Here is a 72089-nt window from a genome sequence, read left to right as displayed (position 1 = left end):
GAGGGAATATGTAGGGACAGGAGAAACTTTGGGTCATGATAGCTATGTTTATTATCTTGACTGTGGTGATGTTTTCATGAGTACATACAGATATGTATCAGAACTTATCAAATTATGCACTTTAAATATGTATATTTAACGATTTTCGAAAGAAAGAACTATTGTGCTAATAAAGGTTTCAAATAACTTATATTTTACGGCATGTCTTAGTACCAACTGTAAATATTAAATCCACATAAAGCCTTTTTTTCCCTATAGAATCCCTGTGATCATGTGAAACAGTCGTAGCTAATGAGATGTAAGTAGAAGTCCCTGCTAGATTTCTGGGAAAAGCCTTTGCTTTCCAAATAAAAATAAAACATATCCAACTAGGACAGTCCTTTGTTCTGCCTCTTTTTTCTACTTTGAAACAATGCATGACTTGTGGTAGCATAGCAGCCACCTTGTGGCTCTAACAAGCAATGAAGCCAATGACAGCCACTACCTACCTCTCTGTATAATGTTTCTAATATGACAGGTCTTTTATTTGCAGGTAAATGAATTCTTAGAGATATACTTCTCATATTCTTAAAGAGAACATAACTCTTCCCCATCCTTTTTGATGTACCACTGCATTAATAACCCTTTTCTGTATCTCTTCCAGAATCTTACTCCCCTGATTCTCTTTCTAAACCTTTCTTGTCATTTTTTCCCCAGCAAGTCTTAACAAACTACAAAGGTGTTTCTGAGAACCTTTGATATTACTTTACCAAGCTATGAAAACTTAAAAGCAATTCAATGACCGATAAGCCCATGATAATGTGTTCAACAACATTAGCCACCAGGAAATGCAAACAAAACCACAATGAGATACTGCTTCACACCCACTAGGATGGCTATAATAGAAAAGACAGATAATAATAACAAGCATTGGCAGAGATATGGAGAATGGGACCTAATACTGCCGGTAGGAAAGTAACATGGCATGCAGCCACTTTGGAAAACAATATGGCAGTTCCTTAAAAACTTGAACACAGAGTTATCACATGACCCTGCAATTGCACTACTATTCAGGCAAGAAAAATATATGTCCACACAAAAACTTGTATGCAAATGTTCATAACAGCATTATTCACAGTATAAAACAACTCAAATGTCAATGAACTCATGAATGGATAAATAAAATGTGATATATCTATCTATACAATTGAATATTATTCAGCCATGAAAATTAATGAAATACCGATACCTGCTAAAACATATTCAAACCTTGAAAACATCATGCTAAGTAAAATAATCTACTCACAAAAGACCATATATTATCCCATTTGTACAAAATGTCCAGTGCAGGCAAATCTACAGAGACAGAAAATAGATTAGTGGTTGCCAGGGCCTGGGAGGAGGAGGAAAATGGGGAGTGATTTTTAATGGACATGGGGTTTCTTTGGGGGTAATGAAAATGTTGTAAAACTAATTCTAGCGATGGCTACTAGTATACAACTGTGAACGTACTAAATACCATTGAATTGCATGTTTTTTAAATTAGTGAATGGTATTAGTTATGTGAATTATATCTTAATCCATTCTATATATTTTAAAGTAATCAAACATTCTTAACAGGAAGTGTTTGGTTTTTATTCCCCCAATTGGGACCTATATTATTAGGTAGGTTTGCCTGTTTTCAATCTTCCTGTGACAAGTTTTGCACAAAAACCACTCACCAGGAAATGCCCCAAGAGCAGAGCTCAGAAGTACATGTAGATTTCTTCACAGCTTGGTGTGTCCTGGGTGAACACCACTGATGACTTATTATTTTGATTTGCCAATATGTAAAAGCGTGGCCGTGTCATAGAGACAAAGATAAGTAAGAGTACAGTAAGTCCTCACTGAACATCATTAGTAAGTTCTTCAACTTTATGCAACATACAAAGAAACCAATTTTATCACATGCTAATTGATATAAACAAGAGTTAAGTTTCTTCAGCAGGTCATCAATGTCAGAACGAAATGACCCTGAACAAAACCAGGTTATTCGAGGACTGGTTGCACCTCACATTTGTGTCCTGCCTACAACTTAGAACAAAAAGGTCTGTTCCAGCTCTAAAAGGTCATGAGTTTAGGATGCTGTTTGATTTCATCACAACTCCAAAGAGAAAGCAGGCATATGTCATTACATAATTGTTGTCATTTAACATTTTTGTTTGAACAATGTTTGTCTGAAGCTCAAAAACTTGGACATTATATTTAGTCAACAAATACAAGGAAATCATGCATTTATACTACAAGTTAATTTCTGGGTAATTCCATGATTACAGATAAGTAATGTGAAGGCCAAAACAAATGTCAAGATATATAAATATTTTTGCAAAGATATATATATATATATTTACTTAGCTAATTTTCTAGGATGTTTTCTTAAAAATTGATTTTAAAGAGTCAAAAGTCACTCATGGGCAGATTATTTTAATTTTGTGTTTTTTTAAATAAGTTTATTTTAATTTAGGGAGAGGGAGAGGGAGAGGGAGAGAAACACTGATGACTGCCTCCTGCATGCCCCCTACTGGCAACCAGCCCACAACCTGGTCATGTTCCCTGACCGGGAATGGAATCAGTGACCTCTGGGTGCATGGGACACTGCTCAACCACCTGAGCCACACCCACCAAGGTGGGCAGTTATTTTTAACAAGCATTAGAAGCTAAAACATGCATATTCACATTTTCATTTTAAGCATCTCTTCATTTACAAGCCCATGCTTTACATTCCACAGTTCAATCAGCTCTCTACTCTCCCATATTTTGCCCTGATAAATCTATCATGTCACAAAATTAGGTAGTTTTGCTTTTTACTTTTTTTAATCTTTATTGTTGACAGTATTACATATGTACCCCTTTTTCCCCCATTAAACTCTTCTAGCCCACCCTACCACTCCCCCACCCCACCCCAGGCCTTCACCACTCTATTGTCTGTGTCCATGGGTAATGCATATATTCATACAAGTTCTTTGGTTGGTCTCTTCGCACTCTCTCCCCCTCCCCCTCCTTCCCTCTGAGATTCCACAGTTTGTTTCATGCTTCTATATCTCTGGATCTATTTTGTTCATTAGTTTATTTTGTTCATTAAATTCCAAATAGGAATGAGATCATGTGATACTTATCATTCTCTGACTGGCTTATTTCACTTAGCATAATACTTTCTAGGACCATCCATGTTGTTGCAAATGTTAAGAGTTCTTTATTTTTTTCTATAGCTGTGTAGTATTCCATTGTGTAAATGTACCACGGCTTTTTTATCCATTCATTTGCTGATGGGCACCGGGGCTGTTTCTAAATCTTAGCTTTGTAAATTGTGCTGCTATGAACATAGGGGTGCATATATTCTTTCTGATTGGTGTTTCTGATTTCTTAGGATATATTCCTAGGAGTGGGATCACTGGGTCAAATGCAAGTTCCATTTTTAAAAATTAGGTAGTTTTAATTCACCTTCTATTGTCTCAGTTTGTCCCTGTCTTTCTTTATTTCCTTTGTCATTATAAATTCACTAGAGGCCCAGTGCACAAATTCGTGTACAGTCAGGGGGAGGGGCCACAGAGGTTGGCCGGCTGGCCGGCTCTACCCCTGATTGGGCCGGTGGCTGGCCACAGTGTGTGTCATAGCGACTGGTCATTCTGGTTGCTTGGCTTTTATATATATAGATAACACCTTAGGCCAGCCCTGCCTCCACACATGCTCTCTCTCTCAAAGAATATAAAGTCCATTGTAGAGTCTGGAAAGAGGCACTGCTTTATGGAAATCCAGTATACAGTAGAGAAAATACATCCCTTTAAAGTGTAAAGAGTCCTTTTCCCCTCTACAAAAGATACTCAGAAAAAAAGCTCCTTTTAAAATGCTTTCCCTGTCACTTCATTAATATTCACAGTTTCTCTTATGCTGGTGGCTGCTTACAGGATATCTAAGTATGTTTCTACAGTAAGGGGCAATTTTTCCATAGCTTTGTTATGGTCCTTTCAAATAGATCAATATTATTCTACTTGGTGGCTTTTTAGTCCTTAAGAACACCTAATAGCCTTTCATTCCTCCTTCCTAAATATTTTGTTTTATTGTGACCTTTGAACTGCACTTGCTAAGGAATGGGTCTATGTTGCCTCTCCAAGATTCTTCCCTCCCACCCCTTGTGATCACAGGTTCTTTGTGCTGACAGAGAGCAGGATGGCATGATTGGGAATGAGTCAACGTTGGGCTGCTGTCAGCTATAGAATACCTCTATGCAAATCCGAAACTGGAGCCCATCCCCATGGCAGTCACAGCCCTGCATGTGCTCAGCCTAGTGCACAGAGTGAGAGCAGGACTCAATACCTCTCACCCCCTCAAGCAGGTGCCCCTGGGCAGAGCATATGCACAACCTCCACAGAGGCCTTGGGAGTGATCAATACCCAAATGTGTCTTCCATTCAGCCATCCTCCCCATACCCCTAATAGCACTTAGCTCCACTAAGCCATTACCCTGACCTCTACAACCTAACCCAGGCTGAAATTGCATTCTGAGTATCCCTTGTCCCATGGGTACTTCTCTCTACAGCTCTGGGTATAAGGCAGAGGTTCAATAGGTAGGAAACAATCACATATTTTGATGTTTAAGTCTTACTTTTGTTACTGGTATGACCTTGAATAATTTACTCAGCCTCACTGAGCCTCAGGTTCCTTATATGTAAAACTGGGAGAGGAACACCAATCTCACAGTGTTGCAGAGAGCAATAAATGAGAAGTTGTATACAGAGTTTAGCACAGTGCCTGGAGCAGAAAAAGCTCTCAGAAATGGCAGCTGCTGTAACTCTTGTGTATGTTATGTTTAAGACCATTTATTGATGGATAAACTGCCAAAAATCAGCAAGGTATTTCCATCACTGAATTTGTTGTCATAATAAGGTATTCTGCCTCACTAGCATGGCATTTTGCAAAGCTAAAATTCTTGAAGCCCAAAGGACAACTATGAATGAATATTTAGAAGTCTCCAACTCAACTGCTCTGTGAACTGAACTCAGGCTTCTTTCCACAGAAATATGATATTTGTAACATGGAAGGCTCAGAAAGGATTTTCACTTTGATTCTCAAACATGCCATCCTTATTGATTTTTAACACTTTGTGAACCAACATTGGTGGAGCAAATACACATGCCAGGCATTTAGACCTATAAACCGTATCTCATTTAAATTCTCCAACAGCCTTGAGCACGAGGCATCATTATCCACATTGCAGGGGTAATAAAATCGAGATTCAGAGGAGTTTGCCTTTCCCAAGGTCACACAGCTAGTAAATCTCATTAGAATTCAGGTTTATGGCTTTTAAAGAATTTCTTACCATTATACGACTCCAATTTTCATTTCCATGAAAGCCTGATTACCCAGGCAATATGGGGTGCTGAGAGAGAAGTCCCAGGGGAAGAGAGGGTTGGCATACACTTGCCTGAGTGGAGAAGCAAGATTGCTAATGGAAATCTTGGCTAACTGAGGCATGTTGGAATGGTGGTAACTGGCTTGGACATCTACCAAGGGAAGCTTAGAATTCTATTGGGGAGGAAGGGTCCACTGGCCGATGGCTGACACCTCAGAAGATGCCCTGGAGGCACTATAGCCTTTTGCTCTGGCACCTAAAGAAGTATTCAGTACATCGTCCCCTTGTCTGGATAAGGACAGGCTCTGATGAAGCCACAGGCTCTTGGAGATCTGCCCAGAGACTGGCTTCTGTGAAGGGGATAGCTACTTTGTTTTGAAAAAAAGATGCCCAAGCTCTTTTGACAACAGATTTCTTTTTTTACCCATAAAAATTTTGATACAGATTTTTTGCTTCCATTGTAAAAACATTTCAAATAATAACAAATGCTGGATCTCAACATTTTCCTAAACTACATCATAAACCTAAATCTTGCCCACACCAAACCGGCCACATTTCCCATGTTAATGGCAGTCCACGAAAAGTATTTCACAGCTATGCAGTTAATTCTCCTGGTGCAGCATCTGGCATTACATGATACTCAGAAAAGTAATGAATAAAAAAATTAGAACAGGTGGATAGCCAAACTACCCAATGGTGCAAAAGGAGTGCATACTGATGTACATTGCCACTTCCTTAAAAACATATAGCAACCTTTAAGTTTCATCCACAGTTCTGGGAAATAACTCTATTGAAATTAATTCGTCTGTTGGCTGCCTCTCTATTTTAACAGCAGTTATTACTGGACTTTTACAATTATGTTCCACTCATTACAAATATGATAAATTTGGGACCGGATTTTAAAGATGTCAATAGGCTACAGAGTTCTCGTTCTCTCCCCCTCTCTCTCTCTCTCTCTCTCTCTCTCTGTGTGTGTGTGTGTGTGTGTGTGTGTGTGTGTGTGTGTGTGTGTGTTTGAAGAGACGACAATATTATTATGAGGTATTATGTCCTGGGTATTATGCTGGAGATTTTATATAAATTATCTCATTTACTCTAACAACCATCCTGGCTGTAGGTATTCTTATTCACCTTGCATGGATGGAACTAAAGTTGCAGGCACCTACTCCCCCAGAAAATAGTCCCTCATTAACTTCTCCTCTCCTTCCCCAGCCTCTTAGGTAGCTGTATCATCACATGCATAAAGGTATGGGTGCTAGAAATGGCAGCTGCCTTCCCCCTTCATCAGGGGCTACTGTGATTCTGTTATCAAGGTCTGTTGCTTCAGTAGATTGTCCTCTCACCTCTTCTGTCCTCTAACACAACTGTCAGGCTCTCGTTATTTCTTGCTTTGGCAACTGTCATCTTATCCTCACTTAGACTTTCTAGCACTCCAACTAAACCTACATGCTGCCCTCGGAGTTTTGACATCACCAGTCTAGTGATGTGCTTCTTCTGCATCTGAGACTTGGTGGTTCCCAGTTCTGAGCAGAATAAATACCAAATTCTTTTCAGCTTCACCTCCAGCTCTTTGCTGTTATCCCTTCCTCTCCAGCCTATGTTCTGCCCAGCCCTTCCTAGGACACGTTCACTTCCAGACGTGAAATTCCATCATAACCCATCTACCTACCAAATGCTCAATGCTCCACTTTCTTCTTTTCCTCTCAGTCCCCAATTCACAGTGCCCAACTCCCAGCAAATGCTCTATAAATAGCAATCTCTCTCTCTCTCTCTCTCTCTCTCTCTCTCTCTCTCTCTCTCTCTCTCTCTCTCTCTCCCTTACATGCTGTGGTCCTATGGCATTTTGTTCATGGCACTGACATACCCTTTAATCATGACTGCTCACTTACCTGGCTCCCCAGGCAGACAGAAATCCCCATCCAGGCATTTCTTACCATCTCATTGCCTGGTACAATGTATAGCATCTCACAATCCTTCATAAAGTCTTCTGAACAAATAAGGACTTTGGCAGAAAGGCAGCACATTCTAAAGTCATAGATAGAGGAAGACCCTGGAGTTCTTGGACCACATTCTGGAAGAACTTGTAGAGCCCTACAGTCTCAGCAATGGGTTTTAACAATGGGCATCTCATCAACACTAGGGGATCATTACATTACAATCTTTTTGCTTCAAAATGTTATAATCCCATAAACCAGGGCCCTGAAGTATAAAGGGAGGTGTCATGCATAGCCCCTCATACCACAGCAAGTTTACAACAAATGCCTCTGTTGACTCCTCTGCCTGACTCCAGACTTCTCCCTCCAAGTCACTCCAGAGAAATACAAAACAATGGGCAATACACTCATCGCCACCTTTATTCCCTGCAGAGAATATCTACCTATTTTCTGCACAGATTTCCATCCTGAATAATTTCCTTTGAAAGCAACAATTGTGAAAATGGACTCTATTTATTCTGTTGTGGGTGATAAGCTAAAATAATAATCGTGTGCAATGACCTCTGAGTCCAACAACAGAGATGGAAAAAGGGTCACCTGCAGAAAGGCATCTTCCTGAAATCATTTCAACAGGACATTTTCACATGTCTACTCTAAATCTACTTTTGGTTTTTGTGTTAGCCGTGGAAGCAGGATGTCTGCATGGTAGGATTCTTAGTATTAATTGGGAACAGGCAGAGGTGGAGTCTGAAGGAACACTATTTAGGGGAAATATTATTTTTTGCCTTTTACTTTTGGTTTATTAATGTGACATTTTTAGTTTTCTGTTTTTATTTTTCAATTACAGTTTTCATTCAATATTATTCTGTGTTGAAACACTGGGAGGACCACTTTGTGAAGCACATGATTTTCTAACCACTGTGCTCTACGTCAGAAACTAATACATCAGAAATATTCCTTTCAAGAATTCCTTTCCAAGGAAGGGCAGATGACATGATCATCAGAATATTAAAATAACCACAGTGACCTGCCAGGCTTTCTCTGATCTTGTGCTCTTGGTTGACTCATCCACCACCAATGCCAGTTTAATGCTCCTTTTATCACCCGTGTTCTGTTTCAAAAATCAAAAGTTTCTTTTTTAACTAAGGTCAGATTCCCTCACTCTGACATTCAAGTCCTCCTTACCCAATGTTGTCTCTAGACATGGCCAAATGGCTATTCCACTTCAGTCTGTCTTTTCTTCATCCCCTATATAAACTGTAGCCATTTTATTCCTCACAACTGAGCTTATTTTATTTTTCTCATCCAGATCCCCATGTTCTTTTGAACAATTAAGTTTACACATCCTTCAAGAGTCTACATAATGTCTACCATTGGACGTGTATAAGGAGGGGCAGGGGGGACCAACATTCCAGACCAACTTTGGCTCTGACAGACCTGAGTTAAAGTCCTAACTTTTTTTTTAATCTTTAAGGTTGAAAGTAGTACATATGTCCTCCTATTTCCCCCCCATTGGTCCCCTCCAGCCCACCACCACCCCCACCCCACGCCCTGCCCCAGGCCTTCATCGCCCTATTGTCTGTGTCTATGGGTAATCTTTGGTTGATTACCTTCCACTTACCCAGACTCCTGATTTTGCTTCTTGTAACCATGTGACCCTAGCCAAATTTCTACCCTCTCTAAGGCTCAGTGTCTTCATTTGTAAACCACATTTCACTGAACTTCAGTTCTCAAAGTGTGGTCTACAGACCCTTGAGGCCGGTGGGTGGAAGAGGTCACAGTAACCTCAGATCCCATCAGGGAGTCTGCAATGACAAAAATATTTTATAATAACACTAAGATACCACCTTCCTTTGTCACTGTGTTGACATCTGCACTGATGGCCCAAATCAGTAGAAGGTAAAACTGCTGGTGCCTCAGCATGAATCTAGGCAGTGGCACCAAACTGTACTTGCAGTCATTGTGTTCTTCACCACTCGGTGCTGACAAAGAGCAAGGAGAGGGGAAGTTTTCTGTCACATAAGAATGCTCTGACTGAAGCAGTAAATAAGATCAATATTAAATCTTGACCCTTGACTGCTCATCTTTGTAATATTCTCCGTGACAAATGGGCGGTACATGTCCAGCACTTGGGCTCACTGAATGCAAGGGCTTCCTCAAGGAAAAGCATTTGTGTAACTGTTTGAGTTGTGAATTGAACTAGCAGTCTTTTTCATGGAGCATCAGTTTTACTTGAAAAACTGAGATAAACTATTGGGATTTGGACATTTGGCAGACATTCTCTTGAAAGAAGCAAGCCTGTCACTTCAAGGAAAACAATTGACAACATTTATTACCAATGACAAAATGTGACCTAGCAGTGGAAATCAGAATGCTGGATGACTTGCATCTGCCACTGTGAGCTTGATAGCTTCCTAATACATACAGGAGTTTCTGATGAGATTGGTGGTGATAGTAACACATGTAAAACATGTTAAAAATATTATTCCATGAATTATTTCAATATATGGAGCTAAGCATAATTCAGTGAGCCAATATTATCCCAATGGCCAACATATGATGTTATAACATCATGCCTGGGTAACGTGAAATATGATCAATGGATTTAAGTTAATAGGGTAAAAAGTTCATCAATGTATCTCAAATGTTACATTACAACTAACTTTCTAGAAACCTCCACTTGTTGAGTTTTAGTTTAGCATCAAAAAACAATAACCACAATTATCTGAAAAGGATATGACAATATTCCTACCTTTTCCACTACATATTTGTACAAGGTCAGATATACTTCAGCCACATCAATGCATCACAACAGATTGAATGTAGAAGCAAATATGAGAATCCAGATATCTTCTACTATGCCAGACATTAAAGAGATTTACAATAATGTAAATTAATGCTATTCTTAATGTATTTTATAATTTTGTAGCCCTGGCTGGTGAGGCTCAATTGGTTGGAGCATCATCCCTTACACCCACCCAAAGGTGGCAGGTTCAATCCCAGGTCGGGGTGCATGCAGGAGGCAACCAATATCTATCTATCTCTCTCTCTCTCTCTCTCTCTCTCTCTCTCTCTCTCTCTGTCTAACCCTCCTTCTTTCTAAAATAAATTTTAAAAACTATAAATTATAGTATTTTCATAAAATACATATTATTTCTAACATGATAGGTTAATCATTATTTTAAATAAATTAGTAATTTTAAATGTTTTCATTTTAATTCGTAATATAGTGAATATTAATATATACAACCCACATAAGCGAAAGCGCTTTGATTTTTGTAAGTGGAAAACTGTTGGAAGCTGCCCATTGTCTTCACTAGCAGAGAGGTGTTGACAAGGAACCCTGAAGGCTGGAGACCTTGAGCTCTGAAAGGTCAGAGCTCTGCACCCACTGTCTAGTTGAGACAATGGTAGCTGAAGCAACTTCCACCTTTTAGTTTTATGTAAATCCTTGCTGATTGCTATTATTGGATTGCCTGCCTAAGGCTATGGGTGTATCCCAAAACCTGAATAAAAGGGATAGCAAGGCGAGAGTAAAGCGGAGTCCCTCCTCTTGAGCTGGGCTCCCGCCTGGCCCCCAATTCCCAAATTTATATTTTCTAGTCTAGTCTCTTTCATTTGTGTGCGGCCTCTTCCAGAACCAGAACCTTGAACCTGAACCTGAACCCTGAACCACGCGGGACATTGGGGGGACACCCACAGAAAACTACTTTTGTAAGTTTGAAAACTGTTGTCACAGAGTTGTTTTGAAGTTTACATCTGTTTCCTTAGGAAAAATGCCCAGCACAAACTCCGCTGCTCAGGAAATACTAGGTTTCTTAATAACATTTAAGCATCACCTGTAACAGAATATATGTCATATGTTTTCTAAATTAAGGTGTTTGTATGTATGTGCACACACGTAGTTATTGTTTAGTTATCCAATGAGATTAAAATAACTTGTTCAGGAGATCTAAAATCCCACCATTTAGCTGGGTATTTAGTAGGTGCTTCATTAATATTTTATGTAGTTTAATCTGTATAAAAATGCCAATTTTAAAAAACTTCAGTTGTAAAGAGTGAAACTGTAAATTTTAAATACTGAGACATTTTCATTTATCATTAAAGACAATACTTTAAGTAACTCCCATAAACCAGCCCTGGAAACCACTTTTTCATGTTACCAATCTAAGCCAAAACCATCTCTTGCCTGGATTATTTCAACTGTCTCCTAAACAACCTCCCTGCTCGACCCTTGCCACCCTTTAGCCTATTCTCAACACAGGAGCCAGAGCCATGCTGTTGAAACATAACTAAGATCATCTCTTTTCCCTGCTCAAAACCCTCCAATGGCTTGGTACCAAGCTCATAGCAGAGCCGACATCCTGGCCTTGACCTCTGCATCAGGCTCCCATCACCTCTGAACTCACCTCTGATTGCTCTCCCTCCTGATCAACTCACTCTCCTGGCCACCTGCTCTCCATGCTCTTCTCTGGACACACTAAACCTTTTGCATTTATTATTCTTATCTCTGAAAATTTTTCCACGAGAAAGCCCTCACTCCCTTCAGATATTAGGAAGGAAAGGGAACTTTCCCTGGAGACCTATGTAAAATTTCCACTTCCCCACACTCCCACAAATGGTGCACCTGACCCCCACCCCCACTCACACACATCCCTAATTCCCTCTCTGTATATACTCTTTAGCAGTTACCACTATTTAACACACTTCCTGAAATCTGATTATTTATTCGTTGTCCTTCTCTCCCTCAGAATTGCAATTTCAGTGAGGAAAGGATATTTGCATATTTATTCTATTATGTGCCTGACAGATAGAAAGTACCATGGATAAATAAATGAAGAAACAAATGAAACAGCTATTTAGACCTTACCAATTCAGATCCCTTCTCAAGAACTTATGAGAAGAAGGTATTTTTTCTGACCACAATCGTGGGATACATTTACAGGGGATCCTAACCCTCATCTCCAAATCTCCCATGGCGAGTGCATTTCAGTATCCATGGAAAATGCAATAGTTTGAAGAAGATTGGCAATTCTGTTGGAGGAAAGTATGACTTTTTGTTGTTGTTCTATGGATGAAGACTAACAACAACTCGGGGAGAGGAGGGTAATTGACTTAGACCATCCCAGCAGGGAAAGCAAAATCACTTGGGGAAATAAAGACCATGATTGGTCAAAACACAGCATCTTCCCGTTACACTTGAAGGTAAGAAAATAATGCATTGTTTTCTCATAAGGTTGAATCCCTCATTTTACCCTGAGAACCACTGAATTTTGGCTAAAGATCTTGAAGAAAACCCACCAGGAAGTCATTTAAAAATCAACACACACCAGGAAGGAGGTAAATTTAATTCAATTTCAAGAACACATTACTTAAGAAAAGAGTAAAGTGTAATAAGAACCTGCTGCCTCAAACTGCAGCCAGGTGGGGTGCCAGGCCACAAGGTGGGGGTGGGGGTGAAGCAGACAGCAGTTCTGCCTTTGGACTTAACATAGCCCCATGCCTTGAGGAAATGACCCCAGCTCATTTATCTGGAGATAAATGTATAATTTATCTGGCTCTGGCTTGACTGATGGCTCAGGTTCAATCAAGTGGGAGTCTCTGAATTGCCCACTCCAAGATACAGTCAGATCTCTCCAAACTTCTTTTGAAACTTCTCTTCGGCGGAGTTGTAACTCATTGCTTCTCTGATTTCCTAAAATGGTACCAATGGGCATCTCCCCTCTGGATTTCCTCTCTTCACTAGTATGAAAAGAAGTATTAGGGTTCCAACCCAAAAGCTATAGGCTGCCTAACAAATCACTGAGAGCAAGAAGGCAGTATCACCAGGAGCACACCCTGGGGACCCAGGGAGTGTAAATCTTCCCTCTGCCCCTACTAGGTAATGGACAAGTTACTGAAGCTCCTTGGCCCTTGGAAGCGAGATCCCATGTGTTACAGTCTTCTGGAACGGCTGGAAGAATTCACTGAAATAAGTCAAGTATGTGAGATGTGAACGTGAAGGGCTGTGCTCAAAAGTTAGTTGATAAAGTGAAAACTTGCGTAGGATCAAAATACCGTTTTGCACCCTAGTAATCACACACTGTTCTCACCAAGATGCTCAGATGATACAAGTGCCACACGAAATGCGTCGAGTCTCCTAAGATATGCCCCGCCTCATGGGCCCAGACTCACTGAGAGGACCTGCTAGTAGCATCACCCATCCTGCTTCCATTTTTATTTCTCTCTCATCTCCTTTGCTTGAGATGGGACGGGGCAGAGCAGCAAGTACATCAGTTAAAGGCATATATGACAGGACTGTTCTGTAAATCACACCGCTTAGTGGCAAACACTCCATATATGTTGCCACTGTTACTAGTTATTGCATACAGCTGTGAGGTGCCACGGGACTCACGGAATCTGTGGGCGCCCAGAACTGACTCTCTTGCTGGTGGAAAACAATCAACAGGAGACGTCCAGGAGAGAGGAGGATCCTATGGTTTCTAGCAAGGAACATAAACCAGATGCCCCCACCTAAAATCCTCTGGTTCTCAGGTCTTTTCCCCATAGAGTGTCATGTAAGCCAGCAAGGCCCTGACCTAGAGAGGGCTTGGGACTTCCCCATGGCCTACCTAATGCTACAGGAACAGAACATGGAGGCCTGTAGGACCCTCCCTGTCACCATCCAAGGGCCTGGGAGTTAAAAAAGAGGAGGAAATTATGCAGGAGTAATAGATTTAAACTACATGTCTTCAGGAGATCTTTGACCCCTAAACAAAACCACTTCCTCCTGACATGTGTTCCTGTGCCAGCAGGCACCACTCCCAACCACAATACTATTTATTTTTAATTACCTGTTTATCACAAGCCTTCCCCCTACACTGTAAGTTCAATAAGGGCAAGGAGTAGGTTTGGCACATTATAGGTATTTGATAAATGTTTGTTGTGATAAATGAGAATTCTCTTTATTTTGCTGTCACCAAAAAGGATTTACTCAGGAAAAGGGTTGCAAAGCAGGGCATGCAGACACGGCAAGCCACGGGCATCCTCTGGCCTGCGTGCCAGGGTGCGGGCATCTACAGAAGGGGAAGGAAAGGAAGTCAGGGATCAGGGAGGGCCACTCTGTGTGCCATACATTCCAAGCGGCCAAGCCCCCCAGGCATGCCTCTGCGGATAGGACCAAACCCTACATAGACGATGCTTTTTCCTAAACACACATACCTATGATAAAGTTTCCTTTATAAATTAAGCACAGTAAGAGATTAACAGCAAGAACTGATAAGCGAAGGGAACAATGATAACAATATACTGTAATAACAGTGATGTGAATGTGGTCTCTCTCTCAAAATACCTTATTGCGCTGTACTCACCCTTCTGCGGATGATGTGAGACGATAAAATGCCGACGTGACGAAATGGAGTGGGTGAATGACGTAGCATCGTGACGTTGCACTAGGGGACTATGAGGGTGACTTGAACCCAAGCAGCAGGTACACAGCCCAGCTGATGACCAAGATGGCTACTCGGGGCCTAAGGGGCGGGGAGCGTCTACGGCGTAACGCGAGGGGAGGGGCGATTCACGTGAAATTGCGAGAGATTTCAGCACGCTACTGAGAACAGCATGCCATTTAAAACATGAATGGTTTTTTTCTGAATTTTTTCATTTAATATTTGCAGATGGCAACTGACTGCGCGTAACTGAAACTGTGGAAGGCGAAACTAAGGGTAAGTGGGGCCCTGACCAGGTGGCTGAGTGGATAGAGCGTAGGCCTGCGGACTGAAAGGTCCCAGGTTCGATTCCGGTCAAAGGCATGTACCTTGGTTGCGGGCACATCCCCAGTGAGAGATGTGCAGAAGGCAGCTGATCGATGTTTCTAACTCTCTATCCCTCTCCCTTCCTCTCTGTAAAAAAAAAAATCAATGAAATATATTTTTTTAAAAAAAGAAAAGAAAAGAAACTACGGATAAGTGGGGACTGCTGTGTGTACATGAGTGTGAATACGTGTATCTACGTGTATGTGCTGAAAAATGTATTCAGATACTAGCTATTCTACACCTTCAGAGTCTCTGCTCTTTTCCTCAGTTTAACTTTCCAAATTAAACCACTTCTAGACTCATACATCTTCCTTTTTTATTTGCCAAAGAGTAACCTACACCTTGGAGTTTATAAAAATCTTGAATTATATACTTTTAGGGCTCTGGCTGCTTTGTCTGTGACAGTCAACACATTGTTTGTGTTTCAAACTGTCAAAACCTACATTCCCTGGATTGTATTTTACTCTTTAAAAATATCTAAGGTAGAAATCTTTAAAATTTTGTGACTCTCGAGTCTCCAAATAAATATACCCAAAACAGGGAAAAGAATGATTCCCGTGAAGTCTGCATTTCATCAGGAACACTTTGCAAAATATCTAGTAAAGTGAGGTTTTTAACAGCTGGCAGGAAGAGAATGAATCTTTCAAAGACACACCTGAAATTTAGTATCTCAATCATGCGCCAATCCTCTGATTTGGCTGTCCAGTGGCTAATTACAATCACTACCAGAGGGAATTAAGGGAAAGTCACTGTAAATCAGACGGCTGACAAACTTGAATTGAGATTTAGCTCAGGTTCTTAACTAAAAATCATGATAAAACCTAGACACAACCTTTCTAAAATGATGAAACGTAGCAATAGGTTAAAAAATGTAAATGTCAAGATTTGTCAGTTAAAAGCAGGAAATGGCCATTTGGAGTTTTAGGTAACCTTCTCTAATAAGTTCCATTAGAAGCAAATTGGTTCAAAATTTACATTGTGTGACAAGGTTCCTTAGAAAATGTCACATCTCCTCCCCCTCCCCCTACCTCACACCCCCGCCCCCCCCGGCACTGATTGGCCTGATCTTCCTCACATACCTCTACACACAAGGTATAGGGAGAAGGAAAGCAACTGTTTTTGCCCCCTGCAATACTACTGAAAAACCTTTAGATAAATACTCAGCATTTCAAGTAAAAGATTCTGTCTCTCCCTCCCCATATCCCTCTCTAACAGGGGCTATACATATGGTGGGAGAAGCTATGCCTCTAGTGATCTCATAGTGGCCAGGGACAAGGATATTCTGAAAATTCCAAGAAACCATCTAGATTTTCAGGGCCCTGGGACAAATGAATAATTTGGTCAGCTACTTGTTCTGACGTGTGACTATCACCTGGATGGGGGGCGGGGGGGGGGGGGGGGGGGGGGCGGGGGTGGTAAGGGCAAATGTTTACATCCACCACTAGAATCCATGTTTCCAATATTTTGGCTCATTTTAAGGCCATGACCAAGAGAGCCTCTGCATCGAAATGAGGCCTCACGGCTATATCTGGATTCCCTGAACACTAGGCTCAGGCCTACCTCCCACCACCAATTCTCAGGTACATCCATACAATGGAATACTGCTCAGCAATAAAAGACACAAACTATTGGTCAGACAGCATGGATGAATCTCAAAAGCACATACTTCGCAATATATACCATATACTAGGCAATTTCATATATATGAAATTCTAGAAAAGACAAAACTGTAGTGGTAGAAAGCAGATCAGTGATTGAAATGACCAAAGATTAGTGGAAATGGATTGACTTTAAAACAGCACAAGGGGCCATTAAGAGGAGGTGGAGCCCACAGCACCCAGCATACTCCTTGAATGAACCAGGAGAAAATATAGTGTCTATTCAGAAAGTTCTGAAGATCTACAAATAAAGTTCATAAAAAATGTTGACGTCATCAAAGACCTGGAAATTGAGAACCTGATTGCTAACGAGATTGAGTCTCCATGCGGCATTTTATTTGGGCTATACACTTTAGGGGATTCAATTTCAATGTTAAATACAAGTATATTACAACTTGAGAAACATGGTGTGATATATTAGCTGAAAATATTTGCACTGTTATTCTATCACTCTATATAACTGTAAAATTTTTAATTTTTATTCCACTAATGTAGAACTCTAGCATGGGTTCAAAACCAACCACATACCATCTTCTCCTTTAAAGCAAATTTTTGGAAAGATAACCAGCTTAATTTGCATTCCCCCTGAAGCTGCCCCTGATGTAAGAGCTCTGGTGTAAGTGGTTTACTCGGGAAGTACAATGCCTGTAAGGGAGTAGAGGAGATAAGAAAGGGAAGGCAGCTAAGGAGGGTACACTATCCAGCAAATACACCAGCTCATGGGCTTAGTGCTCCTGGGAACTTTGGCATCCAATGAGCAACCTCCGAACGATCACACCTTAGAGTTAAGGAATCTAGGACACTCATTCAACAACTCCCAGAGAGAGTGGAGAGTTATTGAAGGACAGAGGGGTGGGTGTTAATTCTCTGAAACTTCTTTCCTTAAGTGTGAGTGGGGCACACTCACAAATGGTGAGGGGGTCCCTCAGGCAGATATGTAGATCCTAGCAGTTAAAGGTGGTCTATGCCCGGCAGGTGTGGCTCAGTGGTTGAACATTGACCCATGAACCAGAAGGTCATGATTTGATTCCTGGTCAGGGCACATGACCGGGTTATGTGCTTGATTTTCAGCAGGGCGTGTGCACGAGGCAGCCAATCTTTGTTTCTCTCTCATTGATGTTTCTATCTCTCTATCCCCCTCCCTTCCTCTCTCTGAAATCAATAAAAACATATAAAATATTTTTAATTACTTATAAAAAAAAAAGGTGGTCCAGAGTGCACTACAGTGGCAAGTCTGAGGGATGCTACAATGAAAACAGACACTGGTTGGCAGAATAGTACAGAAGCTGAAAGCAGAATCTTTAAGAAATAAAAACCTTTGATTCAAGTCCTAGTGCCAACCTTGAACAGTTGATTTGGGATAAGTGACTAAATGTTTCTGATGCTTCTTTATTCTCTCCAGATAAAATAATGGCAACAATAGCACTTGCCACAAGGTGCTTAGAAGCATTAAATGACTCAGTGTGAATAAAGCTTTGCTACACTGCTTGGCAGGATCAGTACTTGGTGACTATCAGCCATCAGTATGTTTTCTATTATTACTATATTTAAAATTGTGAAACTTCTATAATACATGATATTCATATTAGGAGATAGGGGTACATTAATATGGAACAGTGTTCACTAGAGTGCCTTTATTCTGGGTCCCAATTCTAATATTACTAAACCTGCTACACACAAAAAATTCAGCATGTAGAAAGAATTTATTGTTTTGTTCTTAATAGCTGAAACATTCTGTCCAAAAAGTTGAATCAGCATAACATGCTTGCAATCAAACCAGCTTCAATAAAATATGGCAAGCTGTGCTACCAGGCAAGCCATCAGTTGAGACTAAAACTTATTTTTGTATCCAAGAGAAAGAATGACTACATGGAACTTGACTTTCGATGTCATAAAAACACACCAAAGGATAACAAAAATGGAAGGAAATGATAAAATAAGATCTGCATAAATTTACAATATTGAGCCGTGGTTACAATGTGGAGTGATTCTCCCTCCTCCCCAGCGGGTATTTGCAATGTCTGGAAACATTTTTGACTGTCACTATTGGGGTGCTGGGTGGGGGGAGAGCATGTGCTACTAGCATCTAGTGAGTAAAGACTACAGATGCTGAGCAACATCCTCTAAAGCACAGAATAGCCCCCCACAACTTAGGCTGTGCCTGAATTGAGTAACCTTGACTTAGAGCGTATGTTATGATGCCATAAACCACTGGAGTCTCTAAATAATAAATAAAAAAACTCCTTCAGATGTGCAAGTGTTTGTTTTTAATCATAAAATATAAGTATATTTTATAAATACTTTTAAAAAGTAGTCACCTTATGACAGGAAGTACACATCAAGAAGCATTTGAATGCTGGGTAGCTATTCCTTCTACCAATGTGCTGTGTTTCAACCCGCCAGATGAAAGCAATTTCAACAAGCCATCAACAAAGCCAGGTAATTAAAATGTTGGTACAGACATGACCTTGGTTAATTCACCCTGACTTGTAATCGCTGAAATGACGACAGAGAGGAACCCAGGGATGCTAAGGTCAGGACTGTGGCACATGGGACTAAAATGTTCATTTTCAAATTATTTTAAGCAGAATGCTAGTTTATTAAAACGACATATATTGCCATTTTGTTTTCATTAGTAAACCCTCTGGGAACTTTGATACAACAAGTACAAGCTAAACTTGATTACTTGGTTTATAGAACAGAGAGACCATTATCAAAGAGCTAATGACAATGTCTATTCACTTAGAACTCTGAGCAGCCTGATGATTTTTAATCAAGTTTTAAAGGCACAGGGACAAAAAAAAATATTGAGAATGAATGTTTTTACTACAAACTATTGGAAAGTAAAGAGGCATGCCGACAATTGTTCAAATAACATCAGAACCAAGATTAGAACTTGTAAGCAGAGAAGCAAACACATTTTCAGCAAGCCAATTTTTTCCTCTAACCGATAAATTCTACAAAACTCAACAAGAAACTGATCCAAATCCATTTTTTCTACTAAAATTGCTTTGTTACAGCGCAGTTATAGCCAGACCGAAGAGCTCAAAACACATTTTCTCCTCTAAACAAGCTAAATAAGATGAGACTCAAGCATCTTAACACTGAGTTTTCAGTTTACTATCTATTAATGCATGCTAATAGTCAACTCTTAAATAACAGCATTAATATTGTTTTAATTCCCTTGATACTTCTATTCATTATCCTATAACTGGAATGCTTCCAATCTTAAGGCTTAGACATTTAGCATATCGTATTCCAAAAGAAAATCAACTCAAGTCAGAGAAGAAAGAAGAATTATTAGGTTTTTCTATCAATTCTTAAGAGTGAGAAGAAAACTGTCATTCTGAAATCAAGACTCAGACCCTGTGAGCTGGCACCCTTCCTCTCTTGCATAGACAACTCTGCCTCAAGCACTTAACAATGTACTGAGATGTGACTTAGTGTCTGTGAGGTAAGACATCAGTACATCAAGGCCTATAAACAATGAAAAGAAGTATGCAGAAAGTTCATTAACCCTCCACATTAAAGGAATGGACTTTAATTTTTTTTTTTTAATTTCTCTTTCCTTCACTTTTTTTCACCCAAAGCCAATATTCATTTCATTTGCTCAGGACAGCTTTCAATGAACTGTATTTTCACTTGTTTACCACAGGAAAAATTCATATCCAAACTTGCTCCATTCTTTTTTTATTCTCTTTGACATCGGTACTTTATTGAGAAAGGGAAAACATCTTTATAACAATCTTATTTACAGGAGAGAAGAAATAATAAAAGTTATGCTATTACCTTCAAGAAGTCCCATCACACATGCATATGCCAGGAAAACATAAAGCATTTGAGTCCCCAAGTTTTCAACTTGGCAAAAAGACCTTATCTACACTGAACAAAAAATTAAGTTAGTAATAATATGGTAATATCAGCTCAGTTTCAAGTCTAATAGCATATGGTTTTACTCATCTGTGGAATTTAATGAACAAACTGAACTACCAAGCTAAATGGAGACAGAGTCATAGATAAAGAGCAGGCAAACAGCTCTGGTGTGAGAGAGTGTTAGGGTGGGGAGTGTTGTGGGATTGAGCAAAAAAGAAAAAAAGAGACATAATGCATGGATATGGACAACAGTGTGGTGATTGCAGGGGGGAGGGGAAGGAGGTGGAAGAGGGCATAGAGGGGCTAAATGTTGATGGGAAAATAAAATTAAAAAGGATTAAATAATCTTAAACACTCTCCATTCATCCAATGATCTGAATTCCATGTTTTAGCACATTTGGGTGGGGGAGGGAATTACAAGGGAAAAGCAGCTCAAGAAATGATAGGATGATTTTTAATCCACTTTGCGGAGTGCAGATGGAAGACAGCGATGCCACACCCGCTCTGCAGCAAGTGGTGTCATTATCCAGGACAGGGGCCCTTTCATCCTCCACAGCGCCTATCATGTTCAACCGAGGCTGCCCAAAGGAAAATGTCAACTCAGGGAGTTCCCAAGGAGCCCCATCAGTTGGGAGTCCATACAGGAAGATCAATAAGAACAAATGACTGTGGTCCCTACGGATGAGGGGGGCGTGTACAGGATGCTACAGAAGTAGCGTTGGTGGAGCTAGGATGGAAACTCTGGAAGTCTGGCTCTAGACACCACCTAGCTCAATACCACAGGGCACTGTTTCCCATACTCACCCGGAGAGGGGAGTGGCTCTCCAAAGCAAAATCAAGAAGGCGGTGCAGGAAGAAGGAGGGATGGATTCTAGGCAGGCAAAATCAGCAGACATAGACGAGGCCACAATGGTTTATTCATGTGGAAAATGTAGGGAAGAGCTTTCCAGGCAAAGAGACAGCACTTGACAACAAATTGTTTGTGGCTTGTGCAGCAGAAGCATTCGGCCTCTTTTCGCTGACGGGCAGGTAGACTGCTCGCACCAGAACCTAAAACTTCCAGAAGTCCCCACTGGCCATCACCATTGGTCATTCACATTGTATCCCTCCATGGGTGGATGTATCGACACATGAAAGACCACAAACACAACTGGACCTTGTAATGGTGAACTGCTGAAAGCAGCCAGGAAAAAAAGAAAAAAAGCGAAGTGTCAATTCACAATTGCAACCATCTTAGCTTTGTCCCCTCAACAAGCTCTTTTCTCTTTCATCCAAGAACACAATGAACTCCCAAGTACTCTTGTGTTCCTCCAGAAAGCTGGAAGAGACGGTGTTTCCGTAAGCTCAAATCATTCAGCTGATGTGGATCTTGAAAATATTACAGATTAATCTCAAAGAACATATTGTGCTTTGCCATATCCATGTCAGATTTGTAAGTCAACGTCTTAAGTCCAAACAGGCAAAAGACCCCATGCAAAATGAGTGTCTCAGAAATAGAAAGATACCAACAACTTGGAAAAGTAAAGAGTAAAGCTTCAAATTAACCGGCACTTTAAAAATCACAGAAAAGAGATATAATAGACATCCTTTGACAATAATAAAAATCACAGCTCTGTACTAATGGAACAAGGCTTCCCTACCCCCATGCTTTACTGCAATTTTATCAGAATTGGCTTTCAAGCAAAACAAAACAAAGATACAGATAAACATCCCCAATTCTACTTCTGTCTCAGAGTTCCATCAGATTGAAACTTCCTTGAAGGCAGGAATTGTGTCTCATGCATCTTTGTATCCCTTAGAATGCACTTGCATAGCTCCATCCAGGTGAAAGGAAGGAGAAGAGCAAGGTCAAGGGCAAATCAAGAGAAAAGGCAAGAGAACAGCAAGGGGAAGACGTACCCACCATACCCACCGGGTGTTATCGTTGCATCTGCCACACCACCTAGTACCGTTTCTACGTAAACATTTGTGGAGCTGCTCCCAGTGAATGCTGAATTTCGTGGCTGATCGGCAGTCCAGTCTTCTTTGATATTTCTTAGTTGGCCCACAATGTCACTTTTGATCATTTTTTCAATTCACCATCCTTTCATCGGCCAAAGCACAACCAGCCTACTCTCGTCCTCTTATTTTGGCACAGACTTCTGCGTGAGTGAATTCATTTTTTTTCTTGAGGTCATTGAAAAAAAATTTCCCTTGTTGCTTCCTCCCTGCAGGACTCTTATCCCTTCCTGAGCATTTTTTTTTTTTTTTTTTGGAGACTAGGCAGGTTTCAGCAATATCACCAGCCCAGTAAGGGCTCTTGGATAAAAGAGCTGTCTGCCTAAGCTCCTCAATTTATCAGAGCCTTCAGACATGAAAGAGTAAACCAATTCCTAGTCAGCAAAGTTGCAGGAGAGAAAAAAGCAAATAAAACCATCAAATGGATTACATACAAGCCTTGAATCTGAAATTAAAGAATACAGGGAAACAAGGTACTTAATCAATTAGGCTGAGCCCAAGGTTCTCTTTACAGCCAGAAACCAACCAATTAAACAGCAAATAACAAACAAGCATTCAATTCCTGATATTTATATAACAAATCATATGGTCATTCATTCTAATGCCCCAGTATAAAGTCGTTGGCTTAATTCTTCAAATGTACTGAATCAGAATCGTTAGTGGTTTTTTTTTAACTGTGTCAACTCATTCAAGGTCATTTTCTTCCATTGAATCAGAAATTAGCTTCGTACCTTCACTAACATTTGTACTTCTGCCAGTTATGATATTTAAAAGGGATAGATGGCATTTGGGGTGTCTATTAATACATCTAAACTGCTCAATGCTGACATAATGGAATGACATAAACAGAATCCATTTCCATTTTAATGCAAAGATGCCATATCTGATGCCGTTTTAACATACTTTACACCTCACGCTATGTAATCCAAATTGCTACTAAAATAAAAATTGCACAGTTAGTGCTTTTACATTCTCCTAATTAATCAACAACTTTTCAGAAATGTATGTGATACAGCAAAGTTTTAAGTAAGCTGTTACCTGTAAAGAGACTGCAGGCACATATAATGAAAATGTATTTTTGCAATTGTTTCTTTGTATTGTATCTAAATAGAATAGGATAGATAGATAGATAGATAGATAGATAGATAGATAGATAGATAGATACACAGGCAGACAGATCTGAGAGAAAGAAAATGTCACATTAAGGCATCTCATTGCATAAATTCTTTCCTAGATATAAACTGGGCACTTTCAGTGTTAAAAATTAGAATTCTGAGCTCAGTAATATTTCAGGCAATGGATGAAATGGTTATAGATTATGTCTTGATGGCGGGAGAGAGAACAATCCCTGAGTTCCTTCCCAGAAGCTACTTTCACACTGGGAGATTCTGATTCATATTACAACATTAATTAAAGGTACAGAACTTGAGGATATGCTCTGGTGACCATTTTTTACAACACTGGGTCATCTGCTCTTTTTCATACATTATGAAAAATATAATGCCCAGATTTTTAATGGGGTCTACTCACTCCTTATAGAAATATATTTGCCCTTAGGAATTTAATAAGGGAGATTTTATAACAAAAAAATGAACTTTGTTCATGATTTAAAATGCTGAAAATGGTGCTATGTTAGCCATTAATTAATTAATACATTCACTCATTCATCAATTATTTATTGAATATGTCCTATGTGCCAGACCTACATAAATAAACTTATGGAAGAAACATGGCCCTTTCCTTCCTTCTTTCCTCGGCTTCTTGCTTTGAACAAGCATGCATTAAAGCATCTTCTACTGTCAAAAACTACAGTAAGTTCCAGAGTGGCTATGGTGATAAAACACACATCCCTTATTCTCACTGATTTCTCAAAGAGCTGGGGGGAAGCTGTAATTGGAGAGGATGAGCAAGCATTAGAGAAAGGTGCTACGAAAGCAAAGATCTGTAGCACAGTAGAGGAAGAGACTTATGTGTCTGAGGACGAAACATTAAACTTGACAAGAAAAGGATGAGAGGACTTTCAGGATACCGTTCCATGCAGAGGGGACTATATTACAGGGGCTTGGAAGTGTGAGAATGTACAAGTTCAGGGCGCGGTTTTTGTTGAGTGATATCCTGACCAAGGCCTTTTCTACCCAGACTTCCTTTTTGCTTGGGCACCATCCCCTTTTCACACCCTGCGATGTGATACTGCAGTTGATCCAGCGGTGTATGGAAATAGGGAACAAAGATGGCAAATTCTTGGTTTTTAAGCAGCAAAGTCATAGTCCATGTAGCACACAGGCACTCATGACTCACTCTCTGCACAAATGTCCTCCTCTCCTACCTTACTGTCCTTCATAGCACTCACCACCACCTGAAAGTATTTGTTTATTGTCTGCTCCCCCAAATAGAACAGATGCTCTGTGAGACTGGTGTCCTTGTCTTCCTAATAGCTTTATTCCATTCATTCATTTACTCATTCAATCAACTAAAATTAACTGTGCTGCAACTACATGAATGATACTGTGCTATGAGTCAGAAATATAAAGATGAATTAGAAAGTAACAAAAATTCCTGGTTTTGGAGATCTTATTCAGGAAGTTGGGTGTTTTGGTGATCTATTCCTCTCCAACAATCTATTCCAAAACCTAGTGGTTCAATCCTATCTAATAAAGAGGGAATATGCTAATTGACCCTCACACACAAAAATGGCAGTGCCCACAGCCAATAAGGAGGGAATATGCTAATTGACTGCCCTGCCCTCAAAGATGGTGGCGCCCACAGCTAATAAGGAGGGAATATGCTAATTGACTGCCCGCCCTCAAAGATGGCGGCGCCCACAGCCAATAAGGAGGGAATATGCTAATTGACTGCCCCGCCCTCAAAGATGGCGGCACCCACAGCCACAAGATGGCGGCGCCTAGTCCCCTCAGCCCTGCCAGGGTGGCAGGCACGCGGTTGAGGCCCGCTCCGCGTGCCTGCCTCTGGAGTCCCCCAGTCCCCTCAGACCCCCAGCTACCCAGGGCCAGCCTGAGATGCAGGCAAGCCTTGGATGGCAGCTGACCAGCCGCCCAGGGCCGCCCAAGGCTCAGGTAACCAGGACCGGCCGAGGCTTGCACTGCTGGCAGTGGCAGCAGCAGAGGTGTGATGGGGCATCACCTTCCCCTGATCGCCGGGTCGCCTCCCTCCCCTGAGGGCTCCTAGACTGTGAGAGGGGAAGGCCGGGCTGAGGGAACACCCCCTCCAGTGCATGAATTTTCATGCACCAGGCCTCTAGTTTATTATTATATTTGATGAGTCTACTGGTCAATAATTAGAACAGAGCATAGCATGGATAAGCTGATTTATACTCCATGAAGTCTAGAATCTAAGCTAAAATAGCTTGGACAGCCAGGGTCCGAAAAAGTGAGGACTGGCTGAGCAGCTTTCTCTCTCTCCATAGGGCCTTTCCATTTGGCTAGTTTGAGCTCCCTCAGAGCAAGGACCCCTCAGGCTCTGAGCGACTAAAGGTCAATGTGGAAGTTGCCAATTCTTTTAAAGATGAGTCTTGGGACTGCCCTAGCATCAATGTCATTACGGTGTATTTGTTAAAGTAGTCGCAGGCAAGTTCAGAGTGGAGGAAAGGGAAAATAGACACCCGCCCCCCACCTCTCAATGGGGAGAGTGTCCAAGAATTTGCAGCATCTTTAAACCACTAGAGCTACACCTGTCCCCAAATATCTATGCATGAGGCAAAATGAAATGAACCAATAAGACAGCAGTGCTGTCATCAAAAGCAAGACCTGGTTGACATCTGACAGACATGATTTTGAGTCCTGGTTCCAATGCATAATAGGTATGTGTCGTTGAGTAAGTTATTTAACCACTCTGAATTTTTGTTTTTCCATATGTAAAGGGGGAAAATAATTATACTCAAATTTATAGAGATGTTTTAAGAATTTTTTAAATGGGATTTCACTTAAACACACACACAGATTCACTTGTAAATACACATGCTCACCTAACCACATAGCAATATGCATGCACAACCAGCACACTCTTGCCCCAAACATCCAAACATGGTAAACACTCAAGGGATGCCAGTTGCTGTACTCTTTAAGAATAGTACAAATAAAGTAAATATGGCTTTTTCATACTTTTTAGTTTTCAGATTTTCAAATATATACTCCCATCTACAAAGTCTGGGAACATTGGAAATTCTTTTGGGACAAAAGAAAGAAATCAAACTCAGTTACCAGTCATTCAAGAAAGAGAGACTGAGAGGTTAAATAGAAAATAATAAATAAACATGAGGCAATAAAATAGTCACCAGCCTACAAGATAGGGTCCTAGAAAAAAATAAAACAGATCTCTAAGCAGTAGCGATAGAGCAGAATATTATTTTCCATATCTCTTTACTCTGTGTTACACAGAGAATTCTGAGTGAATGTCCCTAGAGAGAAAGAAATGGCATGATTAGTTCGCAGTGGTGGGTTGGGAGGCAAAATTAGTGTAAACTCTTAGGACCCAAAGAGATAACTGGTGGATCAAACCAATGGCCTGAAAAATCACCAAGTTTAATAGGGAGTCAGAACATAACAACATGGATTAAAGTCCTTCACTAACCATGTGATGATGACAGGTGACACACAGAGAAGGAAAAGGTCCTCTTGGCCTACCAGTCATCTCTTAGCACAATAAACACACATAAGACTCAAAGAGGGAGAAAAGAACATGCCCTTCATCTAAAAATTTTACTAACTTCATAAATCTATAGTATCAAACATCTAAAGGAGCCATGGCCACTGTAACTCGGTTGGGCATTGTCCTATGCACCGAAAGGTTGCAGGTTCGACTCCCAGTCAGGGCACATGCCCAGGTTTCGGGTTCGATCCCCAGTGGGGGACATGCAAGAGTCAGCCAATCTATGTTTCTCTTTCACATCAATGTTTTTTGCTCTCTGTACCTCTCTCTTCTTCTCTCTCTAAAAAAAAAATCAATAAAAAATATTGTTTTAATCTAAAGGAAACCACTACAAAGTGGCTGATTTCTGATTTTTAGACTGACGTGAGGTATGCGGACAATATAGGTCAATAGATTATCCCATATGTAATTGAATTACCATCAAATTCCCAATTTCATGAAAATGCCATGATACAGTTAAATACTCTTTGTTTTCCTCAAATGATTAAAAGTTATCAATAAGTTTCTTAAGGGAATTTTCAATGTTCTAGTTATTACTTCGTGCTAGAGATGACCTAAAAATGCTGGTTTCCCCCCCAGGCATTATCTTTCATGGGCAGTATCGGAGTTAATTTACTTTGCCAACAACAACAACAACAAAAAAAAAAAACTCCAAGTTCCATTCTTCTCAGGATTATATTGTGAAATTTAAAAAAGCAAACGTATTCAGACCAAACACATGGGCAAGAGGCCAAGAAAAGTGAGCACTCGGGATAGAAGAACATCGAAGATAAGAGTCAGCATAATTCAGGTAGGAGTCTTCCCTGGTCCTCTGTGAACCCTGGATTGGCATGAAAAATGGGTTAGAAGATAATGAATTAGCTTTGCCAGGTACTCCTAGCCTCTACCTCCTATAAGGTTATATGAAATACAAAAAGCCATTTGATATCTTCCAGAAAGTGTCCTGTCTTATCACTACTGTGGTTACAACCAGGAAATACTTCTAAGCTCTATGTTCCAGCTGAAGGGTAAGTGGGATGAAGAGGCTGCACATTTATGGAGAAAAGGGGTTGTAATAAAACTGCTCATTGGTAACTTGTAAAACCAGTCACGAACCTTATAACTTGACCCCTTCATTGTTGTTCAAAATCCATTGAGAAGAAGGCACATACCTTGCAGTTTTCTACCATAATAATCAAGGCAACAGCTGTGTGGAATTTGTGAATTAAAATTTGGTAAAAGTTATTATAAATAGCCCTGGCTGGAGGCTGTCAAGTGTGATTCCCAGTCAAGGGCATGTTCCTAGGTTGCAGGTTTAATTCCCAGCACTGGTCAGGGTGTGTGTGTGAGGCAGTCAGTCAATATGCCTCTTTCACATCGATGTTTCTCACTCCCCCTTCCTCTCTCCCTTCCATTCTCTCTCTCTCAAAAAAAAAAAAAAAAAAGGCAATGGAAAAAATATCCTCAGGGGAGGATTAACAACAACAAAAAAAGTTATTATAAATAGAAAAATGACTATGTTAAGCACTTCATATGTATTACCTCATTTAAGCCAAGGCAAATTAGTCCTATTTATTTATTTATTTATTTATTTATTTATTTATTTAATCCTCACCAACAACATACTTAGAGGAAGGGAGAAAAAGAGAGAGAGAGAGAGTGAGAAATATCAATCCATTGCCTCTCTGATCTGGGATCAAACCCGCAACCCAGGTATGTGCCCTGACCAGGAACCGAGCGGGCGACCTTCTGGTGTACCAATTGAGCCACTATGACTGGGCAAATTAGTCCCACTTTAAAGATAAGAGAGAAACACAGAAAAATAAAGTAACTGATGTCACCCTGACATTAACTGTCATGGATTGTGGGAATTACGCATTCTTATAAGACTCCTAATGAATACATAAAACTGCTCCTTATGATGCTGTTTTTAACTGAACGTGTGAACTTAGGTGAGTCACTGCTCTTACTCTCCTTATATCTTTCCCAGCATTTACAATGTGAGGATGACGGCATCAGCTTTCTTCAGTGAAGTTCTGGTGGAAAGCAATTAAGAAGTGTCTGGATGACAATGTTGTATGTAAGGTCACTTCCTTCTCCTCCATTTGCTGTTGAACCTACTTTCCTTCCATCATAGTGAGAGGCGTTTATTAATGAATTACCTCTTTTCACTATCCCAGAGTCACAACTTTCTTCTCATATGTTATACACAGCCTTGTCTATAAAAATAAAACCACACACTAAGCCTTAGCAACACCCTCTGGCAATTAACAGACTTGCTTAAGATTAGTTTTTACTCACTAAGTGGAGGAACTTAATTAAGGAAAATGGAGCATTTACAATGAAGAGGGGAAATATAGGAAAGCTATGTGCAAAGAAGGAATGTAAACTCGAGAAGAACAATGCAAACCTAAGATAAATGCAAGGCTTTCTTGAGCTGGGTGTCTTTCCCCTCATAGTACTGACATTTATTCTAAATTGAAGAGGAAATTAATTTTGAGTTTCAAATATCAGTTCCAGCCAACCTGTGTGGCTCAATGCTTGAGTATGTACCCATGAACCAAGAGGTCTCCTGTTCTATTCCCAGCCAGGGCACATGTGGTGTTGAGGCCTCAATCCCCAGTAGGGGGCGTGCAGGAGGCAACCGACCAATGTTTCTCTCATCAATATTTCCATCTATCCCTCTCCCTTTCTCTATAAAAAGAAAAAAAATCAATAAAAACATATTAAATATCAGTTCTACTAGAAGATACTCCTACAAGAATAATTAGTTATATTTGCTCAAGGTAAAGCAGTACATTAATCAAGGTCTTTTGGATTTAACAGAAACTCACTTCTCCTTAGCTTGAATCTTTTTTTAAAATTAAATTTAATTTGATTTTTAAGGTATTACAAATAGTGGTACATATGTCTCCTTCCCCCCCTTCCACTGACCTCCCCCCCGCCTCCCCTACCCGCCAGCACTTGCCCTTATCCCCTCCTCCCTCCTCCCCCGCCCTCAGTGTGTTGCATCTGTTGGTTGTGCTTATATGCATGCATACAAGTCCTTCCCTTCAGTTGATCTCTTAAGGCCCTCATCCCCCCCATCCAACCTGCCCCTACCTTCCCATTGTAGTTTGACAGTCTGTTTGATGCTTCTTTGCCTCTGTCTATTTTCTTAGCTTGAATCTTATTGTGCATAAGGGAGGGAGTCAGGATGTAAGATTTACTAGAAGAATATACAGCTGTCCAGTGGGACTAAGTTAAGAGAAGTATTTCTGTGATTTGTGAGAGGCAGGGACCAAAATTTAGGAAGCCACTGAGAGTCAAATGTGCAGGCTTAGCCTTGGGGCTGTATCATGCCCTAGCCATAGCACCCCACTCAATATCTACCTTCTTAATTCACAGTTCTATGTTAACAGAAAACAGGATTGGATTGTCTTGCCTTGAGTCAGAAAGCATGCCTCCTGTTGCCTTCTACTCTCCCATAGTTCAACTAATTCATATCACTTGTCTTAGTCACCTTAGGGTACCATAACAGAATATTATACGTGTGTGTGTGTGTGTGTGTGTGTGTGTGTGTGTGTGTGTGAATATATCTTCTGAGAGCATAGGGGGAAAAATGGAGAAAACAAAAGTGAGTGTTTTATAGATTCGATTTTTGAAACACATCAATGTTTTACAAAATTACTATTTTTTAATTATAAACTATGTTAATACAACTAATTGATTCTAAAGTTTACATGGGGAGGCAGAGGCCAGAATGGATAGCACAGTACTAAAGAAGAACAAAGTCAGAAGACTGACACTACCCAACTTCAAGACTTACTGTAAAGCTACAATAATCAAGACAGCATGGTATTGGTGAAAGAACAGACACATAGATCAATGGGACAGCAAAGAGAGCCCAGAAATAGACACACACAAATATAGTCAAGTGACCTTTGACAAAGGAGTAAAGGCAATATAATAGGGAAAGAATAGAACAATTGGATATGCACATACAAAAATCTGAATCTATACTCTGACCTTATACCTTCCACAAAAAAATTAACTCAAAATGAATCATAGACCTAAATATAAAATGCATTATTATAAAACTTCTGGAAAAAAACATAGGAGAAATTATGTGACCTTTGGTTTGGCAATACATTTTTAGATACAATACGAAAAAGCATAATCCATGAAAGAAAAATTTGATAACTTAGACTTTATTAAAATTAAAATCTTCCCTTTGAAAGAAACTTTTAAAAAAATCAAAGGTCAAGCCACAGACTTAGAGAAAATAGTTGCAAACTATGCATCTGTTAAACAAGAGGTGGGAAAAGGTTGAATGAGTGAAGCACCTGGGATTTTTTAGGGGAATAAAACTATTCTGTATTATACTATGATGGTGGCTACCTAACATCCATTTGTCAGTACCCATAGAACTTTACAGCACAAAGAGTGGAATGAATGTATATAAATTTAAATTTTATTTAGGAAGTTGGGGGATCCTAGGAAAGAATGCATTCTGTGACAAGAGAATCTCACCATGTTCCAAATATATGAACCAACTTCTCCGAAGCGAGCTGGGGGGGAAAGGTTCTGATCAAAGTAATTCTGGAAATGAGTGGGGTCTGTAACACTAAGGACAAAAGGAACTGCACAGCAAGCACTGTGGTCCAGCTGAGAAAGTTGTTTCCCCAAAGAATAAGGGTTAACAGTTATGATACTGTCACACATGCATGTTAAAACTGAACATTAAATAAATGGATGGTGGATGTTGGAAGCCATGTTTCTCAATGTTAGAGGGGAAATTCACAGATAAGCAAGGGGTGGAGGCAACGGTATAAACTCACGTTTAGCTTGATACAGGTATAGATATAACTTAGAGACGTGCATATATGCAGGTTAGTATACACACATATATTTATTTGCTCCATTAGCTGAGAGGGCCACTGCTACCAGAGTAGCAATGAGCACACCTAATGCCCAGATCTTGGTTTTTAATACCATTCACCAATAAAGGGAACCAAGCTCCCTGGAGAAATGATTAATCCTAAAACTGGAGCAGAAAATATATAAGCCTAGACAATCATATAGTAAAGAAGTACAAAAATAACTTTCTTTCATGGCAGTGTGTCAAGGGAACACAAAAGCTAACTAAAAGAGCTCCCAATAGCAAAAGCTGGAAAAATTTGAGCCAAATATGTGTGTGTATATATATATATAAAATAGTATTGAATTGTAATCCTAAGTACAAAATTAATATCCATGAGTTCATACAGATATAAACAATGATTGAATAAAATTAATAAATGGAAGAGAAGAGTCAATATGGTCAATATTTTTTTACTAATGCATTTAAAAATAATAGTGAGCCCTGGCCGGTTTGGTTCAGTGGATGGAACGTCGTCCTGCGCACCAAAGGGTCCCAGGTTCGATTCCAGTCAAGGGCATATACCTCAGTTGCAGGCTCCTCCCCAGCCATGGCCCTGGTCGGGCTTGTGAGGGAGGCAACCAATCGATGTGTTTATCTCACATCAATATTTCTCTCTCTCTTCCACTCTCTCTAAAAATCAATGGAAATCTATCCTCAGGTGATGATTAATAAAAAAAAAATAGTGAATCCAAAAAAAAAAAAAAATAGTGAATCCATTACATGTTGAGTGCTCTTTTTCAAAAACAAAGTATTTTATAAGAATGGATTGTTTTACATTTTTGCAAAACTTTTGAACATCTGGCTTAATGGAAGAAAACTTAATTCGCATGTCTGCTCTTGCATTCAATCAGTTGTGAAACACATGTCAAACAGATTCTGGAAAACTCTCCTGAACACTTGTAAAAGAATGAATATGAAAAGGGCAACTTACATCTTAGCATTCCTGTGAAAGTAGCCTTGGTCTCCTGGATCCCTTGAAAATGTCTTAGAGACACCACCCCCTCTACAGACCAACTCTGAGACCCACCTACCAATTTATAACATATACAGAGGAACATATTAAATGACACCTAAGGAGACCATCAGCAAAATATAGAATATGGGGAACTATAGGACAATGGCCTAGTTTCTTCAACAAATAAATTATAATAAAAGAGAAGATGAAAAAATTGTCAACTAAAAGGAACTCAAGAGACATACCTATTAAATGCAATATGAAGCTCTTGTTTGAATTCTGATTTGAACAATTTTTAAAAATGGATTTATGGTGTAATAGGTGAAAATTAAACACTGACAAGATATTTGATAATATATGAGAATGGTTAAAAATTTTTAAGTGGGGTATTGACATTTTGGTTACATTAACAAAAAAAAATGCTTACAGTTTAGAGATAGATGCTGAAATAATTACAGATAAAATGGTACAATATTCAGGACTTGCTTCAAAACAGTTCATTGGAACAGAGGAGAGAACATGGGCAGGAGATAAGGTTGGGTGATGAGTTCACAAACTTCATAAACACTATTTTTCTCTATTTTTGCATATTTTTCCATTTTTTCATAATAAGCAAAGAAAAGAAGAAAAACCAAACAAGATGAAGTCTCCAGAGGTGTCCCCTGGAACTTGGTGCTCGGCAGGCCTAACTCTGTTTTGAGGTCCTCCAATGCAATCTGAATAAGAGATGAGGCAGTTTCGACACCCTAAGGTCCAGCCACCAACTCACACGTGGCTATAAAAGGGTTATTGCTGATTTCTGCATAAGAAAAGTAGGCTGACTGATGTTAGAGGAGCTTTTATTCTGAGTGTTTTTATGACAATTGGCCTTCTGAGCATTTCTGCTTTGTGCACCAATACAGGTGCTATGGGTATGAGAGTTGCAGAGAAACAAGCAGGGCGCTGGATGCCAAGGTTTGTGTGCCTTTTGGGTAAGCTTTGGGAAGCCCTGATAAATTGTAAATTATCTACTTAAAAGTCCTATAGAAAGAAACGTAGCTTAAACATTTTTTTCATCAAGTGACATATGAAAAACAGTATTAAAACATCTGTAATAAAGAGTTGATATTCTAATATAAAAGACATTTACCATGTTCCATACTAAGTGCTATGGACTGAACTGTGTCCTCCCAAATCGCATATGTCGAAGGCATAATCACAATGTGACTGTATTTGGAGACAGGACCTATAAAGAGGAACAATTATATGAGTTTATAAGGAGGGGCGGTGGGTCCAGTAGGATTCGTGTCCCTGTGAAAGACACCAGAGTTCCCTTGCTACGTGCACCTAGAGGAAAGGCCTTGTGAGGGTGCAGAGAGAAGGCAGCCACCTGCCAGAAAGAGAGCTCTCCTTAGGAACCAAGCCCTGCGGGACCTCGTACCAGGCTCCTGGCCTCCAGAAATGCAGGACATAAATGTCATTGTTTGACCACCCAGCCTACAGTATTTTGTTATGGCAGCCCAAGCAGACTAATTCATTATGAACTCTATGCAGTAATGATATATGTTTATCACATATTGCTAAGGAAAAAACAGCCCGTCACAAACAATAGGCTAAGTATGATTCCATTTATGCAAAAAGCGAACAGAAACAAGGCAATTTAGACCCTACATCTGTGAGCATATGTGTGTGACATGGATCTGGATGGTTCTGTGAGCAATGACTGTTTCCCCAAACTCGTTTATATACTGTGACCACCACTACCACCACCACCACCATCCCCACCACCCCAGGGACTCCTTTACCCTCAAGGTAAAGATGTCACAGCAGAACTGGAGATACAAAAAGTCACCCAACTCTGGACATTTCCGTTTTTAAAAGCTGAGATTCGCATGTAAAACACTTGCAAAACCGTTTTTTGTTTGCGTGTTTCCTATCATAGAAGCGGTGGTGAGGAAATACTGCTTCCTGGGCAGGAGAACAAGGAAGAAAGGAAATAAGATTTTGGCAAATAAGTCCCTGGAGGCTGACTTCAAGGGACCGGAGGCAAAGAACCCTCTGGTAAGTACAGGGTTTGTGAGCGAAGATGCCCAGTGCCTGCTTTGTCTCTGAACCTTCCAAAGGAGGTTCTCAATCGAGGCATGAGGCGCTTGAAAATGAATGGTTGTAGAGGGGAGAGCGGTGAGAGATAGAGTAGCTCCAAAGTAGCCCACCAAGTTCCCCTTAGCCTTGAAGAACTGTCCCTCACTAGCAGAGAAGAAGGAAAGAAAGTCTACTTGCACACCCGAAGCGCTCCTGGATGAGCCAGCAATATGGCCAAGACCAAATGGAACTGCCAGCAATACTGCTGGATGCCTGTGAAGCAGGAATTTTAGGGGGATATAGGCAGGCTTAGGGATTTTTTAGAATTGGGGTCCGTGGAAAAGCGCAGGGCTGCAGACTGGGAGAAGGTACATTTCCATAACACAAGGAAGCCAGGTGCAGGTACATCTCCATAAGACAAGGAGGCAACAGGTATATTTCCATAAGACAAGGGAACTGGAAGTAGCCAAGAAAGGTCTATATTTTCAAAATGAAGAGAAGGAAGCCCTTCATTCAGAAGGAGAAGAAAGCCCAAAGGGAATAGAAAAACAATAAGGAAGGGGGGGGGGGGGGGGCGGGACTCGCATGTGCCATGTGGGGTTCAACCTTTGAGCCTAGGAGTTACTATAGTAACCAGTCTAAGGGAATAGTGACCAATCAGAGGGGCTATCAAGGCACCAGGATCTGCAGCCTTTATAAGCTGTAGGGAAGAGGGACTCAGGTGGGACTCCTCCCCCTCCCTACTTGGGAGTCAGTTCTGGGAGACTTTTCCCCCTCCCCACGTGGGAGTCCATTCTGTGGGACTCTTCCCTCTCCCCACGTGGGAGTCTGTACTTGTTCTTCAATAAATCTCCACCTTTGCTATACCACTTTCTGTCCGTGGATTCATTCTTCCAATTCCGGCGGACAAAGAATCCGGGTTCAAGTCCAAAAATTCGGTATCACCTGGGGGTGGGAAACACCTGGAACTGGGCAGGATGCTACATACCCTAGACTATTCTAGGGTGAACAGGCCCCATGGGGGTCCAGCCGGCTCCTCACTCCAGAAGCCAGGACCCTCCTTAAATTCCCAGCATTAAGATAAGCCTCAGGGAAGGAGGACGGGCTGGGGAAACTTACACTTGTAAGAAGAGCTTTGCCACAATTGACTGTAATTGTGCTTTCTGCCATTGGGAGAAACAGATGATCAAAACAGTGATTATAAAGAAAAACGGTGTGTGCGTGTGTGTAAATATCGCTAAATGATAGAAACAGCGATTCTTTGCAGGACAGAGTAAGACTTGGAGAACTTTTCACATTATTTATACTTCCATAAATTGTTTGTTTCTCACATCCAGCACATATTACTTTTACAATAAAGGTTTTTGCTTTTAAGAAATAATGATGAGCCCTGGCTGGCGTGGGTCAGTGGTTAGAGCATCGGCCCATGCACCAAAGGGTCATGGGTTTGATTCCTGGTCAAGGGCCTATACCTGGGTTGCAGGTTCAATCCCTGGCCCCAGGCAGGGTATGTACAGGAGGCAACCGATCCATGTGTCTCTCTCACATCAATGTTTCTCTCTCTCTCTCTCTCCACCTTTCCCTCCCTTCCACTCTCTAAATCAATGGAAAAAATATCTTCAGCTGAGGATTAACAAAAATAAGAAACAATGATGAAAGCCAAAGTTTCTCATGAACCGAGCTGTGGGCCTCTGGTGGGACATCGGCATGGTGCATTTACCCTGCGACACATCAGGGCAAACACGGTGTCTGAGAAGAATAACGGGGGAGGCCTGAGAGACGTTTTGTGTCACAAAGAAGAAAAAATGTAACTGTGAAATAACATTAAAGAGTTGCTGAAGGTCCCTGACGTAGGCTAGATAGGGAGGAAAACCTGGCACAGCCCTGCCACTTCTGCAACCACCGAAACACTGATGTCTCACCAAGAAGGAAAAAGTGTTAACAAGTAAAATCTTTGCATATCACTAAATGGCAAAGTCTACAAAAGACCACCTGCTAACATGGAGCACATCCTCTATCCCCACCACAGAATTAGTTAGATTTCACCCATTATGTACTTTTTATCCTTTCCAATCTTATCAACACAAAGAGACAACAACATTTCTAAAGGATCCATTTAGCCGTAATGGTTTAGTTACTCTAGGTTCAATATTTACATGTAGTACAGTTCTCAGAAACACTCATTTCAAATCAATGTTTGTGGGGCACGCTTTATATGCAGTCCATTTGTCTGTCTATATGAGTGCGAAGACGAGTAAGACAGAGTCCCTGCCCCAGGGTATTTTCCGTCTTTGAGGGTGGAAAATATGTAAACAGCTAATAATTATATAAGATAAAATAAAACAAGTACCATTAATAATCAAAAGAAAATAGCTGGGGGAGCATATGGAAATGAGTATTTAATTCTACATGGGTATTTGGGCTGGCTTTTAGATAATGATGAGGATGTAATAGAGAAATGGCAAGGGCGGTCAAGACTAAGAGAAGATCATGAACAAAAGCAAGGAAGCATGAAAAGAAGGCTGAGTTTCTTCCTCACATCAGCATCAGGTCTCTTAGAAAACACATTCCAGACCATTCACCGAAACTATTAATCATTTTATATTCCATAGTCACTTTTCTCATGTAGCCAGAGGCCAAGTAAGTAGACCTGGTCTAAAATTATTAGACAGAGAAAGTGAAATAGAAATGCACTTAGCAAATGTGGGTTCCTTGAAAGGCAAAGGCACTCATACACCATGCATGGGCAACTTGGAAGGCACTCTGTGGACAGCACTGTGAGACCCAGTTAACCTAAAAAGTGCTGAAACGTAGCATGTAACAAGACTGGAGCTTGAAAATAAGCAGGTAGACTTTCCCCCCCTGGGTTCAAAATACTTCAAATTATACTGAACATAAATCATAATTGTAAGTAGCCAGCTGGGATGCATTTAGAACAAATCTTTTGATGGCTTCATCTGTTGGGATCCATCATAGCTAGTGGAGTAGCAGCACCCTCTATTGGAAAGGAGGTCTCTTGAATGCCCATTACTATCAGAAAAACCTTTACAAATTACAAACAAAAGGGGTAAGTTGTTCTATAGGATTCAATAAACCACTCACAAAACAGATTTTCCTATCCAGTGTATTTTCTACAAAAATAATTATTGCAAGATCATTCCTTTTTATATTAATTCTAAACTTTAGTTCAATACTGACTTTCTTAAAAACCAATGAACATGTTCATTGACAAAGTCCATGAAAAGTATGTATACTTCCTAGAAAAAGCATAGCCGAGAAAGTACATAAAAGAGAAAAACAGGTACTGTAGAGCTAAAAAAAAAAAAAAGAAAGAAAGAAAGCCTTACTGAAATTTTAAATGCTGATCAAAATGTATTTTAAAAATCTATAACTCTATATACAAAATTAATCTATTGCTATTTCATTTCATTGACCAATTCAACAATATCTTCCACATGTGATTCAAAAATAAAAATAGCATTGTCATGTGTAGAAAGAGCCTGGGAAGGCACATGGGCATTTCTTTAATTATTGTCAGCTGAATCCTGTGGCACTGGCAAAGTCACGTCCTGGAAACATGCTTTGCCAAAAGGCAGGAATGTTGTCAGCTTGACCTTCAACCCAGGTACCAGGGGGTGGGTTTTGTTATTTAAATCCAGCCAAGCACCAGGAATTAATATGACTCTGGCCCACCCAAGAATGCACATAAGCTCCTTTTTCTTGACTTTTAGTAAAACTTCCTGTTTTTGCTGTATAAAATAAACATGCTATATTGGCTCTGGCTCCCTGTCCCTGTCAGAGGACAGCGGTCCCACCCGGCCCCAGCTTTTTCCTTCTATCTCTGTTTCTGTCTCTTTCTTTCATTTTCTCAATCATCAGCAGCCCCTACTAAGGAACTGGATCACTCTCTAGCCACGCTGGACACAGAAAAGAGAGAAATACCCACCGTCATGGACCTCGGCATAAGGGGAAAAGAACAAGGCATCCAATAGTTACGATGCAGTGTGACAGGTACTATCGTTAAGACAAGCATTGGTGACAGAGGTGAGCCCCTAAGTCAATAAGCAAGATAGGGGTTACTATATTGAAAGGTAGAAGTGCTTGGGTTGTATCCTGAAGACTAGCAAGGAATCAATCATAGAGAAGACCAGAGAAAAGTTTTTCAGAAATAGGGAAGAGAAGGTTCAAAGGCACAGAGACTTAAAAGACACTGGGCTATTGAGGGACCACCAGGTCCGTAAACAGTACAGAGATGTAGGAAACTACCTCATGGGGAATATTGAGAGATGAGGATGGAAGTGGAGATGGGTTGTGCATCTCAGAAACAGAAAGGATGCTAGAGGGCATCTAGGTCTGGATCCCTGAACACTTCCGTGAGCTGACACCGACCACCCATACAGCTACACCGGCTCTCATTTTGCAACCTGGGGTCTCTCAATATGAGACGAATCCCACTTTCATTCATGAAACTAAAGTCAACTGAGTTGTTGTTGTTTTTTAAAGATGAAACATAGAACTGAAGTACTGAAAAACTGACTAGATATGAAATTTTTCACTAATAAAGATCATCAAAACTGAGCTGGTGTTGGCCTAGAACACCCAGAGTTACTGGTAACATGATTCCCTTTTCTGCACTGAGGAGCTAAAACAAATAACCGAGTCTTCAGATTTATCTCCAGACTCCAGAGAGGACACTTCCAACAGGGCCCTTAAGGGCTTCTGCAAATATCACAAAACTTCTGAGTGCAAGTGAAGAGGGAAGGCTCGCTAATCCCCAAGGTCATTGCCTAAGGCTCCTGTGCACTTCCCTGGAGAACCTCCCTTCTCCTCATCAGGCTGAGCACCACTCATCCGCTCTCCCTACGGACTCTGTGGAAGCAATTACTAAGTGCGAGCGTGATTCTACTGATCAGATGAGTTTGCAGTACAAGGGAACAAAATCAACCATGTTAATTTCTGCGGAGCAAGGCGGGAAGGGGGGCAGTGGTACTTGCCAAGTAGAGAAATCGTAGTGCCTCACAGAAAGCAATTCAATTTGCAATCTCTAAGTGTAAACTGGAATTAAAAATAATGAAAGGCACAAGGCAATGGCATACAAAAGTCCAGGTAATGGCAGTGAAAAAGGAAAGCATCCTTCAAAATGCACGTGCCCTTCTCAACTTGTGTTCTCCTATCAATCTGACAATAATTCCCACATTTGCCACTATTTAATCAGCAAGAGGTTAAAGGAGACAATGCAATTAAACTTCAGAGTGAAAATAGATGCAGATCTCCCTCTTTCACATTGTGTGTATTGTACGAGATGAAATGAACTAAGAGAGGAAAGTGAGGGGAAAAGGAGAGGCACAGACACCCAGGGGAGGCAGTCAATGGGGACAAAAATTGAAACTGCAAGAGCAGAGGGAGGCATAAGAGTGAGGGTCATTGCAAGAACAAAAGAAGCAGTTCATCTCAGTGGCTCAAGGACTAAGGACCTACTCTTAGGAACCAGACAGACCTGAAGTCAAATACCAGCTCCACCCTTTCTAGTTGACTGACCTCTGGCAAATTATTTAACTATTAGAGGCTCAGTGCACAAATGCGTGCACTGGTGGGGTCCAGCTGGCCCACCCCGATGGGGGCCGATTGGGGGCATGGTTGGCCAGGGCGAGGGGCAGAGGTCATTCTGGTCATTTCGGTCATTCCGCTGTTCGGTCGCTGAGCTTTTAGTATATAGGATAGAACGGTTCAATTTTCCCACCTGTGCCACCCTACATCTTACTGAAAGACAAAATCAGATACAATGAATTCATGGTCTTCAGAGTGTCTCCCACATAAGAAGCATTTAAGCTTGAAAAATAAAAAATGCCCAGCATACATCAAGCAAGCAATAATTATTGGGTTAAGTTGTAAAGAAGTGAAAAGAAAAAATTGCATTCCTTTGTGTTTGATAAAAAGAGTTGCCAATAACACCCTGGGAAACTGGCAATTACAGAGTGAAGTATTGATGTGGCCCCAGAGAAAGTCTCAATACTTCCAAACCTTCACAGGAGGCTGCATTAGAATAACCTCATTTTAACTGAATACCAATAATGACTAAACTTGTTGATGAATTATGCAGTATTTATATTATAATCATAAGTTTTTTAGAGTGAGAGAAATCTTTAAAAACTAATCAGTATAGTTTTATTGTATATCAATAATACCTCAATAAAGCTACTTTAAAAAAGAAGAACAATTTTTCCTATCCATGAAAGACTTAGGGCCAGAGAGTTAAAATTATTTTAATCAAAGTCTTCAATATCAGAACAAGAACTGAGCACATCGGTTGAGAGCTTAGGTTTAATTACAAACTGAATTGTGTCTTCCCTCCCCCGACCCAATTCATTCACTGAGGCCCCAACCCTCAGTGTGACTGTGTTTGGATCAGGACCTTTAAAGACATAATTAAGGTTAAATGAGGTCATAACAATGAGGCCCTAATCGAATAGGACTGGTGTTCTTACAAAAAGAGGAAGAGATACCAGGAGTACACAGGCACAGAGTAAAGAGCACTTGAGGACAGAGAGAAGGTGCTCAGGAGAACCACGCCTTGCAGCACTTTGATCTTGGACTCCCAGCCTCCAGAACTGTGAGAAAATGAATTTCTATGACATTTTGTTAAGACAGCCTAGCAGACTAACACACTACAATCCCCCGACAGATGACAGTGGAGTGACTTGAGAAAAATATCCAGCCCCTTTGGGCCTCCATTCCCTCACCTATGAATAGAGATGATGTCACTGTCACCATCGTCATCTTGGGTATCTGGAGATAGCGAGAGAATGTATTTAAAGATCTTACTATAGTGTCAGGCACTCTGGAAGCCCTTGGTAAATGTTAACTTTAAATAGGAATTTTATGATCCTGAATCAGTAATATGACCTGAGACTCTTCATTCCAGGGCTTGTCCTATGCAATCCTCTAATACTTTTGTCTGAAATGCACCCTTTAAGATTATGTATCGTGTACATTTTTTTTTCAAACCAAAAAAGTTTTAAAAAAGGAAAACAATGATCAATCCTCCTATATAATAAAGAGGTAATATGCAAATTGGCCATCATACCCTTGCACAAGATGACCACCCCCATGTGGTCACAAGATGGCCAGCAGAGGAGGGCAGTTAGGGGAGACTGGGCCGGCAGGGGAGGGCAGTTGTGGGCAATCGGGCTGGCAGGAGAGCAGTTAGGTGTTGATCTGGCTGACAGGGGAGTGGTTAGGGGGTGATCAGGCTGGCAGGCAGACATGGTCAGGGGCAATCGGGCAGGCAGGCAGGTGAGCAGTTTGGAGCCAGCAGTCCCGGATTGTGAGAGTGATGTCTGACTGCTGGTTTAGGCCCGATCACACATGAATTGGGCCTAAATCAGTAGTCAGATATCCCCTGAGGGTTCCCTGATTGGAGAGGGTGCAGACTGGGCTGAGGGACACCCACACACACACACACACACACACACACACACACCCAGTACATGAATTTTGCACACCGGGCCTCTAGATAAAGGAACTGCTACTCTGACTGCTTGATTGTCTATTCAATTTTGTCCAAAGTGAAAATCCCCAAACAGGGTATGAGTTACCATACAAAAACCAGGTATCCCAATCTTGGCTCTTAGCAATCTCCTTCCAGGTCCAAGGATGTGCTTTCTTCTCATTCTTTCTTCCCTGGAAACAAATAGTCATTGCCCTCTATAAAAGAGTTCAATGTGTCGGGGGTGGGGGTGGAGGGGGGGCGGCGGGTATTAGGGGGATCTCTTATAAAAGACTTTGGGATGAGAGAAAAGTCTAGTACTAATTGTAGGACTCAGTTACTTACGAGATATTATTGGGGAGAATAATGTCCATGAAAGGTTTCAGAAAAGGAAATATTTTTTAAATTCATGGGTTTTCAAAAATTGATCCCCTGAACATGGAGCAATGTGGGGACTATGTGCCAGGCTACAAACTCACAGAGACCAGATGCCAAAGTGATGAGACACCTGGAAGTTACTGCCAATGCCAAGGAAGGTGTATAGTTCATCCTGTCCCAGTAGTAGGAAATTTTCATCTCCTTTCAATAATTCAAAGGATACTTTTTCACCTCTAAATTAACTTGACTGAGAAAAGGGTGAGAAATTACTTAACCCTTACCTTCACGTGCCATTTCAAAAACAGTGGCCAGGTCTTTCAGCTCCCCACTGGGGACAAAACAGTAACAACAAACCAGAAGTGCTTTGTGTCAAAGTAACAGGAGAATTCCTGGCAGGGAGCGTGCCTCAACACCAGAAGTTTGTTTGTTTGGGGTTAGGTTTAAGGTGCAGGTTAGGGTTAACTTAGGGCTAAGTGTATGGTTAAGGTTAGGTTTAAGGTTACATGTAGGGTTATGTTTTGGGTTAGGGTTATGATTAGGATTTAAATTAGGTGTAGGTTTAAAGTTAGGATTAGAGTTAAGGTCAGAGTTAGGGTTAGGTTTAGGTTTATTATTAGGGTTAGTTTTAGGATTAGAATTTAGAATTAGTTTTATAGTTGGTTTTAACATGAGAAGTTGGGGGTTGGCAAGAGTGAGGGGTTGTTTGTCAGATTCATGTGGCTTAGATTAGAGATGACATCAAACATTTTCTGTATGTATCTGCCATGGGTATTTTGTTGTTATTGCTGAAAATTTTTTAAAAATTAGATATATTTCTTTGGTTAATTTCAAAATTTATATATCAAGCAGTTCATATTCAATTTTTCATTTAATCTTTATGGCCAATGAGGAAGAAAGCGAAGTGTAATGGAAAGAATGGGTGTTGAGTCAAACCACTCTGGGTTCAAATTCTGAGTTTCCCTCCACTAGCTAAGCCTCACTCTTCTATCTAAATGAGGATAATAATACTTCCTTGCCGAATAATTGTGAAGTCGACCATCATGTATATGAACTGCCAGGCACATAACAGAACTCAATATGTAGGCAGCCATTACTATCATCACTGCTGTCTTCATAACTACAGTACAGATTTGGAAATAAGCATAAGGAAATGGGAAAACCCTCATAAGGTCACTAAGTCAATGCAAGGTGCAGGTGTGGCAGAAGCCATTAAGAATTATTCAGGGAGGCAATGGGCCCGACTAAAAGATTATTTTATGTTATCCAGCCTCCCTTTTAGATAGAGAGGCAGTGAAATACAAACAAAAATTTAGATGGCACACAGAGAAAGTCTCCTTGAGAGCAGGATGGACAGGCGGCATAGTGCCTGTCTGGTTTGTAGATGTGGTGGCTGAAGGAGCACAGGAAGTTGGGTCACTGGGCCGTGGAGGTGCCATGCAGCCCTGGTGTGCCCACATCCGAACTTGTGTTTTGAAAAAGAATAACGTTATATCTGGCATCTGTTACCAGCAGCCAAATACAATTCCTAATAGATAGATCAGGTCTTCCTGACTCTAAACCAGGAAAAGCATGTTGGGAGATTGCTAAGCCCACATCCTGGGAAACCCCTCTTTTCCAGGCAAACAAGGATGGTGAGTGACCCAGAAAGCATGGGTCCTCTTAGAGGAGTATTATCAAAACATATTTTTAAATTTCATTTACATAAGGAACTCTTTGATTCATTGAAAAGGAAATAAAATATTTTCATTGAATCCAACTCAACGGATACTGCTTGAGCACCTATATGTAAAGTATGATCAGAGGAAACAAAGACAAGGCCCAATCCTGATTAGAGGATCCTACAGTCTGTGTATAGTTATTTATTCATGGGTCCTGCAGTCTAATTGTACTTATTCTTTCATTCATTCAGGGAAGATTCTTGAAAAAATTTTTAAATACCAAGTATAGCAACAGCAAAAAATAAGCATCATTCTTGCTCTCATAGAGCTTGCATAGTAGTTAAAGGAAAGACAAATAATAAGCAAGTACCTTATTTTCCGGCGTATAAGATGACTTTTTAACCCAGGAAAACCTTATACGCCCAGTCGTCTTATACGCCGGAAAATACGGTAATTAAATAAATGAATAACAACTTCACTTAGCGTTCTCCAGATAAAGTTCCTTATATTGGGCAGAAGGGAAGATCTTATCTCAAGAGGTGACATTTGGCCTGAGAGACACTAAGTCATTTAGGCAGAGAGAATAGCAAAGGTGAAGACGTGAGCCAGAAGGAAGTCTGGCCCATTCGAGGGTCATAAAGAAAGCTAACGGCGAGTAGAACATATGGAGCAAAGGTGGAAATAGTAAGAGAGAAGTCAGAGAAGTAGAAGGGTCTATCCTGTCAAATCTTGTAGACCATGACAGTAAATTTGAATTTTATTACAAGTGCAGTAAGTAAAATGGAAAGTCATTGAAAGTCTAAGCAGAGAAGATCTAAATTATGTTTTTAAAAGATCAGTCCAACTGCTGGGTAGAAAATGGATTATGAGGTTGAAAGAGTGGAAGCAGGGAGCCCAGTTGGGAGCCTGATGCTGTATCCAGATAAGAAACAACAGAGCTGGCCTGGAGTGGCAGCCTTGCACTTGAAGAGCAGCAGGCAGGCTTGGAGTATACTTTAGAGTAGAGTCACTTGACCTGCTAGTAGATTGCATCTTACACCAGCACTAGGAATCACCCTTTCCTTGGAGCTTCCTTTAAAACTCACTGTGTTATTTAAAAACTCAAGGATTGCCCTGTCGATGTGGCTCAGTGGTTGAGCATCTACCTATGAACCAGGAGGTCATGGTTCAATTCCCAGGCAGGGCACATGCCCGGGTTGCAGGCTCCATCCCCAATAGGGGACGTGCAGGAAGCAGTCTATCAATGATTCTCTCTCATCATTGATATTTCTTTCTCTCTCTCTCTCCCTCACCCTTTCTCCCTGAAATCAGTTTAAAAATATTTTTAAATAAATAAATACAAAGTCAAGGATCTAGGAAATATCTTCCTTGCATTCCTTGATCCTGGACTTACCAATACAAAAATACATCAATGCATAAAATAACCTCGACTGTATAAAAAAGTGAAATTCTTGCACCTCTCTGACATGTTTCTAGCAACCTAAACATTTTCTTGCTTTTTCCATCATTTCACCTTAAAATCCCAGCACCATATGTTAATGAAGCACACAGACTAATCCAAAGATCCCCTAGACCAAGCAGTTGTTTTACAATCAATATGTTAATTCTGAACAAATTAGAAAACATCACCAGGATGGTGGAACACGGAGTGCCATTTACCCACGGAGCACATGTTCTCGCCTCCCCTCTATTTTTATGTCTGGCACACCTAGTCCACAGGAGCAACGAGATGACATCATTGTTTGAGAAACTTTCCCCTTGATGCTCAGGGGCTCGTGAAGTCTATAAGTTCTCTAAGTCTGGAAGAGGCTGGCTTTCTTTCTGTCCTCCTCCCTACCCCACACCTCTCCTTGTCTCTTCTTTTTCACAGAGGCGCATTCATGAACCTGAGTAGCTGGAAATGGAATCCAGCGTGGATTACAGGAGGTCTTGGTGCCACTGGAATCGAACTCTAACACAGGCTTTCATTGAAGAAATACTCATTTGGTGGTAAAGGAGGAAAAAAAAAGAGTCTGGCACTATGCTGGGCACATTATCAATGCTGGAAAAATAAAGGAAGAAACTGTTTTTAACAATAATGACCATGGACCTGGAGCTGGGCTGGCACCTTCCCTAGCTGTGATCTGGCTGGTTTTCCATTGCACAGCATGTCTAAAGAAGGTATTGTCCTGTAACTTTCATAGATAAGGCAACAGAGGCTGAGTAATACTAGACAGCTGGTCAACCATGACATATAGTGAGGGGTAGTAATGCAATTCAAATAGAGATTCCAGCAACTCCAAAGCCTGTGCAATCTCACCACGCTGGGCTCCCCTCCAGTCAGCACAGCAGAGTGATGAACGAGGAGCCTGAAGATGTAGGTTCAAATCTTAACTCAACCACGCACCAGTTCAGGGGTCCCAGATTACATAACCCCATCTCCCAGGGCCCCAGCTTTGATGTTCTTCTGGGGCTTGGAGCGAACAATGCATGTGGAGGTATTGTATGAACTGGAAATTTCACGGCAAGTTGTTATAAATTTTAAAAACTGGAATAAATTTTTTAACAAGTAAATACTTGCCTTTTAAGAATAAATATTTTCTCAAGTATTCAACAATAGAAAGATTTTAATAATGATCACATCTACCGATGCTGGCAAACTTTTATCTGTCTTCACAGTAATGACAATAATAATGATATCTCACATTTATTGAATGCTTAGAATTTTTCAGATTCTATCTTAAGTGTTAGCTCATTAAATCTCAAAACAAAACAAACAAACAAAAAATGTAGGAAGTAGGTGTTATTATAGGCCCCATTTTTAAAGATGAGGAAAGGGGAGAGAGAGGTGAAGTAACTGAACTGAATGCTAGGCTGTGAATCCAGGCAGCCCTCTCACCCCTCCACGGATTTAATTCCTACCCAGGACTATAGTCCATACTAGAAATCCACCCTCAAATAACTCATTATTCTTTTTACAGAAAGGTATCGCTTCCGGAAGAGGGGATGCCTGTCTCTGGTGCATGTTAAATACTCCCAGGCAGGTATAGCTGAGTGGAAATCTTTAAGATGAATCCTGGCTCTCCGTAGCAGCTTAAGCCCTTTCTAATCTGACTTTTTATCAGATCCTGGTGACTTGTGACAGGCTAATGAGTTCCTTCCCCCTAAGCATCTCTCTCTCTCTCCTGTTCCAGCTGTCCTGGTGTGGTAATCTGGGATTAGAGCAGGAACATCAAATACGATGTTCTGAAGAGTTCCGAACTGCAGGAGGAGAGGGTTAGATACAGGCAAGCTAGAAATAGCGACACCATCAGAAACAGAGTCAGGAGGGGCTTTCTCTTTCTCTGGCTGTAAATCCTGAAAACGGTGCGTACAACCACTGCTTACATTTTTTAATGGAGAGCAAACGCTGAATGTGCAGCTAGCTGCCAGGAACCAGTCTGCCTCTCTTCTGGGCGCCTTACCGTTTGGTCTAGACCCCTGTGCTAACATGCACTGTATCCTGGTGACGCCACGTCATACACCACCAAGATCATGGGCTGGTTCCCGAGAGGAGACAGGTGGCCAAGCACTTGGGAGTGAAAGCTACTCGGAGTTGTTTAGCAGGACTCCAATGAGCAAAGGCAGGACACAGGAGGCCAGCACTTCGCTACAACTTTCCCAAGCACAATGTGTATGTGGTTGTGATCAAGCTAGGTCAAGCTGTGGATCAATTAGTAGGTAACAGACATCTACCTTACGCCAGTCCCTGGGCTAGATGCTTTCCTAGGTATTATCTAAGGAAATGCCCATAAAAAAATAAAAATATCGATGTACATCCAAGTTACAGAGACTTAATATTAAAACAGAATGGAGAAAACCCAGCAGTGGAGCAGAGGCACTTTAGAATTCTCCACCATCTCTCACTCGATGCTAGGGATTATCCTGACAACTGCCTATAGATTTTTCTTTTGTTCCATTATTTAATCTGGTTCAGTATTTCTCAAACCTCAGTGTGCAAAATCATCTTTGACCAGGGTAGAGACAACAAATCTCATTTACTGTGCATCATAGTCAATTTCAGGATGTTTCAAGGGTATTTTCAGAGCCTCTGCGTGAACTTGAGCAGGATGAACTCAGCATGAACATGCAGGGCTGAGAGGGTGATGGGGGCTGAAACCCTAACTATACCCCATTGTGTGTTTTTTAATCCTCACTTGAGGACATGCTTAGAGAGAGAAAAGGGGAGAGGGAGGGAAGGAGAAAGGGAGGGAGGGAGGGAGGGAGGGAGAAACATGGGTTGCCTTCCGTACATGTCCCGACCAGCAATTGAACCTGTAACCAGGTATGTAGGTATATGCCCTGACCAGGCATCAAACCAGCAACCTTTCAACTCAACCAACAGCCACACTGACCAGCCAATCTGTACCATAGTGTTTATGTATTGGGTTGAGAGGAAGATGTACCTTTTTGCAATTCATTTGTCCAGAGAGTGGCCACTTTAGAAGCTGACTTTAGATTTAAAGAGTTAGATCTAAGTCCACTGCTCCTTTAATGATGTACCTCTCAATCCTCATTGGGATGTGAGCGTCACATGCTTGGGGGTCCCACATAATCACTTCTGTATTCCAGCACCTCATTCAGTGCCTGACACATAACAGATTCTCAGTAAAGGATGGTTAATATATGATGACATTTAAGTAAAACACAGAAAATCAACTTAGCCAATGATAAAGCTAATAATTAGTGTTAATATGTAAGACATGTATCAATCATCATATAATCCTCAAAAAATCTCTGTATGATAGGCATTACCATTATTTTTAGCTGAAAATATATGTATATTTATTTTACATATTTATTTAATATTCATATATTTAATAGAATTAAAATCATAGTATGATCTTGCCTTTTCTCTGAAGAGAAATATTTAAACAATATTGTTCTTTGTCACGATATAATCTTTTGAACCATAATTTTCTTATATTCTGCAAAATAAATATCCTACCCCATATAATTTTTAATCTAATGTATTGAAGCATTCTCCCATGGCTGGCCATGAAAACTCCTTCTAATTGTCATTGTAAAAAATAACTTCCAATAACTACTTTTTTGTATATAAGCCTTTGCCTTAATCTGGGATGATTAATTTACAAGAGATTACTAGATGTGACAAAAAACTAGGTCAGAGATAATGAGCATCTAAAGATTCAGAATACACATTTTTGTGTTTTGGGTTTTTTTGTGGGTTTTTTTTTTTTAAATTTACCTTTTATATGTGTTTCTGTTCAAAGTGATAGGGTTAGGTATTGGGTATATGCTGAGTAATTTACCATGAGTTGTCTATTGCTTTCTCGGGCTTTTGCTTTAAAATGCTATTTATATCATTATCACAAACACCATCATTGAAGCTCAAATTTATCAAGTACCCACAGTGGGGCTAGGCTCTACAACAAGCCTTTGGGGTCAGAGGATGTTAATCCCATTTTGTCCATGTTGAGAATAAAGCTAGTAACTAAAGACTGCTCTGCTTGTGGTCAAAAGCTGGGGTCCAGGCCCCTAAAACAGCCACCTTTTAACAGAGAGGCCCTCAAGCAGGGGTCACTTGGAGTATAAATGCCCTTTTCCTGTGTATGGCAGTTTATAGGTCACAGAGCACATCCATTTACATTATTTTAATTGATTACCACATGGACTAGCCCTTTCTTTCCATCATCTCCTGTCTGCCATACGTTAAAGAGCCAAACTCACAGGAAACAAAAGCAAAGTTATATTCCTAAGGGAATCTATGGCAAGACTTCCACTTGGATGCAGGTTGACCTTCCAAGGAGAGTGCTGGAGACGCAGAGAGGAGCACAGGCCCCTGACCCCATAGCCCGGGCTCTGGAGAAGCAACTGATGTTGTTCATTCTCACAGCCACGATGCTCAGTTCTGCTCAAAATATCCACCAAGTCCATCCATTCACAAGTTCCTCTATGGGAAATCAGTGTAGGCTACAGGTGTGTGACTAAATTTCCATGTTTTAAAATACACTTTAGGTAAGGGAAAGGCTCACATAGCCTTTTTTTTTCCTTTCCATTTATAGCATACTAGAGGCCCAATGCACAAAGATTCGTGCAAGAATGGGCCTTCCTTCCCCTGGCTGCTGGCACTGCCTTCGCTCTGGCTGGAGCCACCTTACCGCCTTCCCATGCTGCCCAGAGGCCCGGAGCAGCTGGGGGGGGGGGGGGCGGGGGCGGAACGCCTGTGTCGTTGCCATGGTGACAACGCAAGCGTCCCGCCCCACCCCCGGCCGCTAGGCGCCTGTGTATGCAAATTAACCCGCCGTCTTTGTTGGGTTGATTTGCATACTCACTCCTGATTGGCTGGTGGTCGTCGCGAAAGTATGGTCAATTTGCATCGTACTCTTTTATTAGTGTAGATTGTGACTACAATCCAGTTTCATGACTCTCAGTCTAGTTCCCTTTCCAAAATATCATGTTGTTCTTTCTCATGTCTATAAACATAGTATAGGATATTCTTGAAAAATTGTGTAAAGGTGGAAGCTGCAAAAGGAAAATTCCCATCCTCTTAAAAATAGGATTGGATAAAGAAAATGCAGTACACATATACAATGGAATACTACTTAGCCTTAAGAAAAGACAAAATACTGCCATTTGTGACAACATGGATGGATCTTGAGAATATTATGCTAAGCCAGTCAAGTCAGACAGAAAAAGTCAAGAACCATATGATTACACTCATATGTGGGATATAAAATTGAAAGCAGCAAATGAACAAACAAGACAAACAAACAAAAACTCATAGACACAGACATCAGTATGGTGGTTACACGAGGGAAAGGGGGTGGAGGGGGTAGTAAAGAAGGTCAAATATATGGTGACAGAAGATTTGACTTTGGGTAGTAAACACATAATGCAATATATGTACGATGTATCATAGAATTGCACACTTGAAACATATATAATTTAATTAACCAATGTCACCTCAATAAAGGTAATAAAAACATGCTGGGAATAGTATAAAGACAGCTTTGATCTGGGCACCCTCCTCATCAAATAGCTCCATTCGATAAACAAAGGAGTTATAACATTCCTAAGCCATACTCCCCCCTTTGCCATCCTACGACTATTCCAGCCTTGTCCTTCTCACTTGATTTGCACTCTGCCCACCCTTCCATCTCCTCTTGTCAAACCTGTTGCCATGACCACCTTTGCCTCTTTCTTTCTTCTTGGAATAAGTTCCCTTCTTCTGAATTTGAATTATGCCTGATGGAATCATATTAATATTTTAAGATAATCTCTGTAACCCCCCCGCCACCCAATAAAGTAATTATCTTGCTCTTCTCTATATAAACACAATTATTTGTTCTCCCATTAGAGAATTTTCTCATAACTCCATATCTTATTGCTATTTGTGTATATTTCTTATCTCCCCTGCTATCCTGAAAGCTTGTTCGGGCTCATTTTCATATCCTTCCTAGTGATCCACATATTGTCTTTATAAAGTGTTTACTGAGCTGAATAAGGAAAAATAGATTCTGCATAGCTGATTCTTCAGAAAACCTAGAGTAAAGCTTTTGTTATAATGTCTCTATTCTAAAATATCTTTGCTTTAACTTAAGATTTGAATGTCAGTCATTGGCTATTTTTTTCAAGTACCTGGACCTGGATCTCCTACTGTAAGATAATGTTAATGCTCCTTTTACTGAGGGGCTTTAGCACCCAGGGGAGTGAGGAGTCCAAGAAAATGGACCTACCACCTGTCATTCCAACCAGGCATGGCAGCAGCCTACTTATCTATTTTTTTATGTATTAAAATATACCCAGGTGTCATCTGGGAAGAGCAAAAAAAGTTCTCCCATTTTGCTCTTCAGCTAATAATTTCCTTTGGCCCTACCAAAAAATTTCATGTCCTTTAAATAATTATTATATCTGGAAAGAAAAGAGTTAATAAGCTAAAAAGCCAAATGATACGACTACATGATTTACAAGAGTGAGAACACAAATAATAAGCAAACAAATTAAGAAAATTATCCTCAGGAAAAAAGAAGAAAGGAGCCCTAATTAAATCAATCTTAAAGTGTCATTCTAAACCTATAAAATTAACAAACCAATTTCTAATGATTAAGCCTACTCTTGGCACAGATATGAGAAAAGCAACTCCCATATACATTGCTACTGGCAGAGTAAAATTGGCAGAATCCTTCTAGAATGGAAATGGCAGGCAGCAAGAACTATAAAAATGTTCTAATCCTTAGATCCAATAAATTTATTTTTGTGAATATGTACTCTAAAAATAATTGAATGGAAGGAAAATAGTATATGCATAGCAGTACTTATTGCAGCATTACTAAGAATAAAATAAAACCAGGAATAAGGCAATGATTTAGTAAATTGCAATATATCAACAAGATGGAATTTTATACTGTTAAAATTATTGTAACTACTAGATAGAAATGCAGAAATGTTTATGACGTACAATTAAATGAGAAATGCAAAATACAAAATGCTACATACACTATGATTGCGACAACATAAAATATACACATTCAGTGAAGATTTGGAGAGCAACATATAAAAACAAAAGCAGTTGCACAGTAGTTGCATTCAGGCATCAAGCTAATAAAGAACTTAAGCTATTTTTACATCAGCCACTTGCTCATGAAACCACATAATTTCTCAATTCTTCTACTGTTACCTTATTAGTTATCCTAATATGCTTATTGGGACCTATATATGACTTACTCATTCAATTAGAAGTCAGTTCAAGTAAGTCACACAGCTCTGCCTTGTCCCTACAAACCATACATTCTTACATTTTCAAGATTTTGCCCAAAACTCATCTCCTCTAGGAAACTCCCTTCAGTGATTCTCACAGACTCCTTTACTCACTATCTGCTAGATAACTAATTATTTCTATTAGTTAATACATCGTTCTAAGCATTCTTCAATTGTTAGATTATGCATGTTTTTATCTTTCTAAATTTCAAATTCTCAAAAGCAAAAACCAAGTCATCTTCTTTCACCATTTCCAACTGAACACAGCACAGAGACTTCCATACAGGGAATACTCAGTAAATGTGCTCAATGGACTCAGCCCTAAATTTTCTAACTTCAAAATATCTAGTCAGTTTGCTTGTAAATACAACCACTAATAAAGTTTCTCATGTGGTAAGTTGGTCTATATTTGGCTTATCTTTTTGCTTCCCAGTCTTTATTTACTGCCAATTTTTATTAATTATTGGCATGTCTCTGATAACCTAGAGTAATGTTCAAATCAATTTGCTTTCATTATGCATCATGTCTATAGTTTCATATACCGCCCAATTAATAGATCTTTTGTGGACTAACTTTATATTGAGAGCAGCAAATACGTCTCAACTTCATGAATGTAAACAAACAAGCAAAAATTGGGAAATAAGCCTGGTCAGCATGGCTCAGTGGTTGAGCATCAACCTATGAACCAATAAGTCAAGGTTGGATTCCCAGTCAGGGCACATGTCCAGGTTGCAGGCTTGATCCCCAGTATGGGGTGTGCAGGAGGCAGCCAATCAATGACTCTCTCTCATCATTGATGTTTCTCTCACTTTCTCCCTTCCTCTCTGAAATCAATAAAAATATGTTTTCTTAAAAAAATGATAAATAAAATAACAAAAATCATCATCAAGATTAAGTGAACAGGAAAGCCTTCAACATATAGTCTGGTTAGAATATGATTTGAGATGGTAGTCTATAACACCGATATGTTTAAAATAAATAAGTGAGATAAGCAACTTACAGCAGGCATAATAGAAAATTACAACTAAAAGAAGCAGATAATAACACTAGTTCCTAAGAAATGTGTTAAAGTTATTAAATTGGATAGTATAAGGTTTATTTAATATCAAAGAGTATTATATGTTAATTGATGAACCATAAGAAATAATCATTGATTATTTTGTGTACTCTCTAGAAAAATGTCCATTGATTAGAAATCTTTTGGCTATTTTATTTTCTTCTAAGATTTACATACAAAACCATTTTGGTTTAATTTTCATTGACTCTAAAATAGTAGTAGCTTTATCATCTTGATAAATATAATTAATGGGTTTAGTTTGTGGTTGATTATTTAGGATTGTGAAGAGATATAGGGCATTATTTTGTGTAGTAAGTAGATATTAGGTTTAAAGTGTTGGTATTAGAGCCTTTCCTAATCTTTCCAAATTGAGTTTGGTATGTCCCTCTTATGTTTCATGCAATCAATTTTTGCCCTTTCCACCTTCTATTTATTCATTCAATTATCCTAGCCCCCCCCAAAAAAATGTGTGCTGAGTGCCAGTTATGGGCTAGAAAGTATGTTGAGGTTACCACAATGAATGGCTTCTATCCCTACTCCCATGAACCTTAGTCTAGAAATAGAAATTTAGCAACAATTGTGAAAGTAATCAATTATATTGCTGATAAGTGCTATGAAGGGAAAACACAGGAAGTGATGAAAATATATAGCAAGAGAGATAAATTTAGTCTCAGAAGGCATCCTTAAAGAAGTGAGAATTTAAGGGGAATGGTAAACAATCTGTGGAAGCTAGCACATACCAAGAACAAGAGCAGTTTGGCTGACATGAACATAGTACGATGTGGCTGGAAACTATGGAGGGGCTAGAAAGCACAGGGCCTAAGAAGCCAAATGAAGCATTTGTGCTTTTATGCTAAGAACAATGGTGACCATTAATTAATTAGTTATATAGATGCCTGTCCCTCACAATTGACAGTGAATGTTCTTGTTTCGTAATTAGTTATATAGATGCCTGTCCCTCAACATCTGACAGATAATGAGGGCTTAGTGTTTGTTGGATGACTGACTGAAAGGATCATCTCTCCATCAAAAATAGATTGAGTTATTGAGGGCTCTGATTACTAGTAAATGAGGATAGGAGAAAGAAGATTCCAGACAATTCTGTTTTCCTACCTATTTTTTATAGTGGCATTTAATATATATATTGCAACTGATGTCCAGAGAAACATATCAAGAGGCTACCAGACAAGTGAACTTTTCCATAATCAAAGCAAAAGCCTGGCCAGGTAGGATCCCAACAAGGTCTCCCTGGAAAACTGTCAAATTGCAAGCGAAAGTTCTGAGGTTATAGAGTCAACCAACAAGCCTTCAAAAGAATGCTAAGCAGGATGAGAGCCCAACAGCAGAAAATACCTGGCAGAGAAAGGCTGTCCTCCAACAGTGACCTGGGAGTGTGACTTGAAGTGATGAAATTTAGGGCTTTGATGAGGACCCGCTCATACGGTGTTATTCTTATCAGGGGGTGTTTTGTTTTTTAATTCTCTAGCTGGTTCTTTGCTCTCAGTTGAATTCAGACATGCACAGGCCTTTTCTTTGAAGCTTGCAAACAAAAATCCCTTGTAGTTTCAAACATATTGCCCTCTCCTTTGTAGTCCACTTGAGAGTATGCCTTTTTTCCTTTACTTTTTGAAAACAAGCTCTGATCAGCTCACTCCCCTGCATCACCTTCGGTGGCTCACCACTGTCTGGAGACTAAAACAAACACTTCTGATAAGGGATTAATACCCAACATTTATTAAGAGCTTTAAAACTCAATACCAAAAAAGCAAACAAGCCAATTAAAAATAGGCAAAGAACCTGAATAGACGGTACTCTAAAGAGGACATGCGGATGGCCAATAGACATGAAAAGATGCTTAACATCACTAATCATAAGAGAAATGCAAATTAAAACCACAGTGAGATATCACCTTTACCTGTCAGAATGGCTTTCATCAATAAATCAACAAACAACAAGTGTTGTCAAGAATATGGAGAAAAGGGAACTCTCGTGCACTGTTGGTGGGAATGCAGACTGGTACAGCCACTATGGAAACAGTGTGGAGTTACCTCAAAAAATTAAAAATGGAACTGCCTTATGATTCAGTGATTCTACTTCTGGGAATATATCCAAAGAAACCCAAAACCCTGGTTTGAAAGAATATAGGCACCTCTATGTTCATTGCAGCGTATTTACACTAGCTAAGATCTGGAAACAGCCCAAGTGATATCAGTAGATGAGGGGATAAAAAAGCTGTGGTACACTTACACAATGGAATACTACTTGGCTATAAAAATAAGGAAATCTTGCCCTTTTTGACAGCATGGTGGACCTGGAGAGCATTATGCTAAATGCAATAAGCCAGTTAGAGAAAGACAAGTACCATATGATTTCACTCATATCTGGAATCTAATGAACAAAATGAACAAGCAAAATAGAGACAGATTCATAGATACAAAGAACAGCTGTGAGGGGAAAGGGTTGGGGAACTGAGTGAAAAAGGTGAAGGGGTTGAGCAAAAAGAAAAAAAAAATAACAAAACCTCATAGACACAAACAACAGTATCGTTATTACCATAGGGAAAAGGGGGGCAGAGGTAGAAGACAATAAAGGGGGGATACATTGTGATGGAAGGAGACTCGACTTGTGGTGGTGAACACACAATGCAATATAATGATGACATATTGTAGAATTGTATACATGAAACCTATATAATTTTATTAACCAATGGCACCCCAATAAATTCAATAAAAATTAAAAACCAAACATGCCCAAGCTTCCACATAACATTCCATACCTCCCACCAGCCCAACATGCTCATTTAACCTCTTCTCGCTTTCCTTCCACATATTCCCTGTGATCAAACCATTGACTTGCTTCTTAGATTCAATGACAAAGACAACTAGTTTTATGTGCTCAGATGCTCCTTTTCCTTCTTTTTGTTTTTAATCCTACCATCAGTTACCTTGACATGTAAACTCAAGATGCCTAAAGACACAGGAATCATGAAAGCCCAAGACATTCTCTCAATGAGTATAATTGCGATGATACATGTTTATTCCCAGGATAGCTGCACAACTAAAGTAACAGTACTATATGGGGATGCTTACTTAACTTCATGCAACTGAAGACATCCTGGGGAAAACCAGTTAAAAATGTAGATTTCTGAGTGTGCTCCCAAATGTGGTGTTGAAAACGTCTGCGAGGGCCTGGGCATCTGCATTTATAATTAGCATCACACTTGGTTCTGATTTAAATGGTCCAAAGGTGGTACTTTGAGAAACACGAGTCTGCAGTATGAAGGTGGACTTCCTGTATATCAAACATACTGCTCCTGTAATTAATCATATTTCTCTATCAACATGCTGAATACAGAATTCAGCTGCATACCTGTGTTTGATGACTGGAAACTTTTTGAGGAAATAAAGAACTGACAATAATGTTAGAGTGTAAATGTATGGTAGGAGGGGTATTTGGTTTTTCCTGGTCTAAGGATGCTCATCTTCAGCTTAATGCCTTCAATAAGGAATTACCATGGCGAGGTCAGACTGAAATTGGCACAGTGTTTGGAACAATGGGCCATGGATTGGTGCTTCTTTCTTGGTTTAATTTATTCTCTAAGGAACAGGTTTCTTCCTAAGAATCCAAGTGTATTCCACAAATACTTTTGAAGTGTCTGCAAATTTCCAGGCATGAAACTGGGTGCTAGTTTTAAAACCCCAACATTGTTTTTAGTTCTGTGAAATAAATGTCCTAAGCCATGCTTTTACATATGATTTTTATATCCAGCATCAGTTAAATGGCAAATAGGAAAGAGCAGTTTGGGAAAACATAATGATTTATCAGGAGTTCCCTGGAAACTGCGATCTCGAATTGAATGGGGTTTATCAGTGAAAAGCAGACATTAAAGGAAAATTACTCAGAGAAAACCTCTCTGCCCTACAAAAATCACAGGATTGATATTTTTAAGCCAAATCTTTTTTATCTACTCTTTACTGCAAATTTTTTCAGATACCTACTTTTCATCAGGTGAATATTTGCCCACAAAACAGTTTTGATGGGTTTTTATCAACATTTAGTTCTTTATTTTATCTTTATTTAACTTAGGAAGGTTAATTGTAACAACTAACAAATTGATGCAATCAAATTAATATTCCTATACTATTACTAAATAAGTAGAGTCTATAACCCTTTAAGCTGCTCTAAAAAACAGGCATGACATTTAGAAAAAGGGGGCAACAACATTGAAATAACACATACAACCTCCTAAAAGCAAAATATCTTGCAAATCTTCTGTTTTGTTTTCAGAGTGCACAATAAGAGCTCCAATTATTAAAAGGTATGCTGGCTTCTACATAGGAATAAAGGAACATGGGGAAAGACCATCGGACAAAAAAAAAGTACAGATACATGTGGTTTAGCTTGTTTAAAGCAACAACATTAAAATTTTAATGGCTTATTTTATTGGTGATGTACAATCTTAAATTAACATCCTCATTGTAATTAGAGAAAATAAAAACATCAAAGCATATGCATTCTTTGTTAATTATATCTAATGGACATAATAAGCCTGAATAAATTGTTACAGCAATAAATGATTGACCTTTAAGCCAATAGGAAGGAAACCAATGAGAAGAGAATTTTAGCACTGAAAAAGGAGGTTCATCATACTGTACTCTTTCATTTTACAGAAGAGCCAACCGAGGCCCAAAGACGTCGACTGACTTGCCAGGATCACACATTCCAGAAAGTGTTCCATCAGATGACTATAGAGTCCTGTTTTCAGTTATACTAGTCAAGTCTTCAGAAATTAAAGATGATGTTTTCATGAAGCAGTCATCAATATGCGTTGCCATGTTTACGTATCCTTGATGTCCATTCAGGGTCCAAGATTTCCATTCATTTCTTTAACCTCCTGCTTATACTTCCTAAAGAGGTTGGACCCTTTTCCCCACCTTCCTCCTTCCTCTTCCTCTTCATTTTTCTTCTCCCTGCCTCCATTCTGTTCGCTCCCACTCCTCACTGTTTTCTTCCTTTCTCATTATCTGTCAGTCTAGAGCTCATGGTCATAATTCAGGCATCAGGCAGGTAAGCAAGTCAGTGAGATCATTCACTTACTCCAAGAATCAGTGATACTGAGACTCACATTGAAAAAGGCTGGTGATATTGACCCCAGAGTTTAGCGAGGGATGTCTCAAACAGACTAGATTCCTTATCGACTCACTACATTGATGGTCTCTTGATTCATCTCAGGAATTTTAAATACACCACCAGGATAGTTTCTGTCCTTGCCCTCTTAGAGTTAACAGTATGATATGGACTAAATATTTGTGCTCCCCAATATTCTTATGTTAAACATTGTGATGGTATTTGGAAGTAGTGACCTTCAGAAGATAATGAGGTCATGAGTGATTAGCCTGTAGTAGAGAGCTTCTCACCCCTTCTGCCGTGTGAGTTCCAAAGAGAAGACAGCTGTCTAAGAACCAGGAAGCAGGACTTCACCAGACATCCACTCTAACCGCATATTGATCTTAAACTTCCCAGCCTCAAAACTGGGAAAAATTAACATTTCTCGTTTATTTTTTTAAATATATGTTATTGACTTCAGAAAGGAAGGGAGAGATAGGAGCATCAATGATGAGAGAGAATCATCTATCGGCTGCCTCCTGCACGCTCCCTACTGTGGATCAAGCCGCAACTGGGCATGTGCCCTGACCGGGAATTGAACCGTGACCTCCTGGTTCATAGGTTCACACTCAAGCACTGAGCCATATTGGTCAGTCAATGTTTCTTGTTTATAAGCCACCCAATCAATAGCACTTTGCCATACCATCTCGAACTGAGCAAGACACAGTGATATGGAGAAAAATACTTCCATATGTTTTGTCTCTTATTTCCTAGTATAACCATTCTGATCCCAAAATGCATTACATCGTTTCCAGTGCGAGTCTGTACATTTTTGTAAGAATGGCAGAGGCCACGGACCTCAGCTCCTAACACCATGCCTGGCTGGCTCTTTGAAGGAGTTGGCCAATTATCAACTATAGACTTGTGAGTACAGAGCTGAGTGCCTGAGTTCCCTTACAGTGTACTTAAGATGTGTTCAGCTCACACAAGACACCCAACCTGGAGTAGCTAATGCAATAAAAACATGTCATGCCCTAGTATAGAAAGCAGCCTAGAAGTGGGGAGTTTCAGGGTTGGTGAAGGTGGCTCAAAGATGTCATCAAGGACCCAGATCTGTCTCTAAGTAACTGTGTCACTTCAGCACATACATTACTTCTCCTACCCTCCAGTTTCCTACAAGAACAATGACAGCATTTGAAAACACTCCATAAAATTTTTCTATCATCATTGTTGTCGGAAACATTACTATTTTATGAAAGATTTTACTTGCTCAAGACTTCTACTACAATCAAAATGATAACCCATTGGCTAGATAATCTCTAATGATTTTTTTTCACTTTCAAGAAGATTGCTCTGTTTTTTTTATCCATTTCTCACAGATGAGGATAGTTTGCCTAGTATCATTCAATCCCCATTGGGTTTTCCTAAATAGGAAGAGAGTACAGTGTAGAGAACTTACTAGGCTGCCAACAAATGAAGAGCGGGTTCTTCCCAACAGTAAAGCGCCGTCGCCTCTGTCTGCCTCCCATCGTGTCTTCCTCTCCACTTCCACTCGACCAGCAGGTTGGGTGCAAAGTTTTAATGAGAACAACATGCAACCAGATTGATTTACTGTCCAGTACCTGCTCAGGATACACAAGCACTTTTAAAAATAGCATTCTGGTAGGGGTTGTCTTTCAAAAGCCAGAAATAACAGGGTTTGAAAATAAATTTAAACATTTTTTAAAGCAAAAAAAAAAAAAAAAAAAAAAGAAGGATAATTCACAAAGCCAAGATGCCAACTGCTAGTTCTCCCTCTGAGTGGAAGCAATGAAGGCTATTCATGGATCATGTGACATGACTAAACAAGTCGAGAAAATGAAATGATACAGGCAGCACAGTACCCGCAGCACTCTGAAAGAGGTCTCAAGTGCCAAAGGCAGGTTCACTTCACCCAAAGTTTATTTTTTAACAGGTTGCTGACAGCAATTTCAGTTAATGTACTTCCAAAGAGCCAACTTACTACACTATAAGATACTATTTTTTAAATATATCTTTATTGATTTCAGAGAGGAAGAAAGAGGAAGAGAGAAGTAGAAATATCAATGACGATAGAGAATCATTGATAGGCTGCCTCTTGTACGCCCCCTACTGGAGATAAACCTGTAATCTGGGCATGTGCCCTGACTGGAAATCCATCCTTGACCTCCTGATTCATAGGACTGCACTCAACTAAAGAGCCACACCTGCTGGGCTACAGGCACTACTTTTGTATTTGTGCATAGATGCATGTATCTATACACATGCTATTATTTACCCATCCCTTTGCTCATTCACAGCTACATGCTCAATGCTGACATTGTCTATACCTTAGGGGTCAATCTAGCCTTGAATATTCAGTACCTCAACCTATAAACTCTTCTATGGTAACTATTTTATGTTCTGAATGACAGAAGCTTGTTTAAATAACCATGTGACTTATAAGTGAAATTAATCCATCAGCAAAATGTTTTCTTAAAGAGGCAGGTGTTGGTCAATGGTTAGAGTAGCCACCCAGGCCCCAGTCAGGGCACAAGCAGGAGGCAACCAATCCATGTGTTGGTCTCATATTTTTCTCTCTCTCTCTCTCTCTCTCTCTCTCTCTCTCTCTCTCTTTCTCTTTCTCGCTCTCTCCCCCTCTCCCTCCCTTCCACTCTCTCTAAAATTCAATGGGAAAAATATCCTTGGGTGAGGATTAACAAAAAACAAAAAATAAAGGAGGCAATGGCCCAAAAACCACAGGGTTTCTATTCCTTCATTGCTGTCTTTTTTGATTCAAGATAGTCATATCAAGTAATTATAACAATTACTCTTCAGTACTCAAACTGTTCATGAAAATAGCTAACATTTCTTCTTTTCACTACGCCCAGCCATTATAACATATAAATACAAATATTATAACATGTATGAAGTATATGACATGCATATATATTCACATTCATCATGAAGATCTAAAATAAATGAAGATAAAAATCATATCCTTTCCTGTCTCAATACACTATCAAACATGAAAGTAGGAATACAATATTTTTGACACAGTTAATTAAACAAATCTACACATGAAATCGCTCTAGAAAAGAGTTCCATTTCCAATGAAAATAGTAAAATGCAGAACACAGCGGTTTTTAAAAAAAATCAAATAAATGTCTTCAAAGTCTGTCATTCTAAGGATGTGTTTGTCAGTCAACATATCAGTAGAAAGACTGATTCATTTAAATGTTGTTGACTAGCTATGCTGGACTTCTCTCCTCTCAGCTGCTGTGGCCTTTGGTCAAGTCCTCACCATTTGCCTGACACACAACATGACACCAGCCCCAACACGGTCAGTTCCCCGACTGGGCTGTTTCTCACCTGGTGCAATGTGAGAACACCCACCTCAGGTTTGCCTTCCAAAATAACAAAATCGATCCTGTCACTCTTCAACTATAAAAACCTCTACCAACTCTCTGCTGTTTACAGGATAGTGTGCACTCCACAGCTGGTGTCTGAACCTCTTTGACATCTGGCCCCAAACTCATCGCATTCTCCCAGGCACCATCCTCCGAGCCATGCTCCCATCTCCAGTGACTCACTCCTCTATCCACAGTACCCGTGGCTTTCACATCGCATTTTCTCTTCAGCAGAAGTTCTCAACCAGAGGCTATTTTGTTCTGTTGCAATGATTGGACACGTTTTTTTATTATCAAGAATGAGGGCTGTGATACTATTAGCAGTTAGTGGGTCCAAGCCTGGGGTGCTGCTAAACATTTTATAATGCCCAGGACAGCCCCCAAGGCAAAGAATTATCCAACCGAAACACATCTATTATTAAAATACTAGAGGCCCGATGCATGGGGCTCGGCCCCCGCTGCCACCACTGCCGAGGTGGCTGCTGGCCTCTGCCTCAGCCCCCACCCGCTGTGCGGCAGCTGCCTTGGCCCTGGCAGCCCCAGCTTTGTCTGGAAGGATGTCCGGAAGGATGTCCAGTCTAATTAGCATATTATGCTTTTATTACTGTATATAATCTAGCCCAAAACAGTGCCCAGATGGAGAAGTCCTGCTCCACCAGGAATATTTTCCCCTCAAGCCAACTTCCTCATTTTTCACCCAGAAGTTTTCTCTTCCTTGAAACAGCCTCTGCTTTTCCAGGTTGTGGGTTCCTCCCTCAATTTCCACCTACCACATTCACTTCAGATTATATTCAACCAACACATACAATATCTATTTTGTCTGCATGCTCCCTAGACTGTGAACTGCAACATGCCAAGTCTTACTCTTCTTTCTGTCCCATGATCTGCCCATTGCAGATACTCTGTAAATGTTAAATCACTATACATCCCTTACCATAATTTTCTATATTTCCCACTAGACTTGCCCTGTCCAGTAATCTAGCCACTAAGCATGCATTCTATTTACACTTAAATTTAAATTCATTAAAACTGCAAATTCTACTCTTCAGTGGCACTCGCCCCATTGTAAGAGTTCAATAGTCATGTGGCTGGTACAGAAGCTCCTACTGGGCAGCACAGCAACTAGACCATGCGACCACCATGAATGTCAGGGGCCAAATCTGCATTCAGACACATGCCTGGTACATAGGGGTGTTCCATAAATATTTGCATGAATGAGTAAAGATACAGAAATTCTATTTGAGTTAACTTCCATTTATTCTATTTATATGAGGAATAAAATCAGCCAAGACAGGGACTTTCAGAAAATCCCTGCTTTTTTACTGGTCAGACCAGAGTGCTCTCCGTCATCCAAGTACGGTCAGGAAGACTAATGAATAAACATCAGGGCATCAGGAGAAACAGCATGGTTACCAGTCAGGTAATTAACATTCCAGCGGCAGGCAGTAGTTGTACAACCTGAGTCTATCCTGAATGGCTTCCTGGAACAGCTTAGCCCTGAGCACCACCAGCCACAGCAGGAAAGGCACACAATTACAATGCATTACCCAGATCTCAGGGTGACCATTCAAACTGCTGGGAGTCAGGGGGACATAAGAACTGCACCAGGGAAGCCTCGGAGCATAGTGGCGAGCACAGGTTTAGTCAGACATAGTTCGTTCTGGTGCTGTAGCTCAGTTGGCTAGAGCATTGACCCATGCAACAAAGGGCCACGGGTTTGATTCCTGGTCAGGGCACATACCCAGGTTGCAGGTTTGATCCCCCGTTGGGGCTCATATGGGCGGCAACTGATTAATGTTTCTCTCTCCCTCTCCCTTCCTCTCTTTCTAGAATCAATGAAAAACACATACTCAAGTGGAGATTTAAAAAAAAAATGAGTCAGACAGATTTGAACTCCTCTCCTCCTCTGTCACTTTCTAAGAGGGTACTTTTGGGAAGTCCATGTGCCCCATTGAACTTCTGTTTCCCTGTCTGCAAAATGCAGACAATTGTATTATCTTCCTAATCACTTTATTGTGGGGAATAAAGGAGATACTATGTATATGCATTTAAAACAGAGACTGATACATACAGGCCCTGAATAAATCTTGCTGTTTTCATAATTACCAAAGGTATTATAAAATCTTAAAGAAAGAGTTGGCCAAGAGGTCAAGTACAACTCCAACACTGCCACGGTCCTCGCTATCTAAGTTCTTTACTTTCTACAATATCCCCGCCGAGGATTACCTAACCTTTAATTGAAATCCTTTAATGACCATGAACTTAACTGCTTCTTAAGGAAACCCTTTCCATTTCAGATGACTGGAACATAAAAGTGCCACATTTATCAATGGGGTACTGTTGGCCTTAGGGCACAGCCCTTCAGCATCAGGCTGCCCATACATTATGGCACATGGAGCTTCTGTCTCCAGCCCTCTGGATACCAATAGCACCCCCCCACCACCACCACCACACACACACACACACACACACACACACACACACACACACACACACACCGTAGAAACAAAAACAATGCCTTCATATATTTTCTATGTCCCCATCACGCTAAAACCTTCCTCCTGAATTTGAGCTTGAGAAAATGTAAATAGATGATGGAGAACTCAGAGATGATGAAGAGTTCAAGAATATCCTCCTGAGCTATATGGTAGAGTCGGCCTGCTAGCTCTCAGATACATTTTCCATCACCCCCTGCTCTTTATCTCAGGAATCATACCCCCGAGGCTCTTCTTCCAACTGCCTTCCTTCTGTGTAAGCTTATCCAATGAGGGGCACTGGCACGTTGGAGAAGGGGAGGAGTTGGGGTGTTTCTTTCTCACTCCACCTTGGGTAGTATCTCTTCTCTGGCAGAGGTAGGCATATGTCCTTCATAGATCCCATAGCCATCCTCTCCATAGTCCAAACTCCTGCCAGGCCTTCCCTGGCAGGAGTTTGGACTATGGAGAGGATGGCTCTTGTCCTGTCTCAGGACTCTGGCCTCTGGAATTTGATAATACCTGCCTGTTGTCTCCCCATAATTTCTATCAATCCTGGGGTGGCCTCATGCCTCCAGTTGCTCTGTCAGCTTTTCCATCACCTTTGTCGCGAATTCTTCTCTGTATCTTTAAACGCCTTCTGTTGAAATACACCGACAGTTCCCGTTTTCCTGATTGGACCCTGACAAACACTACCTGAGAGATGGATGTGTTTATCCTGGGTTCCTCTAGGATGAATGACTGAGAAGATGGGAAGAAGAAGGGCTTATTTCTGGCTTTTTCATTGCCTGTGGGCCCTCATGTAGCAACTTTTGAGGAAACAGACATTTTTCGATGTTTGCTTTCCTAGGGATATACGTTTAGAAGAAACTGTCAGAGCTGTAACTACTCATTTCCCTATGACATGCTTGCCTTTATGGAAAAACACACCATTCCGCCAAAGGAGACGGATTCCTCAGACAGAAACTATCTGTGAGAAACAAAAGATGGAAGCTCGACTTCAAAGCCCCAGCATGTTGCCTTATTTCTTTCCCCCATCTTAGCTGTGAGTCTAGAAATGCAGGGAAGAAAAAAGTAGACTGGCTCCAAAGTGCAGCCAAAGTCCATCTCAATTAGTTGCTAAAAAATGTTCTAACTTCTGACTGGAATGTCTTAAGTACAAGAGTAAGTTCCCTGGTTTCAAGTATTACAAGCTGCTAAAATATATACAAAGAATAAATAAATTAATTAATTAATTACACACAAAGAATACACCTACATTAAAGAGATATATATGCACATGTGTTTGACCAGCAAAGCAACAAAAAGCTCTGTCTGTATGGTTCTGTTCATTTTCCAAGACACTTCTTTTATTCTCATTTTCTATATATACACACTTGGCCAGTCTTAGGAATCCTCCAGCTGTTTGCAACAGAAACTCACCCAAACTAACTTAAGCACATAAGAGATAGGTAAAATGTGTTACTAACCCAGAAGGAAACTTCTGAATCTCTAGGAGAGAAAATTCAGTCAAATCTATGAAAGAAGTCTAAAGCCAGAAATTAGAAAGCCATCGGAAACCAAGGAATTTGTTTCCCTGCATCACTCTCTCAATCTGGGATTTGCCTGCTCTCATCTCAGTGCCAATGAGCTCTCTGGTCTCTCTTGGCATATGGCTGAGATAGCTGAAGGCCTCACAACAGATCCTTACCGTCTATGCTAGCCTGCCCTGGGTTCCAGTAGCCTGCTGGGACTGAAGAGTTTCTAAATCCCCAATTCTGAGCAAAGTCCCAGAATCTGACCCACCTTGGGTCAGCTGTCTACCCCTGAGCCCACCAGGTCCATTGAACCTGGGGAAACAAGGTCAAATAGTACAAGTAGGAATGCCTATATTAGTCTTCTTGGTAAAGCAATTCTAAAAGGTGAGGTTGAGGAAAGGAGAAGAGAGTAGGGCTAGATAGCTGTCCTTAAAGAATATCAACTTCAAAAGGGCATTATTAGAATTATTCTGATTTTCTGGACAAGGAGCAGGCACAGAGAATTAAATCATCTGTCCAATATCTCAATGTTAATATCAGACTCACTACTTAATCCAAGTCTTCAGAATTCTTCCCCTCACTTCTAAGTTACCACCCATAAAATGGGCTCTGTGGCAGACAGAGGTGGTAACTTACAGGCAATTAAATATTATTATCATTACTACTACAATTGCTGCTGCGGCTACTACTGTAATTATTATAAAGGAACTGAGAAAGTTTTCTAAAAACATGACCTATAATATTTGTCCTCTTCCATCAGCTGAGCCATCTGCCTCTCTAAATTTGACAGCCGCTATGTGATGTCTAGTAGGACTCAGAATCTACTGAAGTCCCTGTGGAGAGAACTTGAAATAAATTCTGAACAAGGGCCATGGAGTCTCAGAACTCTATGTGAAGTGTGGTAATTCCAGACCTACAGAGCCCAGCAGAGTAGGTGGAAAGGAGTTCAACTTTATTCTCTTTGAGCATACTGAGTCTCCCTGAGCTCTACATGCCCCGGAGGGAGCTAAATGAATGTTATGTCTTCTCTAATCTCATAGTTTGGAGAATGCAGGGACACCAGGTTGTAAAGTGGTTTTCTATTATTGTGGGAAGAGAGATTTAACAGCCTGTCCTAAATCATTTTGATATTGGTAATTTCTTTCCTTGGTCAATCTTGCTATTAATTTTACCAATCTTTGTAAAGAACCAATGTTGGTTTTGTTGATTATTTTTCTATCATACATTTGTTTTCTCTTTAATGAATTCCAGATCTTATCATTATTTTCTTTTATCTACCTTTTGGGATTTAATTTATTATTCTTTTTCTAGTTTCTTCAAATGGAAGGTTGTATCACTGATTTCTAAGCAATTATTCATTTCCTATATATGAAATTAAGGCTATAAATTACCCTGAATGTACTGCTTTAGCTGCCTATGTTATAACTTCATTAAAATTCAGATAAAAATATTTTTAATTACCAATGAAATGTCTTCTCTGACACACAGATTACTTAGAGTAAATTAATTTACAAGCAATTGTGTTTTTCTAGTTATACTTTGGGTTTTTATTTATCCCTAATTCTTTATAATCAGATAACATAATATAAATGATTTAAGGCTTTTGATATTTAATGAGACTTTATAAACCAGTATATGGTCAGTTTTCATAATGATTCATATGCACTTGGAAAAGTAAGATTTCTGCCATGGCTGAGTGCAATACCCTAAAATTAATTAGGTCACATTTATTAAATATGTTGTTCAGATTTTCCATATGTGTATAGATTTGAGGCTGCCTATTCTATCAGTTATAGAAAAGGCATGTTCAAGTGACTTTCTATGATTATGATTGTCTTTATGGGGTTTTTTTTGTCATTGATTGCTTTAAATATTTTAAAACAATGGTACCTCTTGCATTCAAATTTAGGACTGTGAAATCTTCTTTTACTTGGGTATTATTCCTCTTTACCTCTGCCCTTAGAATCTACTTTTCTGTTTATTAGAAAACTCCAGCAGCTTTATTTTGCTTACTGTTTGCATGGCATCTTTCCCATTCTTTTACTTTTAATATTCCTGTATCTGAACATTTAAAATGAGACTTTTATAAAGAGCACACACTTAGGATTATTTTTTAATACAGTCTGTCAGTGACACATTCTTTCAGTTGTTGTCTCAAATGTCTTTTATATTTACATATATTATCGTGTCACTTGCAAATAAAAGACAGCTTTATTCATTCCTTACCAAAAAGTCTTATTTAATCTTTATTTTCACTGGGTAAAGAATTTCAGGTTGGCAGTTACTTTCTTTCATTACTTTTAAGATGGAATTCTATTATCTCTGGCCCCTTCTGTTCTAGTTAGGAAGTTAGCTGCATTATTGTTGCTACTTTAATAATAAGTCTTATTTTTCTCAGTCTGGTTTTTGTCCTACCTCCAGTTACTTTTAAAATCTTCTTGTCTTTGGTTCTCATCAGTTCTACTCTCATGTGCCTAAATTTTATTTTCTTTGTCATTCACAGAGCCTACAGAACTTGTGGGTTGATATCTTTCATCATATTTGGAATATTCATAGCCATTATTTCTTTGAATATTGATTCTTCAACAAACTCTGTTTTTCTTCTAATACTCCAATTACTTGTATGTCAGACATTACATATTCCAAATTTCTTATCCTCCTTTATCTATTTTACATTCTTTTATTTCATCTCTGTACTTCAGTTAGACAGGTCCTATTGAGCTGTCTATCAGTTGATTATTCCTGACTTCTACTGTCAAAAGCATTTACTGAGTAATTAACTTAAAATCTTATACTGTTTGATTCTCCAGTTTCCATCTGATTCTTTTTATATATTTTACTTCTGTGGTGAAATGATCCATGTTTTATCCATTGCTATTCAGTTCCTCTGTTTTCTTAATCATAGCCAATTTCCAGATAACTTGAGAATATATACTATTGACAGTTTTTTGTTGCTTTTTAGTCAGTAATATTTCAGATATTATACTAAAATTATAGAGATTCCAGCCCTAGCTGGTTTGGCTCAGTGGATAGAGAGTCGGCCTGCAGACCAATGGGTCCCAGGTTCAATTCCTGTCAAGGGCAAATACCTTGATTGCAGGCTCCTCCCCCACCCGGGCTCTGATTGGGGCACATGCAGGAGGCAACCAATCGATGTGTTTCTCTCACATTGATGTTTCTCTCTGTCTTTCCCTCTCTCTCCCACTCTCTCTAAAAGAGCACTGGAAACATATCCTCAGGTGTGGATTAACAACAACAAAAATTATAGAGTTTCCAGACTATGTTACCTTCCTTTAAAGCAGATTTAAACTGATTTTTATGCTGGCAAAATAAGTCAGAGTTGATCACCTTTACCTAACCAATGACTAATCTGCTTTGAGGCTGGATTATAGTTTGAGTAAGGCTCAGGCTACCTATAGAAGTCTACTCCCCCTTAGGATGTAGTCCTATACAGCTTCTAATCGATATCCAGTGTGATCACCAGGCTCATTATCCTAGCAATTCTTGAATGCTAATCTTTGTTTCTTTAACACTACTTTCCAGAATTTTTTAACTTTACCTTTTTTCTTTCTTTTTTTCTTCCTCCCACTTTATCCACTTAAAAATTCAGTAAATATCTTAGGGGGAAAGTAACCTGTTTCAAGATTCCTTAAGTCCAATGTTTGTGGGGTTTTTTTCAGTCCACTCCATGAAACCACCAAAAGTTCTGTAGGTCCCTCTTTCCTTTAACAGTAACCTTCTGCCTGGGCAGAGCCCTTGCTTTGTGTTTTCTATCCATACCCAGAAGTAGCAAATTTCCCAGGGAAAAAGTAGCGATCAATCTTCAGTGCAGCTTCCATGTCTTTACAACTCTATAATTTTAACCATTCCAGTGGTCATTACATTAACAACTCCTGATGCATTTAAGCAGGACTTTTTAAAGGATTCTCTACACGAGCATTTATTCTACCACAAGTCACTCCATCTTACCCAGAATCCTCATTATATTTTTGTACATTGTGAAATGTAGTGAGTTCCATCAGTTCTTTCAAAAGTTGTCAGGAAAGACAGATAGATGGGAATGTCTTATATTAAGTAGCTGGGAAGATCTTTGTGCAGTGCAAAGGAATTTATAATGCTACTTAGATTGTTGTAAAATCATTGTGTTGCAGACTAAGTATAATGCTGCATTGAGTATGCATGTCACAGGCTTTTATACAAAAGACACAGAAAAACAAGAAAGTACACCTATTATTTTCAGCAACAAATCTTGATGCACAGACCTAAAGGAAAAGGACTTTTACACCATTTCCATAACATAATAAAGAAATAATGCAATGCTGTTCTGTGTTGCTCATGTTTTTAGGGTTTGGAGTTGCTTTGTTTTTCTTTTTACGTTTAGATCTACATATTCAGAATAAGACAGTTATATTTTTACTAACATATGTAGGATTACTTTGCTATATATGTGTCATTATATTTATAAAAATTCTTTTAAAACATAGCAATTTTAAGAGTCTGTTCTCACATCATATTACTTAGCCAAGCAATAATGGTCATATCCTCCAAGCTAGTATCTAATGGAGAATCAAATGTTATTGTAATCCACTGAAAGCTTAAATTTTCCACATTAATTTATGAAAACAGCCAATGAAGACTAAGAATACACAGTGTATTCTGTCTATTATTTTGGGAGACCTTTCAAATTTTTAAAATACGGTCTTCTTTCTGTAATTAAAGAGTTCCCATCTTGCTAATAACTAAATACGTACAGTGATACCTTCTAAAATTGGACAATTTCACTGTAATCCTAGAAACATAAGAATAAAGCTATGTTTTTAGCATTTGTATTTTATGGGTTTGTTGAGGCAATCAAAATGTAATGTTTCAGAAATATAATTGTTCCCTTGATCTTTATTGCTCCCTAAATTTATGCAAAGTCCGAAACACAGGATGCTAAAAGTCATCTATACTACAACTAACAGAAAAAAGAGAAAATACTAAGACCTGATACAGAATAGACTAATAACCAAGAGCCCTAGATTCTATCGATCAATTACAAATTTTGTGATTCATGGCAAATCACTTAACTTTGTAGCTCT

The sequence above is a fragment of the Cnephaeus nilssonii genome (assembly GCF_951640355.1).
Source record: "Cnephaeus nilssonii genome assembly, chromosome: 5".
NCBI classification, from domain to species: domain Eukaryota; kingdom Metazoa; phylum Chordata; class Mammalia; order Chiroptera; family Vespertilionidae; genus Cnephaeus; species Cnephaeus nilssonii.
The sequence above is the reverse complement of the archived record's forward strand: the minus strand, read 5'-3'. Positions refer to the sequence as shown.